The following is a 68,361-nucleotide window of genomic DNA, read 5'->3' as shown; positions in this document are numbered from 1 at the left end:
TCTTTGACCAGGATTTTTGATGAAATTCTAACATATTATCACAATGCACTTTTCATGGTTAATATCTTGATATGTTCGATCTTTGGAGTATTAAATTTTTGGTTTCGATATATGCATATTTCTTCATTAGCTATGCTTTCTAGTTTGATAATTCATGTTCAGAATACCATCTTTAATGAGTCATGCTCACAAGTTGGTAGTTAATAGTTGCGACTTTGATATTTCGAAACTTTGACTTTAGACTTTAGTGATATGCGGCTTTAACTCGACTATTTTTCGAGATTTGCTATGATAGGTTACCAAAACTTGAGTGATAAGAAAATATATGCATGCTTAGGTCGTCATGAATACGTGTTAAGATGGATTATAAAATCCCAGGTTTCTCCCCATTGATTTCTTCTATCATTAATATTTGTGTTTTTTAAGTGTTTCACTATTTTATCAGTTCCTCACCAATCATTTCGAAGAATCGTACTAATTCTAGGTTAAAAATAAGTTTGATTAGTCTCTTTGTGGATTGACCCTGGACTTCTGGATTTTATTACTTGGCACCCGTACACTTACGGGTGGAGACCTTTTAGGGACACCTTTTAGGCCCATCACCCGCAAAGCAGCGAAGCTTCTTAAAACGCGTTATTCAGTAGGACGCGAAGCAACATTCTTTCGTAGTCCCGCGTACGAATAACCGTCCAGATCCACGCAACGCCAAATTGAACAGTGTGCGTTCTCTTTAAGCAAAGATGGCGGGCCAAAGTTGGTATTCCAGCATCCACGCATTCCACAACAACCAGAAGCATGAAACTTTGGCGATCCTCAAAATCTAGCCATTCGTCCGCGTTTGCTTGATCCAACCGTCATAAAAGTTTCGCAACTTAATACCATGACCCGAGTTGCATATTAGCGCGCGAATTTCCTCGCCAGAAACCCTAACCGCCTGAAAACCCTTTTTATGTGCTTTTAATGCCTCAATTTCTCTTAGACATAATCCCGCTCATCTCTTCTAATCCTAAATTTCTAACCCAATTAGTTCGCAATCATAGTAAAAACAGTTCGAAAACATTTCTCGTATCGAAGTAAAACCATTCAAGCAACCTCACTTCTCACCCATCTTCTTTTACATATCTCCGTTGACTTTTTTCCTAATTTTTTTCTCTATTAACTTTTTTCTTTCTCTCTTATGTTTTTCTCATCTAAAAGTTATTCTTCTCTCATTCCTTCCTTCCTTCTCTCCCATTTCTTCTCTTATACTTCTAATCTCTCTAATTTCTCACCCATTTCTTCTCATTAATTCATTTCTCTCATCTTTTCTCAATCATATAAAGAGCTATTACTTAGGATTCTTTGGAGTATTCTTGGAGCAATCTTGGACATAAACATGGAGGCACATGGAGTTATGGATTTGGATCTCTTTTGGTGATTTTTGTTTCTTCTTTTGGATTTTAAATTTATTTGTAATTCTAATGGATATTTCTCTAGATTCCATGTATAGTTAATCTAGTCATCTATGGTTGTTGATGGAACCCATTTCAGTTTCTTTTCATTATTTATACTGCATGGTTTGATATTTCATTCTTATGTCAAATTGTTTGATGGAGTATACTTATTAGTTGATGAATAATAGTTTAGAGATCATCTATATAACAAAACAGAAAGGTTGTGACTAGGACAAAATAAATGCTCCAAGAGGTTGAGTTGGATGCTGAGTTGGACAGCCACATAGATAAATAACAATCATTCCTCTTTTAATCTGGGTTGTACAAACAAACTTCACATATGATCGGAACCCTCAACACAACGGGTGAATCTAATCAAGGGTTGATTCAAGGTCGCCTGTTATCCCTCATTCAAGCTCGATTCCTCTCCCATCATTCAAGCTAGATTCCTCCCCCACTCTCATCTTCGTCTTCATCGCCCTCATTCACTGTTTGTCGTTTATTGTCATTATTACAAGGACTATCCCAAATTCAATATGGAGTAATTGATTTCATTTGTTATTTCCTTGCCATTTCATCTTCGTATTACAATGGTGATTCATTGTCGTCTCCTTCACCGTTTGGGTTTTCCTCAATTTCGTTCTGATTTTCAATCCCCTAATCTGAAAATCAGATCTATCTCTTTCAGAAATTAAAGGTTTGATTTAAACGAAATATTTTTTTTATTCTCACTACGATCAGGTCTGGTATGTACAATTGCTGCTTCTGAACACTTTTTTCTGGTATTATAATACCCTAATTTGTTAAATTCATTATGAATTAGACATACTGGTGATTAGGAATATATTGGTTTTCCTATAGTTTGATTTCAGCGAAAGATGTCACTGAAAGAACCGATGGAACTGGTTTCGTTGCTACTACTGTCAGTAAAAACTGAAACATTCAGTGCACACCAAGTGTTCGATAAAATGCCTCACTGAAGTCATCACATTATCATTTTTTTTAGTTGAGAGATTTTTCCATTGAGATCACTATCCAACTCTCATCTTCCCAATTCTTTTCATCTTCTTTCATAAAGCTCATCTTCAATGTGTAGTGGAATTCATTGTCATCCTCAGTATATGAAATTAGTGATGGTTTTCTATTTGACCGTTTGACTTGCTAAGGAAGTTTACTTACAATTCCAATCACGGAGATTTGCTGGATGTTTCAAGTCCATTTTAGAGAAAGTAGGATGATCCGAATCAGGTGAGAATCCAATTCTATGAAAGTCAAATTTGCTTAGTAAAGTTCAATTTTTTTTGTTCTTATTTTTTGGTCTGCTGTGAATAAATTAGTTCTTTCGTGAGAATGGGAATCTTCGATTTGTGGACTAAATCCCTGCAGGTAAAAATTTCTTCAAACGTCTCTATTGTTTCGAGACGATCTTTTAGATGAAAATTCGAAATTGGGCGACTTCCAGTAAATCAACTCGTTAGTATCGATTGAAGTTGCAAATTTCTAGGTTAATGTTTTGAGTTTACACATTTAAAGTACTTTCAACTATGATTCATAATAAGTTTATGTTTATTTGCTTCATCGATTACTGTATCTGTTTCTCTTTTGGTTCTGAGTTTGATTGGTCGATTGTGTATAATTCATAAACAGATCGTTTTATTTGTTTTAGTATTGGATGTTTCGATGACGATGATGATGCCATTAACTTTTAACGAAGATATATATATATATATATATTGAGGAAATTGATGTTAGGCCACGAAAGTGCACATTTTCATCGATGACGACTTTGGTATCAAAGTCCCCGTACTTATTGCAGTATTGGTTCAACATTTATAGGGTTCCCCGTCTACTTTAAACAACAATTTTGAATGAAACGGAAAATCCGTCCGGTCTTGCAAATTTCTGAACGTTATACTGAGCAAGTTAGTCTTTATTCATTGTTATTATAGTTTGTCTGATTTTTATTCCGTTCGAGAATTTTTATTCCATTTAATATTATGGTTTAGTTGTTTTGATAAAAACAACTAAACCATAAGTCCAACTCTTAATTGTTGATTTTCAGTCGCGAATGTGGTAGTTTATTATCACGAAGGTTCTTCCCGAGCTCAGGTGGAACGCCATTTTGGGTAAATCCAGTTCTTAGTGCAGGCTTCTTACGGATAACTAATAGGTAATTTGATTTTTTTTTCTTTCTTTTATTGATCTGTGACAGATATCAATATATTTACCTATTCGTATACGACTACTGGTCATATATTAATTTTAATCTTATTTGTTTATCTCCAATTTCAGTTTAATCGCTTGAGTCCATGCCTATTTTTTTCATTTCTCTATTACGATTATATCTCTGTTCTACAATTTGTGGTTTTAGATGAGTTATGAAGCAAAGAAAAGAAGGATCTTCTTCTATTCCTAATAATCGGAAATACTTGCTGAAGCGTTCATCATCTTTGTGTTCATCATCTTTGTGACATTAGACAATTTGTGGTTTTAGATGGAAATACTTTAGTAAGATCTTGAAATCTGACTCCAGTTATTCATCTCTTTATGCATCTGCAATGAAAAGTCTTACACCGGTATGTTCCTAATTTCCTATATCATATATTTTACCTTCATTTCTTGTCCGGCATAACTATTTTGAGTGCTAGCTTGTGCTTTTGTCTAATGTCACTCTCTGGTTTGGTTTATAGGGATGTTGTCAACTGCAATGCTAGCTTGTGCTTTTCATTGTTCCAGTTCATGATGTGTAGTACTTAACAAAATTGTTGCTTCTCACTCTTAATCATGTCTTGTTTCCGAATTCTAATGCAGCTAGAAGTTGTGAGAAACTTTAGTTGAAAGTCTCGAAAATAGGGATCAGTTGATAGGGGCTTCTTGTATACTTTTTTGTATATCTTATGGTTCCAATGTTATACACTTTTTTCCTTATCAAAATTCTCTTAAAATTGATTCTTTAAGACCCTAAAAGTTTATCAAATTGTATTTTTGGTGCAGCTGATAAATTTCAGTGCCAAAATTTCGAAGCTCGTGTTTGTTAAGCATGAAAGAATTTCCTATAGGAAATATACATCACCTCCAGTTGTTGATTTTTCGTTTGTACATATTTTTAGATTACATCTTACTGCTTATACGCTGCTTTTGAATTTTATAAGCGTATTTCTTCTTCTTTAGTTGTATCTTTGTTTCTTTTATCAATTTATTCTTTTGAAAGCTTGAAGTTATTTTTCAATGAAGCTACATTATACATGAAAATAGTTGAAGCTATATTCTCATGGATTCTTGATTTTTCGTCATTTAACTTAGAGAGGCTCAAACTATCCTTTTTATGACCGTCAAGTTTTCACGATCGTCTATTTTTTTTTCCAGTTTCAGCCCTTTATTGCCTTAATTGAACCTTTCCCCGGTGCTAAGTATGTATACTAAATGTCTCTCTGAAGTACTTGGGGTTTGAAATATGCAAACACAGTGAATTTTAGTATTTGTATATGTTGTTTAATTTCTACAAGTTATGAGACATTTATTTGATGGGTATAATCTTGAATTAAACAAATAACTGAGATGACTTCTATGTGTTTGTGAAAATGTCTCAATGGAAATAACACTAATATGTTTTTCGGTATTATGAACGCAGTGTTGTCTTGACCCATATAACTACTTATTCACAGATTCAAGGATCTTAGTGAAGTAAAAGTTCAATTTCTGCTTAAATTTCTACTCAAATTCTCCCAGTAGAAGAGAGGTATTAAGTGCTTCAAACTTTTGTGTATTTCACTTCATTTTGATAATAAGTTCTTATATCTCATATCATAACTTCAATTGAACTTTATGTTTTTGTTCTTACATTTATAGATTAGTTTATCTTACTCGATCAATTTTGACTATCATCGACATTTTCTCTTCATTTTGATAATTAATCTTCACTAATGTACCTACAACCTCTAAACCATCCTTCATTAATTGTAACGAGAGAATGTACCCGTAAATTAAGTTGATAGATCTATTGCATTTATAGATTAACGTACATAACTTGATTAGTTTTCATTATCTTTGACATTGTTGATATGAATTATGTTAACAAGTATAGTTGGTTGTGGTGTTATTTGGTCAAGCGTATTATCTTAATATAACTTCTTGCCTATGTGCATATACAGTCTAAGATCTTGGGTAGAAGATGTATTTAATAGTTCCTAGATTTGTTGCCTTCCTTGCCTATGAGACGCCTCACCTAGACTCCAAATATCCAAATTATACAAGTTGGAGTAACTAATATTCAAATATTAATGCATTTAAACATGGCTTGAAAGTATTCGCAGAAACTTTACCAAACTAATATAAATTGATTTACTAATTAGAGGTCCAACTTATAGCTTAACCCAAGATTTTTAGTTAGACCAATTCTTAGTTGATGTTTAACATGATCATGTGTAATATTGGTACATCTTTTCGGTCAATATTTGCAGAAATCCTTCTTGCCTTTTACTATTCAAGTATTTTACCACATTTGGAAACCATTCCGGAGCAACATATGAAATTCGAATCAACTCAATTATGTAATTTCGTACTGAAATATGTTTGGACTTGAATTGATAATTTCACGAAATTCATTCGATCCAGATCATATAGTATATGCAATTTGTTGCTGTATAGGGTTCAAGTTTGTAATCTTATGAGAAACTATTTTATTGTTCTTGGTGACCTGTTATTGATTTTCATACTACTCTATGTTACCTAGGTTTCGAGTCAAATAATTACTTGTCATGATCAAGTTTGTGATATTAGGCTTCGTAATAAGCAATAAACATCTCATCTGACTTCGCTACTAATTATCCGAAATTAGATTATCGATGATTTGATGTCTTAGTTTACGTATGCCAATCATATTTGACCAAATTATTTGATTTGATGTATTTTGCAGTGAGTACTCTATGTAGCAGCATAATGATGCAGCTGCAACGGAGTTCCTACGTGTGAGCAGTGAACACCACAATTACAAGAATCTCTTGAAAAATCTAATTATTCAGGTCATTGAAGTTGTATTACTCTAAATAAATAGTCGTTTTATGTTCTTTGGAGTTTCCCACTTCAAAATTAAAGAAGTTATAAAAAGAGCAGAGAATGTATGAAAAATAAGATACAGATTCATGAAATTAAAGATCCGCATGAAACGAAAATAAAAAGAAAAAAATTAAAATGTCATTTTAAGGCATGGAATAGTAAATTTGAATTGTTCTAGAGAAATGTTTGTATTCTGGTTACTGTGGCTTTTGAAGTTCTCCAATTTCAAGTTTTCATTCCTGAGAACAAGGATTTTTGTTGATTAGGTTGAAATGGTATTCGATTAATATCATTTGTTGAAAGAGCAATGTAGTCCATTTCTTTATCAGACAAATGAAACTAATATTGGTTGGTTCTGTTCAGAGCTTATTTTGACTTTAAGAGCATGAAGTCAATCAGAGATTTGTGAAATCTATTCCGCATTTAGCTAAACATGAATATGCAGAGATATTAACGTTGTAACAAATTATACAATTGAATGGAACCAGTGGTCTTCGTAGACTTTTAAATCTCTATAATTATCCTTTGTTAACCTTTTTATTTCATAGTTGTTAATCTACTATATAAGTTTTGTCTACTCTTTCCAACCAATCCAAATTTATATCTGTACGAAATTCTTTATATTTATATCTGATTTCCAGTGCCGGAGGCACGGGTTATGCCTAGTAATTTTTACAAATAAAGTGATTAGAGTTTCATGATGATGAATTGGTTTTATTGAAAGTATCTTCCGAAAATTAAATGGGTCATTATATTAAATTCCGAGTTACAAGAAAAGAAATTAGGTTGATTAATTACTCGTTTCCAAAAGTGAATTTATGTGGTGAATTCTAAATCCTAGACTTTTCTCCTCTTGATTTCTTCTGATCTAGTTTATCATTTATTTTCTTATAATCAAAATAAATTTCCACAAACTGTGCTAATTTGTAGATTTAAAATTGATTGAACTTGTCTTCTTAGATCGACCGCGGTCTTCCCGAGTATTATTACTTGACCATGTATACTTGTGGGTGTAATCCTTTTAGGTCTAGCAGTTTGGACGTAGGAATCTTGACAAAATCTCCCATCATTAATTGAATAATGTACAAATAAAATTAAGTTCTACCAAACATATTTCTACCTAACCAAATGACATAGTTAGGTATTGCGATTACTTAAAATCACATTGTGAGATTTCTATTCCCTGAAATCTCATTCTTTTTCAGCATGCCAAACATTGCCTCAAATGTACACAAGCTTGTTGAACCTTAAACTTCTTTTAGTTTAGGGTGGATTAAACACCCACTACGTAACTCAAATAGATTTATGACACCATAATTCCAAAAAGGCAACATATTCAACAAAATGTTGGAAAGATACTAGATTAGAAAATTTATAGTAAAAAAAAGAAAGCAAAGGAAAATCATAACCAACAACAGACAAAAATCAGCTTCATATTATAGAATGTTAGAGCATCTCAAAGGCAATTCTAGATCTTAGAAACTCAGAGTGCCACATAAAATATTTAGAGTTTTTTCTTTGAAAAGTATATTCAATATAAAACTCAGTTCAGATTTCCAAGATGGCGATAGTTAAATAGAATATCTAGACTGTCTTCTTGAGATATCTCTAGTTGTCTAACTAATATATATTTGAATTTAAACAAATAGAAATTACAAAAACTCTAAATGAACCGCCCAAAGAAACCGTCACCCAAACCGCCTGAGAGAGAATCTCTTGTTTCTCTCTCCTCACGTGTGAAGTCACGTGAGGAGAGAGAAATAAGGGTTTCTCTCTTAAGCGATTTGGGTGACAGTTTTTTGGGCGGTTCATTTAGCCTTACTGTAGAAATTATGTTTCATATATCTTTAAAATAATTACGCACGAAAATAATTGTATCGCATAAGAAAACAAAGCAACTTTAGTATTTTGAATTGGAGACACACACAAGAATAGAAGATCTCTCTTTACACCACTAAGGACTCAAAATCTCAATTGAGACTTGACACGTAAGTCAAATAATGATTATTTCAAGTTTGCACTGGTGATGTTCTTAGTCATCTAAATTGTCAGAAGTTAAGCGATTTAAGTAATGTTTGAAGCTTCCTTTCTAAAGATTCTAGTGTTTCTCTCCATCTAAATTATCTGCCAGAAAGCTGAAATAAATGTTTGACTTACTAAACGTTATGCATAATTCAGTGGCTTGCCTGAGAAAAAAAGGGCTCGATGCGAATTCTGTTTAGGGTCTTCCGGTAATATAAAATATAAATTTTTTTTAAGTAACGTAATAATTAAACTAAAATTTTCGCTTTGGATTACATAAGACTTTTTTATATTTGGATAAATATAAATAAGGTGGAGACCCAAAAAGTCACGGGTTAATAAGATCCCCCCTACTGTATTGGAAATGAGATGTGTGTCCAAAACGTCAGTCTGTATACTGTTTTCTGACTTTTTTTTCTTTCTAGTTGTACATTTCTTTTTTTTCCTCATTTACCCTGCATCGTACATTGACAGAGAAACCTTTATTTTTTTTAATTTATCTCTCTATATTTTCTTTACCATCTCTCTTTCTCTAAAATTTGCAAAACTTTTATTTCATCTCTCTCTAAATTTTTATCTACAAATCGATGAAGCAAAAATTAATGGGATTTGAAGTACGAATCTGAAGGATTCAACATCAAAATCACATGAAGCATTTTATGATCAAATCTGGATTTTTTTCTTGAAGAAATCTGAAGGTTTTGTAACGGGTGTTTACCATAAATTTCGGTTATAGGAGATAGTGTTAGTATATTTCGATACGTAGAGTACATAAATTTTAGTGTATGAAGATGATGATCAGGGGCGGAACTAGGGGGTGGCCGGGGAGGGTAATGGCCCTCCCTGGAATTTGACTTCTAATAGTAATTTTGACTTCCACAAATTTTTTATGTATGATCTCTTCTATTAGATATCATCTTTGCCCTCCCTCACACTATTTTCTGGTTCCGCCCCTGATGATGATGATGATATTGGGACGGATCGTGTATTTTTTTTTTTGTACAATGTTGATGATGATGATTAATAAAGGGGAATTGCTTTGTATTCATTAGTTGATGTTAACAAATTTGTTATTAATCTTGTTAAGTCTGTGAGAAATTAGAGAAGAGTGTAGGACATAATTATATGTATAGTATAGGACATGAGATTATTTACTGTACACAACAAATTCTCCTATACTTTATCCCTAGAAAGTGTATGAAATCTGAAAAGTGTATAGGACATAATCATATGTACAGTACATGACATTTGATTACTATGTATTGTACACAACAAAATGTCTTGTACTTTCTCCTCAGAAAGTGTAATAAAATCGAAAAGTGAATAGGACACAAACATATGTACAATTATGTATTGTACATAACAAAATGTCCTATACTTTCTTCCTATAAAGTGTAAGAAATTTGAAAAGTATATATGACATAATCATATGTACAGTATAGTGCATTTGGTTATATACCGTACATAAAAATAATATCTTCTAAATTTTTGTTAAAATAAATTACATTTTGAAAAGAATGTAGAAGACATTTGATTACGTATTGTACATAACAAAATGTCCAATACTTTGTCTCTGAGAACTTATGTTTTGAAAGAAATGTATTGGACATTTGATTATGTGCTATACATAACAAAATGTCCAATACTTTGTCCCCATATAACTTAGTTTTGAAGGAATGCATAGGACATTTTATTATGTCACGTATATTTTTAAATGTAAAACGATTTTTGAGGTGTTATTTTATGCGCAATACACTTGTAGTCCTCTTTAACGTATAAGAAAACTTAGAAATTTTTTATAACAAATCTAAGTTTCAAAGAAAGAAATAGTTAAAAAGAGAAAAACTGAAAATTGAAAGAAAGAATATAACACAGGGAATTTTATCGAGATTGGAGAGAGAAAACATGTGTGAAAGGAAATAAAGAGAGTAAAAAAAGTTGGGAGAGAATAAAATTTAGAGAAAAAAAATCAAAAAAAATATTTTTAGAGAAAGAAAGAAAAAATTCATGTCATTTTCTAGTAGATGGTAAATTAGTAATTTTACCAGAAACACAACATAAACCCGAATTCTTTTTTTTTTTTTTTGTTGAACAAACCCGAATTTTTCTTCAATGGAAAATATGTAATATATCGTGTAAAGTATACATAGTTTTATAATTTCCATTTGTTTACTGAAAGTACACTAGCTTGTGGAACTACAACTTATTTGGTTTCTACTGTGGATCTGAGCCTTATTTCTCAAAAACTTTTGAGGCTTTCGCTCAATTTCCGATATAAATATTTGATGCTTGAAAATAGTTATGACAAAAAAGTGAATTACGTTCATTCACAAAACAAGAAGTTCAACTTTAGTTTTGTATAAACACATTTAGAAGTTACTATCTAAAAGGAGAAAGGAAACACGTTTGGATTTCCAACTCCATAATCAATAGCCTTTATAGCCTAAAGGCATAGCAATTAACACTTGACTATTTGGAAAAGAAAAGAAAATGAAATAAAAGAGAATTGAACTCATGACCTCAAGCTACAACTAAATTTAGATTTTCAAACATTTATACCGAAGGTAGTTAAAGGGCCCACGATTCTTCAATTATCCCTTGTTGTTTGACCAAGGGTATGGTGCCGTCGCACCCATGTCCCACGCCCCCCGACGCATATAATGCGAAAGTTATTCAAAATCCCTTTCTTGAAGCTGCAGTTCAATACACATGATCGGCTAATTCTAGTTGGTGGCAGAGAAGGCATGTGCTGCGAAAGTTAATCCGATCTCCCTCCACCTTCACTGGATTCAGAGTCCATAAAACGTTGCACATTGACACCTTAAACCATGAATAGAATCCTTTGAGGGTATAATGCAAAATTTAACCTTGGAAATGCAGTAGAGCTACCAAGCTGGAATATAGTGAAGGAGGTGCATAAAATCACATTTGTTACATACTAAAACCTTGAAAGAAATTCAAAACTGGACGACTTATTTCTGCCATTGAAGTTCCAATTCGATAAATCAAGATATCATCATTATCATGTCAAAGATCACATACACTCGCCTAAAACTTGAATATAAATTATCACAATCCCATACACAAAGAGGAAGGAAATGTTCACCAGATTTCTAGGTAAATGGTATTACCATTCACAGCAAAACGATTAGAATCATCGAGGAGTCACAAACCAGAGACATCTATATTGTAGTACTTGCAGCTCCGGAGACTGAAAGAGCCACTGGTTTCTGATTGGTTGTCGACAAATCAGTTTTGGTTTTCCAGAACTTCAGTCCAAAAATATGGTTTCCATAACTCGGTTCAGCGAAAAAAGAAAATCCTAACAGATTGTTGTGAAGTAGTTTAAGTTTCTTGGGTGTTTTTTTGGCTTTCGATTCTTGCAAGTTGAGAGACTAGTAGGTCGTGTACTCTAGTCTTTAGCTGCAAAATGCAAAAGAAAAGACATTATTTCTAACTCCATTAAATCATGCATCATATAAGATATCAAGAAATCCAATGCATTTACATATTAATCTGAGTGTACATATAGTGGATGAGTTATGATGTGAGCAAGAAAGCCCGTGTCACTGAACAGTCTGAACGTAGTCCAGCATTGCTCACGAAAACCTTCCAAACCTCGGCTTTAAAGTAGCACATTGTCTTATACATTAGGCTAGCCTATTCGGTGGGCCTGGGACCAACTTTAGATGGAGACGCCTAAGGTAGCCTATGGCAGGTCCATTCTAAGAAAAAAAAAACCTTGTTCTGATATAGAACTGGGCCGAGTGGACCTAGCTGGCCCGAAGTGAAAGAGAATGTGGCAAGTATTGAGATGTGTGCTACATAAGGAATAGAAAAAGTTCCACCTACGACTATAGAACCCAGCCGAAGTTTAGCGGGAAAACTACATGTATCTCGTGATGCCAGTCACCGTTGGAAAAACTCACGTTTCAATAGCTTTCGCTTTCTAGTAGGACTGAGAAAACTGGTTAGTTCTAGCTTCTGGTTATCTTGTGTTTGCTACCTAAAGTTGATAATCTTTATACAATTATAACTTTGTTCATCTGTCTTATCTTATGTGCTAGAAAAAAATCAACTAGATTGACTGGGTAGTCTGAATATTGATTTCGAGAAAAAGTAAACAATGAAACAAGGCGTTATGCTCATGTGGAAAACAGTAGAACCATTTAAAGTAAGTTATTATAGGAGAGCTTTTATGCCAAAAATCTCAACGCTGAGTAGGTGGCTACAACTTACCTACAGTTTAAAATCCGATAACGAGTTATCCTCCTTAGGTCATAAACAATGAGACTCCTATATCCATACTTTTATCTTGGCAGAGAATGGTTATTTAGGGAATGTTTACCAACAAGTAAAATAATGTTTGGATGATTTATTACCTCACGAAGTCCGGCTTCGGTCTTAACTGAAACATGGATAGCTCCAGGAGGGCCGCTTTTTCGGTACTGAACCAACTCTAGATTTTCAACATCAACTTCTTCTGTGATGAAGAAGACAGGTGATCCTTGCAACAGATCACATTTGGAGACAACATCGACCCAAAGATGATCACTAAACTTTTCTCGTACTTCTTTGTATATAAAGAACTGGACAAGAATTGGAATCTTTAACTAATTAGAGAGTTGGCATACAGCGTGAAAAACGGTAAGATAAGGAGGCATAGTTAGTTGATGGTTCTTTCAGATTTGCCAGGTTAGAATTTGAAGCTGAGCACTTATAGCTGTTTGGTAGTGTTTCTTTAGCATCCCAAATATTTTAAAACTATGCGAAATGGATATCTATATAAGAGTATTATTTTTCCTAGTCGAATACTCTAATACTCGTGGTAGATAGTGGATACTCAAACTCTAGTCATATACTCGCACACTGCGATTTTGGACGTAAATCTCGCTTTTACTCAAAATTGAGTCAGGCCCATAAAATACCACTCTAGGGCTGCAGCTACATAATGTAACCATTTTTAGTCCAAAACAGATATGATTGTTCACTAGTAAGACATAGACGACCCAATAACTAAGATAATTAATTACATGTGTTAGGTGACTTTGGTCGTACCCGCAATTCGACATTCCCCCACCCACAGTCACTTAACTGGTACCTCGTTCAGTGTTGGATAAACATACCTATGGCTTCGCCCATGTTACATAGGGTTAAAATAATATTTGCATCCAAAATCCTCCTCAAGCTACAATTCTACAAAATTACATATAAATAACAATGCAAAAGGATCGAAATATTGTACCTGGTCAGAAGGTGATGTACCACATTCTCCTGATAAGTCATGGACATATAGAACTGCAGTAGGAAGATGTGCGAGGACTGCTAGGGTTAACTTCTCCAAATTATTCCTGTCCTCTTTATGTTAAAGAGAGATAAGAGAACCTTCATCATTTACGGAATAGGCAACTTTCAAGTTTCAAAAACTAAATTAAGTAAATTTTTAAATCAAAATGTAACAGGAGAATACCAGAGTTCATCAATGCAATCTCACTATCCGCAATGGTTCAAAACCAAATTATTAATTTACTTTGATTTCAAGTAATTTTAGGTGAGTGTGTGACTACAGCATGCCATTGATGGCTTGCAACTGGTAAGAACGAGATCAGTAATATATAAGTAGGACTTGCACTTGTTTTTTTACAGTTTGAACAGGAATCTGAGGAAATAGAGTAAGTAGACTGGGAAAATTTTAAGATATATCAGATAGAGGCAATTTGTGACCAATCAAAGTTTCTAGTGAAACATAATCCATGTTGCAAAACCCCAACGATTAAAAAACAAGTGTGGGTTACGGACCTACGTTATTATTAAAACATAAGATTTTGGTCAATGGATATGTTGACAGAAGATCGACTTGGAATCATCTGCATGGGAACCACATCAACTGGTCTAAACGAGACGAAAAATTAGAGTGTCGATAGCACAAAGTTTCAGCAAGAATGAGTCATTTGTCTTGAATCTTGTGAAACAAAAGTCAAATATACAATAACAGACTTAGATGTTTAACTTGGATGGCGCACTAGGTTGATAATGCCATAGAGATGGATCAAGACTTGTTTTCAGCTCGGATGATCTATTAACAGCGTAGAGCGTTGGGGTGTTTTAATGATATATAAGGGTGCAACAAGGCACTTTACTTAGATAACTTATGTTAGTGAACACACTCCAACAGAGACACACAGAGTTGACAATTGATACAGTATTAATCATTTCAGAAGAAAAATGAAAAGAAAAAAAATATATAGGAGGGTACATGAAGGCCTACAATTAACCATGGACGATAAAGTCTCAAAGAAAAAAAACATATGAAGCAAGAGTCTTGAAGAATGGACTTAATTGTGAGGGTTCATATTTATCGTTAACATGTCATTATTGTATTGATCTCCCATTAAGCCTTAGATAAAGAAGAAGAATCGTGGATGTAATAACAATTGTACATTGAGCTTGGATTGGGTGTCGCACTCGCACCAATATAATACCAAGGTTATATAGCCTAATTTGAACATTTTTTTGGTGGGGCATGTTCCAATGCAAAGCGAAAATGGCTAAGTTGTAGTTAAAGGGTGCTCCAACGAAAACCATTTATTGGACATAGGCAAGTAAAAATGCATGTGGAGAGATCTATTTTGAAAATGCACCTAATATCTTACACCATCTCCCTATTTGAATATCAAGGTCAGTACTGAGAAGGCAATATCCTATCTAAAAGAAGAGAACCATGAAGTCCAATCAATCTTTATATTTCTAACTTAATTACTTCTGTCTCTTGTAATTTTTCCTTCCTTCTTGTATTGTTATGTCCTATCAGAAAAGTTCAAACTTTATGATAAAAAATTTAAAAAGACCACCAATTGATTACTTCTTACCATCAGGTCTTTTTAGGATGCCAGGTGTGTCTGTTACCTGCAGTCATTTCAGTTCATCACTTTCTGATGTAATTCATATAAGAACTTTTTCTTGAAAAAAAAATAAGTAACACCTGAATACATTTTTACAAATTTTCGGGCTTTAGGCTTAGAAAGATGGGGGTTCAACTGAACTCAAGCTTATACAGAGGTTTGTCACTCTTAAACGTATTGCATAGTTCATCAGACAAAAAAAAGTATTGCATGTAATCATTTACACGACTGACGTGGACATGGAGACCAGAGACTACTTTGAGCCTAGCAAGATTTGACTTAGTTTACGTTTAATGGAGGTTCAAATTTATCTTAAATGTAGTCAATTATTAGAATTTAGAAGTTGCACAGCTGCAACAATCACCATAATATTCCCACATCTATCCCTTGTTAGACTCTGAGAATAGTGAATGTAATTGTGTGCAACCAAATTTGCCAGAGGCCAGGGCCATAAAAGAATTTAAGGATGTATCGTACTTAGAAATGGTAGTCAATTGGGGCACTGGGATGATGTAACAAGCCCCGTTGATATCTCTAAGTTTTCTTTTTACTTGTTCTTGCTGTACGGTTTCTTTTTTCTCAATATATTCATCCTAACTTTCAAAAAAAAAATTTGCCGGAGTCCTGACTCCTAGCTGAACTCATCACTAGTGCTGAAATATCATCCTATAAACAACCTTAAGTAGGAACATACCAACTAGGTATACTCAAGATGGGATGAGGCCTGAGTCCATCACAGTCCAAAATTCCCTATGTTGTGCACTGACATTTGAAATTACAAAATCTTTACTGACCTGGAAATGTTGATAGTTTAAATTAATGTGACCCATCAGGATTCCTCTGGTTGTAAAAGGGTAGTTGCATATCTGTGTAAGAGAAGTTTATGTTAATGAAGATGCAACTGAAGGGTAAGGACAAAGTATCTAACGTTCTCATGCCCATGAAAATTCATTCTGCTTATGAATTAAACAAATAAAATGGAGTACCAAAACTCAAAAAAGATGTTTTAAATTGTTTTGTAGTGATACCCACAATATTTTTGTGGCATAGTGATAGGTTTGACATCTCCTTTTACCCAAGGCTCAAACTTCAAGTTCCAAGTATATGGGAGGAGATATATATATACATCGAAATACACAATTCAACTTAAGTGTTTGGAGATAAATCAGTTAGAACCATTTTATTGCCCTCCACGAACTGGTCCACCCCATTAATGAACAGTTATTTTGAGGGATTGGTTCTCGTTTAAATAGATGTAGCACGTTGAAGGCTAAAAAAGTGCAGCAAATTTTGTTTGTTGCCAAATTGTTCATACATTTTGCGTGATCACCCGTTCCAACAAGTATTATACATGATCATATTTTTATGGGTGTGTGTGGTTTGTAGGTTGTACATACCTCAGGCTTCCCTGTTGAAAGAATACGAACTAGAGATGATTTCCCCACATTAGGGGCTCCAACAAGACAAAGAGTCGGGGTTTCCAGATCAACTACGGGCATTGCACGTAAAGTCTGCAACCATTATATATCAACGATAATTGTTATGAAAAATCCAAATAGAAATATGAGTTGATGGCATTAGATTGTACACTTATTGCACTTTGTGTTATACGTATATCAAACATACAAACATGATACACATCCAAACTTATAAGCATATAAATCTAGCTTTCTAGGACTTGTTACTGACTTTACTTGAGAGAATTTCTCGACTACCTTTGCAATGTTTAACAGATCATCTACAGCTTTTCCCTCCATTTTAAAGATCTCTTCCATCTTCTTCATACCCTACAGATAAAACCATACATGTCGCTATGTTTGTTAGACAAACAAGTACAAAAGTAGAGGCATAGAAAATGTACTTTCCACGCAAAGAGAAAGAAAAAGCAATAAAACTGTATACCTCACTCAGTCGTTCCTCTGCCTCACGCTTTGACACTGACTGCAAAAAAGTTAAGAAAGTAGTCTTTAGAAAAATCATTACCTACTTTCCTTCCTATTGGAAGAAAGATAAACATGGTTTACCAAAGAAAACCCATTGACATCGTATGTCCCTTCAATGTTATATAATAAAAAGAGGACAAATAAGCATGGAAAGTCCGCAACCAATCGAGGTTAAGAGCAGTAAGTTATTGGCATATTTGTGCAGCCTTTGCCTTTTGAAATTATGAAAGAAATGTGATATTGGCTACATTCAGTGCATTGAGCATGTTTCTGGTGGCTAATGCTACACTTAATCACCAAAAAAGCTAGAAATTTGGGGAACAAATACAATTTGTCTAACTTTTGGTGGACAAGACAAAAGCATCACCAGTGCTCAAGCTAATGGATATGAGGTTATAGTTTTTTGAGTTGGTATAATCTGAACCTTGGCACAGAGAGAAGCGTTCTCCTTTCCAACGGATACCACCTTCTTCTTTAAAGTCTTCAACCTTCCCAATACCTGTCATAACCACCCGCAGATGGAATTATAGCTACAGCTCTTTAGCACAAATAGCATTCTAAGTAAGCCAAGAAAACAATTAAACAAATTTACTCTCCAGTAAAATTAATTTCAAGTATGATGTGCATCAGATAATATGGCAAACCCAACTACACCATATTGTTAGTATGGAGTAGGATTGGTAGTTCTTTGATTACTAGGGTTTTATAATGCTTGTTTTCTAACAACTACTCTATTTGAGTTGCCATTTGTAGAAAGTAGAAACTAACATTCAGTCCGTGTAATTCACTATTAGTTATTAACAATTATTACTTAGTTAAGATATTTTACGGAGTTTTATTAAAGAACAATTCACGAAGCTTTTGACATAAAACAACAAAATTACCTCTTCATAGTTCCCATCTCCTAGAGTTAATTCAATAAGAGATCGTTCATAAGGATGCAAATATTTTTTGTTTGGAAAGTTGTCTAGGTACTCTCTCAATGGAACACCCAATTCCTGAAATACACACACGGAGACATAAGGTTCAAATATAGATTCAGTTTGTCTTTCAATTCTAGTATAACACGAGCAGATATATATCAAACCAACAGGATGGATTTAAAAAGACGGACTCACTTTCATTAGTGCATCGAGTTGCTGCGCACCTTTATTTCTCTCTCGCTTTGCAGCATTTGCAATACCTACAAAAAGAAATATTACACTCAGACCACATTTTATACATCAAATTTCTAGCTAAACATGGTCCGCACATAACTAGTTGTATTAGGATCACAAAGAAACAGTCGTTCAATTATCACCCTTTGTTGCAGAGATCCTCTTAGCCTTCCTTAGAGCCGAATAAAGAATATCAACGGAAGGCATGACCATGGGTAGCTTCTGAAACGCACCTACTGTCTCAAGTGTTATCTGATCCTTGTCCTAAAAATCAAAATTCATAAGAAACCAAATTAGTCCTCTTATTTTAATTCTAGTCTAGTTATAGCCTAAAGTCTGGGCTAGAGACTGAAATTAGAGTGATAAGAAATGATCGGCAAGTTTAGCTCAAATAAGTGAAGGAACAAGAATTAAGATGAAGCATTTTCAACAGGTTACTTGGTTCGGAACTTACTAGAAACTATTAATATTTCTACAATTTTATACCAATAGTACTCTCTCTTCTAATATTTCTACGATTTCGACAATCTTAGGAATCGACTTTATGTTCTTTAGGAAGCATACTTGATTGAAAGGGGTGACTAATAAAATTGGATGCTGTCAGGGTTTCCTTTTTATCACTCAGAGACTTTGTTAGCTAAAAAAGATGAAAATTATGGTGTTGCAGTACCTCCTTAGGACGTTCTTGTTTATTTCCGGTCACCGGAACATAGCTACCATTAACAACCTCATATGTGGCTGTCTGTAGTTTCTTGCAAAAGCACAAAGTTGAACGAATCTCTGTCGATGATACCAAGAACGAACCTGCATTTTCCCATGAAGATTACCCCCACAAATTAAACATTTTGTCCGGAGTACTATGAAAACAATAATGAAATAACAGGTTCTTCCGGGGTTATACACCAAACTGGCGGTCCAAACAGATTAGGTCAAGTCTCAATAAGGCATTCACTGCCTTAGAGTTTCCAAATGTTACAACTGAATAACAATCAAAGGTCAGGCTTAAAACTGATAATTAGGTTTTCTATTAAATGAAATTGTAAACATCTAAATCTATTTTCTATTAAGCAGGAAGTAGGCATCTTTTGATTGTTGGTGTATCAGAAAAATGAAAAAGAAGGAACTTGTTAAGGATGAAATACCTTTTTGGTGGTTTAAGGAGGTCCTTTGGAGTAGCTTGGTAGAAGGTATTCTCCATAGTTGCAAGAGATTGGAGGTCACTCCGTTCATTCTCTCTCTCTCTCTATATATATATATATATATATAGTTCGATGGCTTGGTCTAGTCGTCTTCTTCACTAAACCTTTTCAGTTGTTGTTCCTCTTTCCTTCACCTGTCGATTCTCACCGTGAGTGTGTTAGGCATTGGGCTTGTGGGACATGGGGATTGGGGAGTGGGGACAGAAGGAGTACTTTTTTGAGTAAAACTACATGATATTATTGGGAGATGCTAGAGAGCCCAAATTTTTTGGGCATTTTAATGCCCAGCTGATGTGGAATCACTAAAAGACAAGGTTTTTTCAAAGTTTGACTACGGTGGGGACCGCTTTTATTTCTAAATGAGGAAATATGTCACCCTCTAAGTACCAATTTCTAAGTCACTCTATCATTTCCCATATTTTTATTCTTCTGAGAACTACATGAGAATAAACACGTAAAGTTCTACACAGATTTCGAATGTAAAGTGTCTCATGAAGAAAAAATAATTTTTTTTTCTGAAACCAAGCGAACCATAATTATTCATACGTGATTGAATCACAATTGTTACATGGATGACCATAATTATTTCTCTCTTCAAACATCATGAGAGTTGGTACCTTTAAATGCAAAGTGCCTCATAATGAGAAAGAAATTGGACTAGACACGACTCAAGAAAATGACCCTAAAGGTCGAAAATGGAAGGATCCTATAGATCACGGATGAAAAGACCCTAAAGGTCACCAAAATAACTGAAAATACAAATTAAGAATATACTAATTTATAGCCCCGTCACATTCGCCGGGAAATCGCTTTTGTCGCCGGAAAACCGCCTTCATCATCGGAAAACCGCCATCACCATAGAAAAAACCCGCCATCACTGAACCCAGAACCCACCGTCACCACATCACCACCACCATCATCAGAGTACAGCCATACACAGTATCATCGTACCACCCTGAATCCCAGAGACCCCCGTCACCACCACCACCAACAGCAAACATCACCACGGAACCCTCCACCAGACCACCAGATCTATACACAGCATTCAATCGCACCCCAATCACCACCAAATTCGAGTTCGATGCCACCATTACCACACCACCACATCCAGATCTTTCCTAGGGCAAAAACCACCATTACGAACGGACAGAAAACCGTAAAAGAGAGAGAGGGAAAGAGAAATGTAACCCTCACCAGATCTGGCGAGGATTACACTACACTGCGACGAAAACGAAGAAGAAGGAAGTTGAAGAGAGAGAGACTAGAGAGAGGAGCGGTTATCTTGTATATCTTGTCGAAAGGAAAGGAATTAAACAAGACACAGACTCAAAGAAAATACCCTAAAGGTCGACAAAAGAAAAGATCCTCAAGATCGAGAATGAAAAGACCCTAAAGGTCGACAAAATTAATGAACTAAGACTAAAAGTGCCCCCAGCCGAGAGAACTACCGCCGCTATTACCGGGAAGTCGCCGCCACCACTAAAGAGCCGCCAAAATCAGTATACTAATTATATTGAAATACTAAATCATCGGCGCTTTCTTCTGCGAAACAACTACTTTGACATATCTCAGCTTATCTCGCATGACTGAACTCCTTGTCGAAAATTGAAATTGATGGAAATTGTAATCATCCCTTCACCATCTTACAAATCAATTAAAGAGAAAAGATCAAAATCAAAGAAGATGCCCAGACCCTGATGGTTAAATTGATGACATACCATAAAAGAGAATTTTAATTAATCAACTCCAATCACATGAATCTTAGAGAAACAATGAATTCATTTTTTTTCTTCCTTTCCTCTCTGATATACTTCAAATACCTTAAATAGATGGATGAACGAATGGAAACACTAAAACGGGTAACATCCCCTTCCAAAAGAAAGAGGATCAAGCGGAGGAACCCCTCCCTCCGCCGAAGAAAACTTGGAGTTTTTCCTGTAGAAACGATTTCTATAGAGAGAGAGAGAGATTTTGGGGGGGGGGGGGGGGAGGGGGGGTTGGGACGGTTTCTTAATTTTTAAAATGAAGTAGAGTTAGAGATTGGGTTTTCCTAATTTATGATTGGAGGAGTACAATTTTGAGAAAGACTCAACATAAACAATTTGATAACATTTCTTTCTTTCTTTTTTAAGAGAAATCGACTACTATCTAGGTTAGTCGTTACAAGGCATTGATAGATCATGAAGATGTAATAAGCACGATAACTGTCTAAGTTAAACTAATAATGAAAGAGGCCCAAACCCAATAACATAAAAGGGGCCTAAAACCTGACAAATTTATTATATTATTTATACCTTTAATAACCTAAATTCAATAGCCCAACCACTTGAGAAGCCCAACTTAGATTATAGATTGTGATGAATTCATCCTTATATTATAAGTATTGGGATGAGCCGTCCAACAAGCACCAAGGATTTGCAAACTGCAAACTCGACCTGCAAATATCAAACAAAACTCAATTTGCGAAAATTCTTCAAAACTTCTTATTCTCTTTATTTGATTTCTTTGTCGATCTGTCATTTGAACTGAAAAAAAGATCTAAACCAAAATAAATTTGAAATTTGACATACGATAAATAAAAATCAAATCCTTAACTTCATCTTCCATAACATTAGGGTTCCATAAGTTTAGATCTGGTTTTAGGGTTTCCTTGGAGAAGAAGAAGAAGAAGAAGAAGAAGAAGAAGAAGAAGAAGAAGAAGAAGAAGAACCCCTAATAATATATGTATTTCTTGAAAGAGAAATTGAGTTTTGATGTGAAAGCATATTCTGGGGATGAAAAAGTTGAAAGTGTCCCGATTTCTAGTTATCCATATTATTTTAAACTTTATGTATCACACTACCCATGATATTTTGGCAACTTTTAGTTAATAGAAAAAAGTACTTATTTTTTTGTTATTATGAATAATTTGGTGCGTGGGAAAATACTTGGATGGGAAAATCATATGGCCTCACATAGGTTTTTACCAAGCCCAAACTCTTAACTCTATGTCCACGTTAACATTAATTGTCCATTTGGTGCGTGGGAAAATACTTGGATGTGAAAATCATATTTTCTGAAGGAAAAGAAAACATTTTTTCACAAGTGAATTCATGTTAAAGGTGTTTGGTAGGAATGTAGAAAACTTAGAAGTGCCTATAGAAAATGATGTACTAATTGGATTTTATATGTGCCTTTCAGAATTTCCATCTTGCTCTTTTCATCTCTTCTCTTCCCAACTCAAAATTAGGATTTTGGAGTTCGATGTTGTCTTCCAAATTAGAAATTAGTAGCGTTTACAAAATTAAAGTTTATTCTTCAAATGTTGGATAATTGAATTGGATTTTAGGATTAGCTATATTATGGAAATGAGCTAGCGATGAGGAAAAAGAGAGAGAGAGAGAGTCCGAGTCTGAAACTTCAACCCAGTGGACGACAACTCTCTATCGTTGACTGGGATGAAGTTTTAGAATGAGAGAGAGAGGGCGGAGACGGAGAGAGAGAGAGAGAGAGAGAGAGAGAGAGAGAGAGAGAGAGAGAGAGAAAAGAAAGAAAGGATAAAATGGTGGTTATGGTTGGAGGTCAGGCCTGTGTGGTAGGCGTGCAGGTTGTGCGCAATTTTGGAGGCCTTAATGTAATGTCTACTATGCAAATACTACATTTAATTTTTTAACTATCAAAATTATACCTAATAAAAAAAATAAATGAAGGATAAATTGACCTAACATGTATAAATATTCAACAAACAAAAAAACACAGTATGCATAGAGAGTTGGCCTCTTATAAAAAGAATAGGCAAAACACAACCACCGGGATTCAAACCCACGACCATCTAAGTTAATTTGATACAACTACCAATAAGATATTGCACCTTCAGTGTTTTACTTACACGCATTTATTATTAGTATCGTTCTTACACGCATTTATAATTAGTATCGGTCTTACACGCATTTATAATTAGTATCGTTCTTAGAACAATAACTGCTTAACCCTTGCAACTCACCGCATCCCTCAAAATCCTTCTAGAAATTGCACTAAGGAAGACGAAAATCCATAATTTTGTACGAAAGAGCCATAATGGCTAGCATTAAAATATCTGCAGAATTCGTGATATAACGATTTTGTTGAATGTGTATTCTTTCTTCATAGATCATTTTAGGAGACTTCACTAAAGCCGTGTCTTTATTTTTATTTATCTTATGTTTTTGTTTTCTTTTAAATAAACATGAAAGTATTTTTTAGGGATTTGAGTTTGGTTATTTCAAAATAACATTTTCAATATAATTTGGTAGGTTCATAAAAATGGTTGAGAGAATCTTGAATATGGGTTGATATTTAACCCAGTTTGCGACCCCTGAACCTGCTTACAACGCCTCACCGCGAAATTTTGGACCCGTTAACAGGGTTGATCTTCAAAACAGGGTTGGTATGCGAAGCAGGGCTCATGTTATTTTGGTTATTAGTGTTTGTAGTATTCATGTGTATTTCGGATTTAAAGACAGTTTCTGAGTCGGTGGGCTGGTAGTATTAGGGTTTCAGTGCCTAAGACATATCTTACAGTCAGTATTCTTACGAATCCTTTATGTAACTTGTTTTCTTATTAGTCAATAGTCAGTATGGTTTGAAAGTTGTGTGATATTTTTCCCCCTTCTTTCACCTAAAGATCTTCAGTTACTTCATGTGAATTATAAGAGTTGGAGCTGGAGTTGGGGTTTTATAATGGAGTCATCTTTTCTTTGTAAGGTGAAGTCTTTGTTTTGCTTGTTTTATGACACATCTTCCAATAGTCTAATTGAATATTCGAATGTCTTGGCCACATGTTCAATACATGGTTGTCTCCTTGGGTTGTTTTTCTTGATATGAGTTACGGGATATGTGTTCGAGGTTTTTATTGTTGGCTGTTTGGCTCTTCTAGGGTTATATAATGTCGTCGTTGTCTGCCTTTATGCTTCTCTGATTTTAATATGTCGTTGTCTGCATTGGTATTTCTAGGACTTAATATGCAGTGATAATGGGTAAAAAGTCGTCCATATTTGGTGAGGGAGAAGAGGTAAGGAATGATGATGTTGCTAATTAAGGTTTAGTGGATTATACTTTCTAGAGTACACAGAGAGGTCAGTGGTTGTCGACTGAAATTCGAGGAATTCATGTATGATCTAGAATGTCAGCTCAAGTTGGGCACTCTATTGAACCTCATTTACCGAGTCTTAGCTCTTCGACTTTCATGCTCAAACAACCTAAGTTCAGAGTGATGGGTAATGAAGAGATTCCTCAACAAAGATAGAGATCTAGATATAGAGATATTGACAAAAAGATTAAACACTTTTTATAAATGAAAATGGATAAAAGATATAAACACTTCTTGTCAATGAAAAATAAAAACATATTTGGATTGAAAACAAATAGTCTGCAAAACTACAAAAGAATTTCCTTCTCTCTTTACAAAATTGGAGCCATGCTCCCAGGTCCTAACCAAATGAAAACAAAAAACCGAAACCCGCTCCTAAGAATCAAGTTAGTAACAATCAATACAATTCAACAAAAAAATTGCACTTCATCCATTCCCCACAGTGATATTCTAAACTTGAAATCAAACCAGAGTAAGAGTTTAGGAACTCATCTTCTAATTCGGTTACAATCTCATCACCATTATAAACTTCTTCAAACAAGAATCCGACGGCATCAAGAAATGACAGATGCCCACTATCCAAATCACCCCCATTTCGTGATGAAAATGAATGTTGATCATTAGTAAGAGTCATAACAAAGCCCCACACCTCATTAAGATCATATTGGCATACCTCCCAAAAAAGAAAGAGTAGACCCCATTGAAGACGGGAGTGAGGTACAACAAGGCCAATTCTGTCCACCACCCTTCTCACGGAGCCGTACGTGGACGTTACCGCTCATACAGCTCCTAGCCAGGAAGTAGTTAGCCTTCCTCTACAAGGAATGGAAGTGTGGCTGAATTTACATCAAATAGAGGAATTTAATTTTTCTTTTCGGCAATAACATGATAAGAGCACCCCTTTCACAAAAACCTACGGATTCCCTCTCCCCCTTTAATAGTAGTTGTTGTAAGAGGGTTTAAGAAATCAGTACCCATTTGATTAGTATTCAGAATCATTTGTTCAAACATGAACCCTTCAAGATTAAATAGTAATAGTATTAGATTTAAGAAATATCACAACCCATCTGATCAGTGCTCTTAATCACTTGTTCAAACATGAGCTCATCGGAATCACCATCATCTTCAGTATTAGGGTTTAAGAAATCACAACCCATCTGATCAGTACCCTTAATCAGTTGTTCAAACATGAACCCATCGGAATTTGGAAACATTATTGTTTAGTTTTAATAAGTCTATAACTTGTTTGTTGATGTTGGCGTCGTTGTTAGTCTTTAACTTGTTATCTTAATAAATCCTAGTCTTGAGGAAGTAGTTAGTGGATCAATTACATTATTAAGAGATTGTTGGAATACGACTTAAATGTGTGTTATTTTTATGCTTTCAATTAGAGTTGCAAATGTCTATAAAAAGGTCAAGTGAAGTCTCAATAAGACAAGTTATTCAATCATAATTTTGTTGAGTTCATATTTGTGAATTACTATGCAATGATTTAATTCTAACTAAATTGGTATCAGAGCAAAAGAAAGCTGAAGTCTTTCGAGTAACTTGTAAATAAGAAATGCTGAGATACGTGTGTAACACGTGACAATCGAAATGACGAGATCCGACGATCAAAAAGAGTGCAAGATACTTAAAGATATTCAAAGATATATGAAGATCTAGATAAGTTAGTTTCACATATTCAGAATATCTCTTGTAAGTATCTTTATATAAATGAGTTAGGTCATAGAGTTTTATCTAGTCAGTTATGGCTGACTAGTGTAATGAATCAAACCTTCAGCTATGGTGATTATTAAGAAATCCATCATTGGTTTCTCCATGAAGATAGAACGAGATTATGAGGGAAAATCTTCGATTGAACCACGTTAAATTACAGTGTCGACTATTTTAATTTGTCTGCCTAATTATCACATAATCGTGAATTTAACAAGAATTTGAGAGATGTCGAACACAAACGATGGTCTTTTCGTTCAACCATCCATTCCACGTTTTGATGGTCTTTATGCCCATTGGATTTTACTTACAGAGAATATCTTAAGGTCAAAAGAATATTGGGATTTGGTCGAGAAAGGATATGAAGAATTGAAAGCAGCGCAAACTATGACATCAACACATAAAAAAAAATTGAGGATGTGAAGCCGAAGGACATGAAAGTCAAGAATTACTTGTTTCAAGCTATAGACATGACGATATTTTAGACTATCCTATATAAGGATACATCGAAGCAAGTATGGATTTTGATGAAGAAGAAGTATGAAGAGAATTCCGACGTAAAGAGATCAGTCCTTTCAAGCCTTGAGGTGAGAGTTTGAGACTCTTGAAACGAAGTCAGGTGAATCTATTACGAAAGTTTCAGCATAATTATGTCACTCAGTAACAAAATGAGATTTACTTTGGGAACAAATGGAAAATGACACCATTATTCAGAAAATTCTTAGATATTTGACAGAAAATTTTAATTATATGGTTTGTTCAATCAAGAAATCTAAAGACACTGCCACACTCACTATTGATAAATTACAAAATTCATTGATCGTACATGAGCAAAAGTTTTACAAGAAAAACAACAAGGAACAAGCCTGAAAGGTAACTACAGAAGAAAAAAGGCGGAACAAAAAGACGCGGCAGAAGCACTTATTGAGGAAGGAGAAGAGGTAGAGGGCGGGAACCTAGAATGAAGCTATAGTTGAATGTTATCATTTTCATCAACTTGGCCATTTTCTATATGAATGTCCAAAGTGGGAGAAAGATGTGAATTATGCTGAAGAGGAGGAACACGAGGAACTATTTTCGATGGCTTATGTAAAAGAGGATGGAGCAAAAGGCGATGATGCGTGGTTCTTGGATTCAGGTTGCTCAAATCATATGTGTGGAGATGCCATGAAATTCTTGCAAACAAAAGATATGGTAAAATGACTACCACATTTTTCTACTCCTATTGTAGTGTGTTTTGATTGTTTGAAGGGAAAAGAACATCGAGATCATATTCCAAAGAAAAGTAAATGGAGGGCGACAAAAACATTATAACTCATGCATGTAGACATTTGTGGTCCAGTGACCTACATCGAACAACAAAAAGAGGTATCTTTTGTGTTTTATTGATGTTTTTATTAGTAAATCATGGATTTACTTTTTTAGTTGAAAAATCATTAGTTTTTAGTTCATTTAAAATCTGTAAGAAACTTGTAGAAAACAAGTAGGGCGTGTATATCAAATGCCTACGAACTGATAGAGGGAGGATTTCAAATTAGAGGAGTTTGACGAGTTCTGTAGACAATATATTATCAAAAGGCAGCTTCCCAATGCATATACTCCACAATAGAATGGAGTAGCCAAAAGAAAGAACCGAACAATGATGAATATGGTTTGTCCAATGCCATTACAAAAGAAAATTCGTAAAACCTTCTTGTCTGAGGCAATGAATTGGCCACGTACGCGTCGGATCGAAGTAGCACAGTGGCTATAAAAGAGGTCACCCTTTCATCTTCTTGGTTCCCTTATAAACCGATTGAGGCCCAATAAGCCTGGATCTCCTTGGTAATTAGACCCTACTCGTGGACTCGCTAGTCAACCCGACACCCCTTCTTCTTCTGGAGAACTTCTTCTCTCTCGCGCAAAACCCTCAGAGCTTCCTGCTATCAACAACCACCACCAACCCTCACCGTCGCTCACCTTGTGGTACTGGCCCTAGAACTCACCCTTCTCTCTCTAACTCATTCACGGTTGTGGCTACAAATCGACCAAATCTTGTCTAGTTTTTAACTTTCCTAACCCTTCTAAACCACCATTACGTTTTTTAGGTCGCATCTGAACCCTTTCGCGTCCATAACACTATTTTTTCTGACCACTTTCTTGGTTGTTTTCACACTATCCGTGACAATTCTTACTTTGACACTGTTTTCTGCAACAGTAAGCATACTGTACTGAATACCTCTTACACCATTTATTGGTCACAATTTCTGACTATTACAAATAGTCGTCTATCTTGGTATTATTTTCTCCAAATAGTTCCTCTATTTGGCATGTTTCTGGACAAGTCACTCCGGATCATGTTTTATTTTCAAATAACTTTCGTCATGTCTGTTGAATCAACTCCAGTTAACGTCGTTGTGGGTTTTGACAATTCCTCCCCAATGACTGAGAATTCTCATTTAATTGATGATGCTTGCTATGTTCCTTCATCTGACAATCCGACATTGGTTTTTCATTCTTCGCCTTTTTGCGGCGATGATTATACCGGATGGCCTCGTGGCATAAAGATTACCCTCATTGCCCAAAACAGACAAGGATTCAGTGATGGTTCTCTCCGCCGCCAACTGACCTAGTCACACTTCATTGCTTGGACCCTTTGTGACACAAGGGAATCTAGTAGGATTCTTCATTCCATTTGTCTCAAATGTGTACTAGTCTACGACATTTTCCTTTGGCCCCATTGATCTTGCAGAAACTGAAATAACGACATGACCAATCTAATTCCTCTCACACATGTTTAAATTGCGTAAATCAATCTCCGAACTACGTTAAACAAGTTCGGTTGTTGTTACTTATTTTTTGCAATTCAAATTCTTTCGGGATGAATCGCGCACCATTAGGACCCCCTCCCTGCTATTATGTTGCAAGTAAGGACACACTTGGCTATAACCATTATATTCGTGCAATGAAGTCTTCATGATCGATTTTTGACCAGATGGAGCGACATTTTTCTCATGACACCCCTCATTTCTCTTGTCAAAATTTATAATTTAGTCAAACAAGTGGAAAAGAAGCAACACATTTCTGTTGGGTCTTCATTTAACTATTCTACCTTTTTTTTCCATAGTTATGTCCTCTACTACCCAGGATTCCTTGTGTGGTCAATAGAGAAAGCAACCTCGTCCATATTATGAAATTTGTAATATACATGGTTATTTAACTGAGAAATGCAATAAGAATACTGTTTGGCCCACTGAGAGAAATCTGGACACCTCATTGAATGTTGCTTTTAGTTATACGATTTATCTCGACCGCCAACTAGGTGGACGTAAGACTTTGACAGTTTCTGGTCCCTCCGAGTCGAGCAACTCTACTACTTCTGTTCTTTCTCGGCCAGACTATGACAAAATTATGGCTCTTATCTGAGTGCCTTTTTGCCAACATTACACGACTACAACTTTATCGACAGGTAAAAGTCCTCTAACTCATTCTCATTCATGGGTTGTCGATAGTGGTGTTTCTAACTACATTTGATTTTTTGAAGTGTGTTTAGCTCTTATAACACTGTTGCTCTATCCTGATAAGTCTGAATTTCTGAAGGGGGCAGTTACTTCGTTAAACACATTGGACGAGTTGCATAATCTAACATTAATATTTTATATTGACAATGTTTATCATAATCCAGGTTTCCAATTTAACTTGCTTTATGTCAGTCAATCAAGTAAAGCATTGAATTGCACTATTAATTTTTCTCATAATCGTTGTCATTCAGGCTCTTTCGACGAACTGGCTGATTGGTCAGGCTGATGAAATCAGTGAGCTTTACATTTTAAGTAGGACTTTGTCAGAAAAATTCGCACGACGTTTAACACCGACGTCTTGGACATCCTAGTTTTGGTCGTTTAAGTTTTTTGAATAAACGTTTTGACTTTATTTCTTATGATTATGTCAATGACTATTTTGTTTTTTCCCAAGGCTAAACAACCTAAATTATCAGATAAAAATAGTATTTCTAGTAGTACTTTTGTTTTTTAAGTAATTCATGCTGACATATGGGTCATTTTGCGGTCTCGTTCCTCACACACAAAAGATATTCCCTCACCCATGTCAATGACCACTCTTGATTCACATGGACTTTCTAATGACTTCAAAATCTGAGACTAAGAAATATCTTGATTTTTTCTTTAATTTTACAATTAAACAAGGCCAACGCTTTGGGGGAAAGCAAAATAGTTTCCGGAGTGTGAAGACTTGGTCAAAAATTGGTCAATTTGGTTTGACAAATTTCTTTTGTAAGTTGTTATAGGGAAATAAATTTGGGAACTTAAAAAACAATTTTAAATTTTGGATGGTTTACTAATTAATTACTCCAATAAACAAACAAAACCTAAAAATCTTTCTAGGGATCAAACAAAAAGGCAAGTTGTGTTTTAAAACTTCTAGCCAACTCCATTAAATTCCATTATTATTCTTCAAGTTCTTCATATCCATGATTTTTCTTTCAAAACTTTTTTTATTCATAACTACTCTTCATCTTCATCTTTGAACCTTAAACAACTTTGTTTTTCTTCAAAAATTTCAGATTAGTTAGACTCTCTTAAACCTTAAAATATCGAGAAAGAACCCAAAAAAATTGATAATGTTGATGGAAGTATAGCTCAAGATAGCATCACTCAAGATAGCATCACTCAAGAAGACCAAGAGTCAGGGTTGGGTTTAGATGACATTGAAGAGGTAATGACTTTTTTACTTTATTTATTTCGCATTTTTTTAACCCTTAAACCCCAGCTGGTTCAAAACTTCGAAGGAAGTTCGTGAGGCAGAAAATTCCTTTCCAGGTTTTGTGGGTGTACGGACGAAGAAATGGTTCGTGGACACGAAACATTTCGTGGGTTGTGTGATGTGACATGAAAATGTCACATTTGGAGAGCCTAACTTAGACTAATTATTCCTTTTCGAGTGTTATCAATAACATTTTATGTGTTTTTCTTGTTTAGGTACCATATTTGGAATAAAGAACTTAATTCGGAATAAAGGGAGCGAATTATCACTATCATTTCATGTACCCAAAACGAGAGAAAAAGACTTCAAACAAATCAAATGAGAAGAAGAGTCAAAGACGAGTCCAACGGTGAAAACGGAAGTCCATTCCGAGTTCGGACGGGGAAGTTGTGAAAGAAAGAAGTCGAGGTTCGGTCTTAAAACAAAGATTCTATGAAGGCACCCCCCTTGATTTCCAAGTGTAGATTAAAGCCTAAGTCTAAAACCCAAGAGCCTAGATATGAAGGAATAAAACCCAAGCCCAAAGAAGATGAAAGAAGGAAGAGATTTTGGAGGTACCCAATGGACTCAAGTTTGAGTCAAAGTCAAGGTTGACTAAGTCTAGGGTTTGAGTCAAATACACTATTCATCTTCTTCCTCATTCATCATCTTCTAGCTTGGACAACAAAGAGGCAAGAGAGAAAAGGAGGCTAGGGTTTTGTTCTTCATCACTAAGGTTTGATAGGAGGATCCGGCCAAAGCATAGGCCGGCCAGCACACTAGGCCGGCCTAGCTTTGGCCGGCCGAGCAGTAGCTCGGGCTGCACACGAGCTGCTGCTCGGGAGAGCTGCACGGGAGCACGGGAGAGCACGAGACAGTACCCTTCCCAGGACGCGCACAAAAGCTCCGACCGGAACACGGGATGCTCCAGCAGCAACAGCACGCACAGCAGCTCGGGTCTTCAACAGGCAGGCACGGGATGCACGGCTGCAGCTCGGGACGGCACTCGGGTAGCTGCTCACGGCTCGAACGTGCAAGGACAAGCAGCTCACGGCTCGGGACAGTGGTCTTTTGGCCGGGACAACACCTTATGGCCGGATTCCATGGATTTTGACCGGATTTCTTCATATTTTAGCCGGACTTATATGTGTTTTCCGGCAACCTTCTTGGTTCGAAACCTTAGGGCTTTTGCTCCCCATCATCTTGGCTAGCTTCCCATGTAGTTTGATTTGATTTTGGGCAAGAAATTTCTAGAGAGAGAAAGCTAGGGTTAGCTTTAATGGAGGTTGTGTTCTAAATGGAGAAGATGATGGTGGTCGCTATGGGGAACCCGGAAATTGCTAAGGGGAGATCGGATGCAACTAAAAACTCATATTTTCCGACGATCTTAGCCTCGAACCACATCGAAAAAGGGGGATTCTTTCACCATTTCCTTTCTATTTCTTATTCAATCACCATGTTTAGCTAACTTTAGTTTGTCGATTATATGAGATGAAATGTGATGAATTCGTGACTATGTCTAATATGATTTGATGTTTTGTTTATAAATTGATGTTCATTTATTTCGATTATCGTTTTGATCGTATTTTCATGTGTCTTGTCAAGCACTTCGCATAGTTAATAGACGAAACGAAGTATTCGATATCGATCGTAGTCTAAGTCATAATTTCATGTGTCTTGTCATGCACTTCACATAGTCAGGCGACTAGACGACACTTTCGATGACTCGGGATTAACCGATTTAGACGTTTGTTTGACTAAGTATGATCTCCGGATATACGTAGTACTTAGAGACATCTACTTTAGGAGTCGAATATTGATTGTACCTCGACACATTAAATCGGACTACACATAGTCGTAGGTTTATCATTATGGATTCCCGGACTTCGACACCCCTCTCACTTATTTGTTGCCCGAATCGAGTCTTACCGCCTCCCGACTCTTGTTCCTCCGACACTTCTCTCGAATCTCTCTCGTCCGTTTACTTTTATTGTTTAGTCTAGTTTCATTTGTTATCTTCTTTTTGTTACTCTTACAATCAAAACCCCCCATTTATCTTTGTTTCCCTTCCTTTTTAGTCCAAGTTAGCTAGTGATACCTAGGCCGGCGAACGAGACTCCTTCGTTATCCAAATCACCTTCCTATCCTTGGATCGACTCCGGTTTTACCGATTACTACTTGATACCTCCGCTTGGGCGTGCAACCTTTTCGGGTGCATCATTGTGGATCCACGAAATGGGTCAGTGTTTTTCTTCAAATTTTTTACAATGTGGCTTTCTGTTTCATTCTTTTTTCAGTCTTTTAAACTTGATTATGCTTCTTCAATGTCCGGAGATGAAGCACCTCCTCCGGTATTTTTTGATGTGTCACATTTATTTCCAAAAGGCATGGTATGTAATTTGTGGTACACTTTGTTATCGTTATTACCGATGTTATAAATTCATTCTTATAAAACACATAATGTGTTTTTTAATATGTCGCAGTTGTTTGATTCGAGGAATGATGCAATAGTTTGGTGCACTGAAACTACTGTAGAAGCCGATTTGTTATTGTGAAAAAAGGAGGGAGGTTAGTAAACAATGAAGGAAAGGGGGTCGTATACCTTGTTTCGGTGTAGTCGAAGTGGTGTTTTTGGTAGCCACAAAGGGAAAAATTGGGTTTCCAATACAGACCCAAGTATAAAGAGACGTACGGGTTCTTCTAAATGTGATTGCCCATTTGGTATAAAGGTAAAATATAACATACCTCACGACAAGTGGATTGTTGAATTACTCGATGGACACCAGAACCACCTGTTGGAGAAAAGCCTCACGGGTCATGCATATGCAGCTGGGTTTAAAGAAGATGAGCTGGAATTAGTTACTGCATTAACTAAAAGTGGATCACGCCCCAAAGATATATTGTTGCATATAAAACAAACGAAGAAAGATAGGCCTAACTTTTTTACAATGAGGACTGTGTACAATGCACAACGAAAGGTCAAGTGTGAGGAAAGTGAAGGTAGGCCAGTAATGCAACAGTTTATGAAGTTGTGCATGGATTACCACTTTGTAGTCAAGTATAGATACTATGAAAATTCCGAAGAGGTAAAGGACTTGTTTTTTGCACACCCTAGGAGTGTTCAGCTTGCATTGTGTTTCCCTCAGTTTGTTGTCATTGATTGCACTTATAAAACCAACAAGTTCAAACACCCTTTGCTCCAGGTAGTCTCAGCCACTTCGACTAGGAAGACCTTCAACAGTGGCAAATGCATTTATAAGCAACGAAAAGATAGAACATTATACTTGGGTTATGGAATGTTTGCGACAGTTATATAGTGTTGGTGACTCTCCTAATGTATTCATTACTGACAGAGAAGTCGCGTTGATGAATGCAATTGAGATCATATTTTCATATGCAAAAAATATACTTTGTATATGACATATAAACAAGAATGTTCGAGCCAAGGCTGAAAAAGTACTTAGAGATTGTAGATAAGGATAAGAAGATGGATGCAAGTGAGAAGAAACTTGAGAAAGATAAAATAGTTGATGAGTTTTTCAATGAATGGCAGTTTGTCACATGGGCAGATACCGATGAACTATACAAGACCTGGGTCAATAAGCTCGTAGAGAATTGGAGAAAAAAATCCCTATAGTTAGTAAGTTATTGTCAAGATACATGGTTGTCACTCTACAAAGAGAGATTTGTTAATTTTTGGAGAAACTAGATACGACATTACGACAGCACATCAATAAGTAGAGCTGAGGGAAAACACGGGAGGCTCAAGTGTTTCTTGAATAATTTGTTAGAAAATTTTGTTTCATGTTGGGAAGCTGCTCATAAGTGCTTAGATGTTCAGTTTATTGGCCTCATAGACTCATTTGAGAATAATTTGAGAAATGTGTTGCATGCCCATCAAATTAAGCTTTTCGATAAATTAAGGAACGTGGTTGCACACCGCGCTATGGATATGATGTTGAAAGAGATGATTCGGGTTGATTATGGGAGTGAGAATGTTTGCCTTTGTATACTTAGGCGTACGCATGGTTTACTATGTAAGCATGAGTTGATGGAGCAACTTGCCAGTAATGTTCCTATACCACTGGATGCGATCGATAGACATTGGAGACAATTGTCATATGACGTCGTGATTGAGGTCGAGCAAGCGAACTATGATGACCTACCTGAACATATGATCGTCAAAGAAAGATGGTTAAAAGCCTCATAACCAGAGAGGGAGCAAATGCGAGTTGAACTAAGGTTAATCGTTGCTCCTAAAACAACAAAAATGAGAAAACCTCAAGAACCGATTGTTGGAAAAGGTCGGCCTTCAAAAGAGCAAAGTCAGAATGATAGGTCGACTAAAAGGAATCCGTCTAGCTTTGAGATTTTACAAAAATAGAAATCGTCAACAGAGAAATTAGAGAATAAGTTAGAAAAAGAAAAAGCATTAAAGGAGAGATTGGATAAAAAGACAGTAAAAGATAAAGTCAAAAAAGAAATGGCGGATATGCAAAAGGGAGAAGAAGTAAAGATAAAAATAGAAAAAAGATGATGATGATGTGCAAAGAAAAAGGTATGCTGAGATTATGTCTGATATAAAAAGATCAAATAGGATTAGCCACTTTAGCCAAATGAATGGATCTGAAGATCAAAAACAAGAGAGAGGTATTTGAAAGACATAAACTCATTTGATAGAGATGCCAGTCGAGAATGATATATCCTCCAATGATAGATTTAATACTTTTGAAATCAATCTCTAATCACATGGAACCATTCATCCACAAGATAGTAAATGTCCCGGGCGACGGACATTGTGGCTTTCATGTTGTAGGTAAAACATTTACTGAAGGACGTGAAACATTGGGTAAAGAAATTCGATTTAAGATGTATGATCACATCGTAGCGAATGAAGCTTTTTACAAGTTAATGTGGCATGATGATATGATTCTCAAACTAAAAGACGTTATAATGTGCACGGATGATATGGCATGATGATATGATTCTCCAACTAAAAGACGTTATAATGTGCACAGATGATATCGCTCCCCAAAAAATTAGTTTTGTATGCCATTGTGTGGATTTGTTGTAGCAGAGACTTTTGCCCGTCCGGTGGTGATATTATCAATCAACATGAATTTGACCTTTTTGCCGACTTTGACTGGGCCATCGAATTACAACAAATGCCAAATGATCGTTCTTGTTCATCATAAAAATGATCATTATGTTTGGGTCACTTTGAAGGATTTTTTACCTCTGCCTTTTGTCCCACCATTTACTTTCTACGAAAAAGTTAAAAACGAAAATTATTGCGCTTGGCACAAGTTATTTGAAGCAGAATTTGGCGGTTATAAGGATTTGGTTGGTACGGGTCCGATAGAAAATTTTTGATGATCCTTTGATTATTATTTAGTTTTATTTTGTTGAGTTTCGTAAGATTTCCGATTCACACGTGTTTAATATTTTTTTGGGGAAATGTAATCGAGAACTATCAGTATATATTATTAACTAATACAAAATTGAATGTTATAAATTTTTTGTGTATTTATTACTTGGCGGCCTTATTACTTCTGTTTAATGTTAATTTATACGATAGAAAACGATGTGGGAAACAAAAAATAACAGTTCCATTTCGTGCCTCCTCAAGCCACGGAAACTGGTGCACGAACTATGGTGGAAACCGGAAGTGATTCCTTGCCACGAAATGGGACTTGGCATATTTCTATGCTAAGTCCCATTTCGTGGGATGAAAACCGTTACTGTTTCCACCTTATTTTGTTGCCACGAAATAACGTGGGAATCGGAAGTAATTCCGTGCCATGAAGCGAGATTTAGCATAGAAATATGCTAAGTCCCATTTCGTGGCACGGAATCACTTCCGGTTTCCACCATATTTCGTGTTCATGAAATGGGACTTAGCATATTTTTAGCTAAGTCTCATTTCGTGGGTTGGAACCAGTTCCGGTTTCCACATTATTTCATAGCACTGTCCCATTTCGATTAAAATAAAAGTCGATTTATAATACCCAGATGGGAAAAACGGGGAATAAATGTTTTGATTATAATAAAAGTCGTCTTACATCAAAAACCCCTTTCAAAGTCGTCTTACATCAAAAACCACTTTCAAAATATGACATGTATTCAAAACAATACAAAGTTTCCTAAACAATAGCGTTTTCAACTTTCTTAATCTAACGACACATCTTCCGCTTCTTTGGCTATCAACTCCGTGATGTGCGTCATACTCTCCCTCATCTTTGGAGAAATGGGTTCGCTTTGACCACCCCCATGTCCTCAAATTTTTAGCAAATTTTTCTAAACAAGATTTCTGAAAAAAAAAGTTTAATTTAGTACTAAAGTTTGGTGGTTAATAAGAATTTAATTTCGTAAGTTGTATTACTTACCATTTTTTGAACTTGCTTTCATAGTCTTTTGGGGCTGGAGGAGGAGGAGGAACTTCTTCAACTCTTACATTTGGGTTACATACCTTTAGGTGAGAAACCGTTGCATACCATGACATTAACCCGAGGCAGTAGCACCGGGAGTAGACATAGGGCAACGAGATGACATAGATATCGCCCGGTCCTCTTTGTTTCCCATTCCCAAGCAGCTGATGGACCGTAATAAGGCACGTACCTCTTGCTCGTCAATACAGACTTCTGTGGATCATGGTCGCAAAGAGGTTTTGGAATGGACTGAAGATATCCGAGTTGACGAAGGGTTTGTTGAGGGTATAATAAACAAGTGATATCGAAAGAGACAATTATCCCATAGTACGACGACTCGTCAGCCTCATAATGATCTCCATACTTCGCGTAAGGATTCTAATCAACCTGCCCCACACAACTTAAATTATAAATATTCATTTCGAAGTAACTGAAACTATTTTACGCATGAAAATTATATGGAGTATATGACTTACTTCTGTAGCTGACAGGTTGTCTAGTTTATGCCTATAATCTATAAGTGCTTTCTTTCTAGCTTGGACCCTAGCATGCTTAGCAAACCATTTCCCAACCAATGTCAACCCTTATTGAAAATCCAGTTTAACATATCCCATTTATTAAGACTAGGAAACTACTCGTAAATCCAAACCTAAGAAAATGATTCAGGTATTCAGTAAACTAATCATAAAAAAAATTAATAAAATGAGCGAGTACGAAACATGCACGTACAATAAGAAGGGTAAAGCATCCACCCATCTATTTCACTTCAAACCTGGTCGTAGTTGACATTTGTTGCAGCAGGTTAGCGAGGCAGGCGGAGCCCCATGACTATGTATGTACCTTGTCCAACTCTTCAAAACACTGAAGGTATTGAACATTCACCCTATTCCCGCTCTTATCAGCACAAATACAAGATCCGACAACGTAAAGTAAATACACTCTCGCCGCATACTCCTTCTTCTGCCTTGATTGATTATTCTTCGACTTTCCAAATTTTTTCTTAAGAAAATCTAACTTCACTGTTTTTCAAATGCCTGTTCCTTAAAGCTCCTCTTGACTCATTACGGTCCAGTCCCATAGTTCTATTCATCAAATCTAACATTTGTTCCACGTTCGTTGTATTGTATGTTACACCATTTACCGCACTTCCATCAAAAGGGAGACCAACGATGTGTTTCACATCGTTAAGTGTGATCATCATCTCCCCAAACGGTAAATGGAAGGTGTTGGTCTCTGGATAAACCTCTCCAAGAAAGCACTAATAAGTGCCTCTTCTGACCTTCGATACACATGGTCAATGATCGATTGAAATCCTGAATTTTGAACCGTTTCTTTTACAAAAGATATAGTCGTTGTCGAGCTCCCATTTATCAATCCACCCAGTCGTGGACCTCACAGTCAAAACTCTTTCCAGAAACTAGAAACAAATGTGTAATTAAGGGAAAAAAACAAAATACATAAGAGAAAAGATTATAATAGTTGACCATTCAAATATAAAAACATATCTTGCCATGCCATATATGGTTGGCAATGTGCCACCTATAGAACTTAAGTAATGATTGGTCCACAGGGAATCCAACCTCGTCAGTCAAATAGGCTTCTTCAACTTCTTGTGCGTCTTCTTCCGATTGTTCGCCGGACTCCTCGCCCGACTCCTCACCCGACTCCTCGCCCGAGACGTCCCGTGATTCTTAGGCCTGCTCTACGTTCAGGATTTCATCACGAGACTCGCCCTCCGACAAGTTAGGTTGCAGCGTCCTACTACTTCTCCCAGCCAATTGTTTCATGCGTACCCCAACGTCTCTCACGTGCAGACACGATAGGCCTACCGCGAGCAACCACTTCACGTGGAGGGAACACTTGAGCAGATTGACCTGCTCCCTGTTTTTTACTCCTACATATCAAAATATTTCAAGTAAACAATCAATGCGAAATAGACATTTTTTTGTTGCAATAAGAAGATTAGACATGAAACATGAACTATTTCTCCAAGTCTAACGCATATATACTAATAAATTTTGAATGATGTTGCATCTCAACTAACTGAATAAGAACCCGAATTTTTGGATTTCCAGACGAACAACTTCCTAAAGGAATAGCTAAAAATAAAGCAATATGAGAGAAAATTTTATCATCTACCAAAACCATCTGAATCAGAATTAACTAATACATCCACAACTAGGGGTGGGAATCGGGCCGGGCTCGGGCACCCGTGGGTACTTCTAGTCCGAGCTCGGGCGTTTCGGGTACTGTATATCAATACCGAAATGACTTATCGGGCGGGCTCGGGCCAGGCAAAACCAAAACTTTGTTGCACAAAGCCCGCCATGGGTACTAGCCCATGACGGGCATAACTGGCTTCGGGCGGACCGGGTATCGGGTAAATCATCTTCAAATACTGTAAAAAATAGAAATCACCAACCCTACCCCTGAAAAAATTGATAACTTCATCTCATGAATGACATGGAAGATCAAGCTTTACATACATTAACATCAAAATAAAAAGAGAAAGATATAGATCTACACAAATTAAAAAATAGAAATCACTCCCTAACCCTAAAAAGATTTTAACTTCATCTCATGGAAGATCTCAAGCTTTACATACATTAACACCAACATAAAAAGAAAAAGATACAGATCTACAAAAATAAAAAAAACAGAAATCACTAACCATAACACTAAAATTGTTAACTTCATCTCAAGGAAGATTTCAAGCTTTACATACATTAACATCAAAATAAAAAGAAAAAGATACAGATAAACACAAATAAAAAAAACATAACTACTTAACCCTAATAAGATTGTTAACTTCATCTCAAGGAAGATTTCAAGCTTTACATTCATTAACATCAACACAAAAAGAAAAGAATATACATGAAAAGAAAATTATAGATTTGGATTCTTCTTGAGTTGTCTTCTACACTCTTTTATTACTATTTCTTGTAGATCTTCAATGATGCTAATCTTCATGAGATCTCTATTTTGGTCTCTCTCTCTCTCTCACGTCTTCATCTCTAACCTCTTGGACGGCTGTAGTAAAGATTAGGCTAAAATAGTTGTGACCATTATATAGGGAACCCTAAAACTAACCCCTCAGATCTAACGGCTGGTCCCTCATATTATGATCTAACGTTCCAAATTAACCGGGTTATATGAGCGGGCTTTATGCTCGGGTAGAGCTTTGGGAGCCCAAACCCGCCCACCAAAATCAAACGGGCTGGGCGGGTACTGCCCGTCTCGGGCTTCGGGTTGTTCTTTTCTTTTTCGGACTCGGGCGTTCCAGATCGGGTTTCGAGCTCTCGGGTTAAATTCCCACCCTTATCCACAACATTAAAACACAAGAATCAATTGAGAAATAAATTACTCCATATTATTAGAAATTTATTTTGGGTACCCATTCGTGGGTTCTGAGGTCCACGAAATGGGAACCCACGAACTGTTCGTGGTTCAGAAACTTCGAATGGGTACCTTCTTAATCAAGATCTAAACACCCAAACAAAACCCTAGTTATCTACTTACTCGTTTTTAAACTTACCTAAAGAAAACCCTAAACACAAAAGAATCATCCAATAAATCCTAAATAACTAGTAGATCTAAACACCCAATGTTACAAAAATCAAAACCCTAGGTTTGATGGGAAGAATTATTACCTCTCTTGAAGACTAATGTTAAATGAAGAAGCCTTTGAACGACCTATACTTTAACATTGATGAAGAAATTTCTTGAAAAAAATTGTTTGATGAAGAACCATAGGTTTTTTTCTCTCTAAAACTTTTTACTGTTAGAAGAATAAGGGAATGGTTGGAATTTTTTTGGACTTAGTAAAAAATATGAGAAAAAGACCTATCTCAAAAAAGTAAATCGTATTTGGACTTTTTAAAATATTCCCCATAAAATATGTTTCCCCGGAATTTTTTCAAAATTTTGCATATTCCCTTTAAAATTTCACACCCGGAAACTATTTTGCTTTCCCCAAAGAGCTGGCCTTAAATAATATCAACAATCTATCAAATGTATCTCTTCCATGTTCAGACTTTGACACCGACAATGGAGCTGAGTTTCTCACCAAGGACTTATAATATTGATTCCACTCTAATGGAATTCTTCATGAACGTAGTTACATATACACCCCAGAAGAAATGGGTTATTTGAACGAAAACTTTGAAACTTGCTTGTCGTCGCTCATGCCTTACGTTTTCAAACTGATCTTCCCTCAGTTTTTGCAGTGAATATTTAAAGGCAGAAACTTACCTTATTAATAAGATATAAACCTCTATTTTAACCCATAAGTCTCCTCATGAGATTTTATACGCGACTCCTCCAGACTACTTACACCTTTGTGTTTTTGGATGCCTCTGTTTTTCTCACAATGCCAACATGACAAATAAGTTTGGCATGCACTCCAAGCCTGACATCTTTGTCGCATACCCCTACAGAAAGAAGGTATGTACCATCTACTATTTAGAGACCAAATCTCTCTATGGCTCACGGAATGTTAATTTTTTTTTTAAAATACCTTCCCTTTTAAGTAAGTCACTCTCTGTGATTCCCTCGCCTACGTACGCACCTCTCAATCTTGTAATGACCCTCTAGAATATTCCCCTCTGATCAAACCATCAGTCCGGTTTCAGATGCGTCTCTAGAACCCCATGTGACAGTATCTCTCTCCCATCTAGATCGGGTGATACCACTTTCGACGAAGATTTTCCATCTTCCTCCCCTACAGAGGTACTTATAGTTTCGTGCGATGGTGCACAATCGCTAGACCTTCCCGCTTCCGCCTCCTATGTCTCATCTGACATCTGTAATTCATCACCTCTTGACTCATCCATTGAGGACCTTATTCATTCTTCGCGCCCTGCTCATACTCGAAATCCGCCTTTTAATCTGCTCGAATATATATATATTCTTTCCAGTTCAACCCCACCTTCTTCGTGCACTCCTTATCCAGTTGTCAGTTATATTAACTTCAAACCCTTCATTTTTTCTAGTAAGGTTTTCTCACTTCTGTTATCACCACAGAAGAACCAAAATTAATCTTACAGAGTTGCCTTTGCTTCTTCGGAATAGAGAGAAAGCGATAAAGAGTTTGAGTCTAAAACTTCACCCTAGTGGATGGAAACTCTCTATAATTAAGTAGGATGAAGTTTTGGAGAGGGAGAGAGAAAGATGGAGATAAAGATAGAGAGAGGATAAAAATGGAGGTTATGATTAGAGGTGGTGGTCGGAGATGTGACAAAGCAGAAGAATGACATGAGAAAAAATGACATGAGAGAGAATGACAAAAGTGAGAGAATGGCAGGAGAGGGGTTGACAGAAAGAAAAAAGTAAACAAGCGAAAGAGATATAGAAAGAGAGAAAAGATATGAAGATTAGGGGGCAAGAAATCAATTCTTCGACTCAAAATGAAGTTGCCTCTAAGTCATATATTTTGACCAAAGTCTTTATTTCCGAGATACTTTTCTGGATGCTCAAAGTCGCGGCTAACCAATAACTTTATTTTCCTTTCAAGAAAAAAAAACCAATAACTTTATTTTGAGTGCACAATTTGACTTTTGAATAGGTGGATCTATCAAGACCAAAGTAACCACCACTAATACCAACTTCTTTCCCCCTTTTCTCTTCCTCTGTTTGATACTCCAAATGACTCAAATAGATGTAAAACTAAAACAAGTGTCTACCCATTCAAAAATGAAGGGGATTCTGGCGAAGGCACCCTTCCTTCATTTAAAAAAAATTAAGATATACTTAGGTTATCACTATAGAAAATGGTTGTGAAAGTTCTTTGGTTCTCTCGCTTTACAAATGTGGTTCTCTTTATTATTATTTTTTCTGTAAGTCAAGTTCACGAGAATTAAAACTACCTAAAAGTAAAAAAAAATTGAAGTATTTGAGTTTTCCGGTTTTCTTATGTTTAACATAGTCGATTGAGTTCAGTCGGACCTCAACCAAACTCAAAATGGTCAGCAACCATCCGTTGCTTAGAGCAAGTCCAAGGGGAGGGGGGTTGAGGCCCTTAATTTGAATTAAGGGCCCCTCCCCCCGGGCTGGACAACTCCAACCACAGCCGACCCTTATTAAGGGCCGGCTAAACATCCCCAACAGACCGTTGGGGAGCTCCCAACGGTCATGTTGGGGGCCAAATCTGGTCGTTGGAGCAAATCCGACGGCCAGATATTGGGTTCAACCCCTATTTATAGGGGTTGAACTCAAATCATCCTCCATCTCTCTCTCATTTCAACTCATTCTCTTTCAATTTTTGCTCTCCAATTTTTTTTCCAATTTTTTCAATCTTCTTCAATGGATCCCTTGAATGTTAATGATTTGTTTATGGATCTCATTCAAACTCCTGGTTATCACTCTAGTCAATTTGAAAATGATGAAACTTTTAATGATTCTTCACGCGTTCCCTCGGCGGCAGTTGAAACTTTAGATGATTCTTGCAAGCAAGAAAACACGACTTCAACCAAGAAAGCTAAACGGGTTGCGTATACAAACAAACAAAGGACTGACAATATGGGATAGACTTATTGAGGATTGATTCTAGGTCTCTCGACGAATATGGTGCACGGATGCTTATAGCGGTGCGAGAAGCTTGGTTCGGCAGTCAACCACAACAACCAAGAAACCCTTCTAGCTATTTTTAACTTTTATATTGTTGTTTAGTCGTATTTACGTAGATTTAAATTTCTAATCAAATGCTAAGTTTGTAATCGATATTGTTTAATCGAATTATTTAAGTAAATTGAGAAATTAAAAATTCAAATTTAAGGACCCCAAGAGAGTCTGTGGTTGGAGTTGAATTTCAAAGCCCTTAAATTTGAATGAAAAAGTGATTTTAAGGGTCCGGGACCGACTGAGGTTGGACTTGCTCTTTGGGGGAAATGAAAAAAATGGAAGTTCCAAATAGTAGGATACCCTTTAGCTTTTTTTTTCCCTTATTTAATAATACGACAAGAACAAACCACTAACGGTTGCCACCTCTGATTTCATTCTCTCCTGGAACTTTTTCTCTCTAAAAAGCACAGAAACCCATTTTAGAGAGAGAAAATAGAGATATGAACGCCACTGTTCAATAAATTCAGGACCAAAAGCCAACCAGAGAGCAGCTGCATGCACAGAAATTCCAAAATACTTGAAGCTCAAGTAACTCAAATATTTGCGCCTAAAGATTTATTAACTTCATTCACCATTAATTAATTTACTCCCGTTGTTGTTTCCCTGAACTAATTCTTCCATTTCTTTCAGGGTTTCATCAGCTCCAGATTTCTAAACTAGTAGTAAGTTCTTTTATAAAATTTGATGAAAATGGAGTACTAGTATTTTTCTTGGTAAAGAAAACCGAAGATTCACAAACAAATTACTAGTTTCTTCTTACATTTTTAAGTATTTTTTCTTATTAATCAGTTCAAACTGTTTTTCATTATTGCCATTAGGGTTTTGCTCGGTATGTTGGTTTGAAGAAAATTAGGGGTTTTTTCTAGTAGATTGAAGTATTTGTTTGTAGCATGAAGTGATGAAGTGAGATTTTTCTCTTTTCCTTTTTGAAGAGGTGCATGGGGGAAGAAAACGAATAAACCCTTAACAAGTTGGGCTTTGACTAACTCATCCCACTCTCTGTTTTGAAACTAGTCATCTTCTTCCTCCATCTCTATCTCTCTCTCTCAATGGAGTTTTTTTTATTGATTAAGCCTGAAATTGTTGGATGGTAAAAGTATCGAATAAATGGTTATGTACAGAGTCCCATTACTCTGAAAAGGGAAATAGAATCAGAACATCAAATCTGAATATATATAGCAATTTTTGCAAGAACTTGTGGTAGTTAAAAGGGTAATTATGTTGGTTTAAACTTCACACTAACTTGACCTTGTATTTCTTCAACAGTTTGTGAATATTGTGGAGAAATTTGAGTTTTGGGAAATGGTGAGTTCTTTTGGGTGTTTCCACATTTAATCAGTCAAAAGTTGAATAAAAGTAATCTAGAGAGGGTAATGTGTTTCTATTTATTTGATTCTGTTCTTCAATATTCATGATGTTTCAATTTTATGTAGGATAAGGATAACGATACCATATCAAGTGACAGCTGGAACTTTGAAGACGAACTTGAACCTTCGAATCTGTCCAATAACTATTGTTCGGATTCTAGAATTTATGGTCAAGGAACTTCCACAGGGGATGCTGAGGTGAACAATATTTTCAAGTTCGAATAGGATCACCTTATTTTTAACATTGGAACCACTATTCTAAAGAGTTTGTCTAATAAAAACACTTTACGGACTTATCCAAAATTAGAGACTGAACAATTAATTTAAAGTGGTTTTATGTGGATCTTGTTGAAAAGTGATGTTCCTTCACTTGCTAGAATCATTTAGAGAAGCAAAATAGGAGGCTTTTAATGCTATACATGGAAAGGGGATATTAACGCTATCGTCACACCATCCTTTGAGGCCCAGAGATTGTTCAAGAGAAACTCGTAACGACCAGATAATATTCTAAGATTTTGACCCCTAAAAAGAGTTGGTTGAAATTTTAGCAGCAATAAATAATCTATTTCCTCAATTTGGTAATAGCATTCAATATTTCAGGTCTTCTTTATTGATTGTTATTTTGATCTTCCATATCACCGTGTATGTGGTACCAATAGCCATATTCTTGTTTCAGGGCAGTACATCAAATCCCGTGAGAACCAGATTGATTAATCATTTCATGGGAATGGGCTTTTCCGAAAACCTAGTTGTTAAAGCAGTTGAGGAATATGGTTGGTGGTATCGTCAATAAGTTTACTGTCATTACTGATACCTTATGAAGTTGATCTATGAGCTCCAATTTTTGGTACATGCAGGAGAAGAAAACACGGAAATAATACTAGAAAATCTCCTCACGCATTCAGTGAGTTAATATATCCTCATTTTCTATGTTTTGGAAATATGTTTTGATTACTTGTTTGAAGTATATTATACAATTGAATGAGCGATGAAGATTCATGTAGTAAGCTTTCTTTCACCATGGTTAAGGACTTCGATAATTTTTAGTGGTAATTTTTTGATAGTTTTTTTTTAGTATTGCCACATGCTGCCGATTTCTATGCAGCAGTTGTCCAGTTCCTTGGTAGTTGTTGTTCTGTGCTTATTTTCCTTTAGGCTTATATCCTATTAGTTCTGACATATTTTTCTCGAATCGAGCTTCAGTTCTGCACACGTACTGATTTTGCCATCAATTATGGTGCCCATGTTTAAACATGAGAATATTGAATTTCAAATGGATTTGGGTGGCAATGTTACTAGGAACTTTTGTAGCTGATTTTGGGTCATCAGAATTACATTTCTCCTATCAGCTCCAACTAAAGAAAGTTCCATAATTTTACCATGTTCACTCTTGCAGGCTCTCGAGGAATCTCCTCCACGAAGTGAATTTGTTCCTCCTGATCTCAATTCTTCAGAAATTGAATGGGATAGTCTTGACGATCTCTCTGATGCAGATAGTTCCTTTCGGATTGAGGTCTGCTATTAGTTTCACCATGTTTATTGCTGGGGAAATTGTTGTTTGGAAATTTGAATGGTTTATTTCTCGATTTCACATATCCCACTTCAAACATTTAATTTTTCAGAAACATTTTTTTGCAGAAAGATTTAGAACATGAAAAATATATGTAATGTATGTGGACTAGTATTGAGGACCTTGCTCTAGCTTGGTAACCTTGCTTTATAATGGAAATAGAAGTGCATGTGCATATTATGCTGGTATAAGTTATCCGGTTCTCTCTTCCAGGAGGATTACGGCAACGAGAATAAATTGCTGCACTTAGTCGATATGGGGTTCTCGATAGAGGAAGCTTCATCAGCAATTGATGCATGTGGTGCGTATATAAAGCTCTAAAATTGTGAATTAAATTGATTGTTTGTGTACTATTGTTCAATGTCAGGAACATGAGTTCAATTCTCGTAATTTGCAATTTGTCGTCAGTTATTTCAACAAAAATCAACCCAACTTGCTATGAGGTTCAAACTCTGAATTATTTCAGTTCGTTTGGTCGTGGGTATCGAAGATCAATAGTTTAGCTTTTGTGTGAAGTATATCTATGGATAGTATCATAGTAAAACCATGTGATGAAGCTGATTGCTAATAATGAATCTAGTGAGCTGATACTTTGGAACTTAACACGTACATTGGCTTTGCAGATCCAGACACCTCAATCACGGATCTGATGGATTATATATGTGCTGCAGGAATGGCAGAGGTAAGTTATACCCGTCGATGCGAACCCCCTCATATGGTTTTCTATGATAAGGTTTATTTGTTGCTGTAAAAGCTTATGTTCAGTTTGACCAAATCCTAGTCACATTTTTTTCCTTTTTCGCTGTTCCAGTCAGAGTGTATTGAGTATCATGCTGATCAGTCCAATGGCAAGAAAAGGAAGCTCTTTGAAGAAGAGGAGACATGGGAAAGAAAAAAAGATACTTGGAGAAGGAATCAGAAGTCATCTAGAGATAATCAGAAGAAACTTTTAGTTGATGAAGGCGACGAGGCAGTTCATCTTCCGAAGGTCATGATAGGATTTGGAGTCCCCAACGGGCCAAGGGCCATGTGGAAGAGGAATTTACCGGAGGCAGCTGTTGGTCCTCCATTCTTCTATTATGAGAATGTGGCTTGTACTCCAAAAGGTGTCTGGAGTACCATTTCTCGCTTCTTATATGATATCGAGCCTGAATTCGTGGACTCCATGTACTTTTGTGCAACTGTAAGGAAACGAGGATACATTCACAACCTTCCTATCGCTAATAGATTTCCTCTATTGCCACTTCCTCCGAGAACTATTCAAGAAGCTCTGCCTATGGTAAAAAAATGGTGGCCTTCGTGGGATGTAAGGACTAGATTGAACTGTTTAAATACTTGTACTGCAAGTGCTAAACTGACAGAAAGGATCAGAAAAGCCCTTGAACGATGTGAAGGCACTCCACCTCTAATTACTCAAAAATTTGTTCTTTATCAATGTCGAAAATGGAATCTTGTTTGGACTGGAAAAAATAAAGTTGCAGCACTTGAGCCTGAGGAGATTGAAATGCTAATGGGATATCCAAGATGTCATACTAGAGGCGGCGGAACTAGTCGAACCGAGAGATTTAAGGCCCTCGGTAATTCATTTCAGGTTGGTCAATTTCTACCCTTATGTTTTCCGGAATCAAATCTCTTGTTTATTTCTTAATCCAAATTCTCAATTTGCAATGCAATATTTACAAACTTTTTAGATATCCAACTCAAAACCGATAGGCCATAAGTGCAGAGATCCTAGATATTATACTTCTGGCCATGGGATTTCACTTTGTCCGCGGGAGGGGCTTCTTACATGGGCCCTCACGTCTGACATTGTTTTAGCCTAAACATGTATTTATGTTGGATAACATGGAGCACCTGTGACGGTTGGGCCTAGCCCTGATGCCATATTAAGTTGTTGAACGTCAAACTCACTATCAACAGGCCATGACTAGAGATATAGTATTGTTCATGAGACTTTGCTTTGTTTGTGTGTGAGTGTGACTAATTTAACTAGATATATAACTAAATTCAGGTTGATACTGTGGCTTACCATCTCTCAGTCTTGAAAGATTTATTTCCAAGTGGAATCTCAGTACTCTCGCTTTTTTCTGGTATCGGTGGAGCTGAAGTTGCGCTTCACAGGCTTGGTATTCGATTGAAGAATGTAGTTTCCGTGGAGTTATCTGAAGTATCAAGAAATATTTTTCGAAGCTGGTGGGAGGAAACTGAACAAAAAGGGAATCTTATTGAGTTTAAAGACATACAAGATCTAACTGCCGATAAACTTGAAAAACTTGTTAACTCATTTGGTGGATTCGACTTAATCATCGGAGGAAGCCCTTGCAATAATCTTACAGGAAACAATCGGATAAGCCGTAGTGGTCTAAACGGGGAACACTCTATCCTTTTCTATGAATACTTTCGTATCTTGGATGCTGTCAAGTGTTTTATGGCGGCTTAAGTCATGATTTGGATGACTAAAACCTTGTTTTACTGGATTAAGCTCCTCTTTCCGCTCTTACAAGTAAATTTTGTTCATACAAATCGATCGGACGCTTCCTGATGCTTGTGTTTTGTGCTTCAGAGTAGTTTTTGCTTATCAAAGAACCTCTCTGGGGATCTCTTTTAGTTTTATTCTCAATTTTGAAATGTAAGAAATGGTAAATATATGCATTAGATACTGCAAGATTTTGAGTTGCTGAAGCTCTTTTTGTGTTTGTTGTTGGCTTGTTGCTGATGTTTCTTTCTTTCCTTCCTGCTTATGATTCAAGAAGTCTTCGGCTGTTCATTTTCTTCTCTTTATCTTCGTCTCCACCGCCATCTCTTCATCTCTCTATTATTTTTTTTCTTTTTCCAAGAGGTGGAATTTGGAATCTGGTTTGGGTAGAAAATTCGAAACCGTATTCTTCCATTTGAGGAAGAAAACCCAAAACTAGATTAGTCTGGTTGGGAGAAGCAAATCCAAGACTAGAAATTGTGATTTTGTAAATAATTAAACTATGTGAGCCACAACATGGCTTTCGGACTGAGCCAGTCTGAAGCTATGCTTTCCTACAGTTGCTGGGGTTTGACTACATTCTACTCTCGGGAGGCGCGTATAGTAATTTTTGGAGGGGCGTATAGTAATTCTTGGAGGCGCCTACGGCCTACCGTTGCCTTGTCTGTGTGGATTGACCTTACTCTCTGCCATTGCCAGTAAACCTAACACAATTATACAAAGGTCGGAAATGCCAAGTCCGACCTTGATATACTTCAGAAGAGTAATGGCTTCTTCGACTCCGAAGAAGCGATCAAAATCAAAGCAAATAAACTCAAACCCTAACCCTAATTCTTCTCGTCCATTTGGATTACTCAAGGAGCCATCACCTGGTTTGTTTCCTTCCAAAGAAGATTTCATTAGATTACTTGGAGTTATAACTATAGCAATTTCCGTCGCCATTACCTGCAATTACATGATCACTGTTATCAATCGCCAACCAAAACCCTTCTGTGATACTGACGGATCATCTCATGACTACTCTGTATCAGGTTTGATGAATTCCCTCTTTATTTGCCTTGGTTATTTGATTCGTTTTGACCGTTCCCGTTCGAGAATAGCGAAATGTTGATTAATGCTAAGAAAAAAAGATGATAGGATTATATGAACAGTTCTATATTTCTATATGATAGGGAATCTAGTGAGCTCTATTTTAACCAGCTTCACTTAGGTAAGCTGAAGTACTTCCTTAGGTTTAGGCAGCTTAGTATTGGAACTATACTCTTACATTTTGTTGTGTAGGTTCTATTTAGGTCTATGTAGTCTTGGTCTCGGTCTCGGTCCGGCCGAAGGCCGAGACTGATCGGAGTCCGAGCCAGGCCGACAGCAGGTACAGTGTTTTTCTGCACCAGTCTCTTGTTATTAGTTACCTGCGCCAACTTTCTCTAGTGGAATCACCTTCTTCTTCTACTTCAAACTTTAAATCTAGGTTGTGTTCGATGTTTGATAGCCTTAGATTTATGTAGAAATAGGGCGGGTCTTGAGGGAATAGGCTAGTTTCCATTTTATGATTGCATTTTATTTCCATGGGAATGTGGCTCAGCTCATTAAGTCAAAACCATAGCAAGGTTTTATATTCTGTGGAACACACTTTTTTGCCTCCCCATTGAATAATTTGTGGAAGTCGTGGATATAAATACACTTTAAGTTCACCAGATTAACATGAAAACTCAGCATTTTCAAAGCGAATTGTGTGGGGATAACACATGTAGCTTTTCCCATTAGATTTGGATGATTATAAAATTTATGCATTTTCCTCGCTTACACGCTAGCTCATACAATGAATCTTATAGTTTGTGTACTTTTTGAATGTAGTATATGAGTTTTAACAAAAATGTATATAGTTGCAGATTTTTGTGATCCGTGTCCAAAAAATGGGGAATGTGTTAACGGCAACTTGGAATGTCGTCGTGGTTACAGAAAGCATGGAAGATCATGTGTTGAAGATGGAGAAATTAATCAGACAACTAAAGAACTTGTGTGTCCTTTAAGAATCTAAATTCTGAACGTATTTATTTGTAAGTTTAGATTATGGACATGTTTTCATGTATCCTAATTGGTATCTATTTTGATTATGACAATGCAGTCAAAATGGATAGAGCTTCAAGTCTGTGAAGCATATGTAGGGTTTTTGTGTGACGGGATTGGAACCGTTTGGGTATGTTAACATTTCTATGCTTCAATTTCAGACAAAACAAATGGGGCCTGTTACAGGCACTAATTAGTAGCTTAGTTACAAGAAAATATCTTTGGTTCATATTATATTCTTGGAATAAGTTTTTGGCTTTCAGGTTCCGGAGGCAAAAATGTTGGAGGAACTCGAAAAACAAGAGTTGAAAGAAAAGTTTGGCATGAAAAATGACTCATATGCATATACAAAACAAAAGGCAATCGAAACAGTTCAAAGTTCATTGGAGACACGAAAAGGTTTACTTGGGTAGACTACTTTTCTTAATGTTCACTTCAACAGAGTATTGAAACTGATGGCTGGATGACTGCATTGGGGGTTATAATCAAATTAATGATCCATTTATATTTTTTTGTAGATTTAAAGAATTAAAGTGTCCGGATCAGTTGGTTGAACAATACAAGCCATTATCTTGCTGCGCACGAGAATGGGTTTTAAAGAATGCGTTCTTTATTGTTCCAATCTCTGCTTTGGTATTCCTCTTCAACCTGTTGAAAATTGCATTCATCCTCTATTATATTAATTATTCGACTGATATGAGATTTACAGCTTGTAGGACTTGTAATGTTTGTCAGTATGTTACTTCGAAGAATTCATCGGAGTCGACTTTTGTCAGATAGAGCAGAACATCTCTACCAGCAGGTAAGCATGAACTTTGGCCATTCTTGCTGTTTAATAGATCTGGGATATGGACCTTGTTTAAGTGAAAATGTGAAATATTATTAAAAGTAAGTGAAAGGTTATGTGTTTTATCCTTTTAGACGAATTGATTTGAACACTTTTTTTTTCATAAAACAAGTTGCTTAAGCAGACTGTTACTTTCCAATCTCACCTTCTTTTGATCTGATCGTCATTTGACCCATTGAGTTTAAATTCTGTTGCTGATATATAGATTATACGCTTAGTTGAAGACTTGAAGTATGAGTACTTTAATAGGTACCCTTTAGTTGAAGCTTTTTTGAGCTCCTTTTGGTTGTGAGTTATTCAGTGTCATAGCACCTGGTACTTAAAAAATGACTGGAGGCATTTTCTCTACCCCTTCTTTTAGTTCTTACCTTCACAAGGCTAGGATTGCGTCCTTGAATCGATAACCATCTGTCTGTCTCCGCTAACCTTTAGGATCGATGATAAATATTGCATGAATAGTCCTGTTGTCTATCGCCTTTTGGCCTAATCTTAGGACCTGACTACGATCTTTATCAATTAGAACAAGAATTTTTTAATCTTAATTCTTATGTTTTCGTCTATGGTTATTTAAATCTAAAGAATTGGTGCCAACTGCCAACTCGAATAGATATGTGACATACTTGAAGAGAAAGCCATGACGGCGAAGACTTTTACCAGTGAAGGTGAACCTTGGGTGGTCGCTTCTTGGTTACGAGACGATCTACTCTCGCCAAAGGAAAGAAAGGATCCATATTTGTGGAAAAAGGTATTCATTTTGTACAAGGATGCAACTATTTTCATTAATTGTTTTAATAATTATCTTCTTTCTGGAAATCATTTATCCCTTTTGGGTTGTTTTCGACCTTCGTGCTTTAGTTAATTGAGTATAGCTCTTCGAAGTGTTCCTAAACGACATGTGATGATTCAGCTCATGTGCTACATATTTCCATGATTTCTTATCAAAAGTACGATATTAAGAACCAAAAGCGGGTTGCTATGACCATATATCTTCACAAGTTTTCATCTTGCAGTTCAGAAAACGAAACGAAAGCAATAAACTACTATTACTCTTTACTCATTTAAACATAAGGGGTTTTGATATTTGCATCATCTTCTTTAAGGTTGAGGAAATGGTCCTAGAAGATTCTCGTCTGGATCAGTACCCGAAGCTGGTAAGGGGTGAGTCAAAAGTGGTTTGGGAATGGCAAGGTATGTACTATGTGTTATGTTACTGTTATTTCTCTGTACTTTGTTTTCTTTAAAGCCACCTGAAAATATTGATTTTCTTATGATTCTTGTCGTATTCATGTCCAATTGATGCGACGCCCCTCTCAATTCCAGCTCAATCTTCTGCTTCATTTAGGCACCATCTAGGCCCAGTCGACTTAGTTCGACATGATACAAGATTATTTCTTTGACATGAATGGGCTTGTCGTAGAGCACCACAACCTTCTCCGTTCTGACAGGCTCTGAGTCCACCCAATATGCCCTAGTATATTATTGGAAATGGTCTTACCTCTTACCTAATCAATAAAATTTGCTCTGAGGATCTCTTCTCTCTTCTCCACGAGACCATCCTTGGAATCTACTCATACCAATATGAGGCATAAGGGAAGAATCACTATACTAGGGGCTAGTAATCAACAACTCGGAAACTTTGTTATAACTCGATTTCCTAATCAAAATTAAGAAGAATGTTTTGGACAACAAAGTCCATCTATTTCATCATTCGGTAGTTCAGTCTAATACTTTCACCAGCGTCCCGATTCTTTCTTCTTCATTCTTGTAGTTGAAGGTTCGTTAAGTTCTTCGAGGAAAAGAAAGAAGGAGCAGATAGCAAGCAAAACGATATTCAGTGAAGGAGGACACGGGTCGTCGCCTGCTCAACAACGACAGGCACCGAAACCTGGTATTCTTTTTACCTAATAGTTTTTGTTTTTTTGCATGCACATATATATTTCTACATTCTATGTTGTAAATCAATAGCCCAAGATTTTCATGTAAGCTCTGATTCTTAAATTTTAGAATTGCTTCCTCTATTCATACTTTTTTTTGGCCCGGACTAGGAATTACTACTAGAAATCTAATAGCTCCGTTTAAATGTCGAAAGGAATTGAATTTTCTCCAGTTTTGCTTCCACATCTCAGTGCTGGGAAAGCTTGGTGAAGGAGAATTGTCACATCCTAATTGGTTTCAATTTCAACCCTCATTGAACAGAAACTGAATGTCTATCAACTTTATATTGAGTCAATCAGAACCTTCTCGACATCGAATAGCCTGGTCAGGCTCTTTGGACAAAGCAATAAACCTTATTTGGCCCCTAGTTTATGACCAGCTTTTCGTGTGGCTCTAGCTTTCATGAAGTGTGAGTTTGGACCATAAGTTTTAGGTTTCTTCTGTTCTGTGAGAGGCAGTCACTTGGCTGACAATTTGGAGGCCCCTGTACAATAATATAATTTGTAATCCTTTCATACCTGATGAAGTAAAGCAAGGTCATGGATGGTTTCAATTAGGTAAAAAAGAAAAGTATCATGACAGCATCTAGTGAAATATGTATTTGTTGCTCCAAAGTACTTAGAAGCATTGAACTACATTCCATTCATGAGAATGATTAAAATCTATTCGGTTCACAATATACGAAGTGCTGAACTTTGAGTTTCAAATCAAGGGAGGAGCTAGGATCCAAACCTAGGGTCGGTTAGCCTATAAAAGGATAAACTAGAGAGTAAAAGAAGATTGGATGTTGACAAATTTTATGTCACTCTTCTCTCTTGTGGAGATTTCCCATCTTGGGTTTTTCTTTCTTCTCTCCCATTTGCCCAACAAATCGAATTTTTCATCTTTTCTTCTGCATGAGATTAAGATTAAGCACTCAAAATGACGTAATTAGGGAATAATCACTTCTTTAGTTTCACTCGTTATCATTTGGATTCGATTGGATTGGTGGAATTTCAGTTTTTTTTAATGATTTTAGTGTGGGTTGAGTCTAACTTTCCATGGAGAGTTGGATTATATCTATCCATGATTTTGTTGAATCCATGACAGATTTTGAAGATGGGGTGAAAGAGAAGATTAAGTTTGAAGTAAAATTGGCATTCTTACTTTATGAAGTTATCTTCATTTTTTTATTGTTCAGCCGGCCGGCTTTGAAACTTCCTGTCCATTCGGCTCTCAGACTTAATCGGGCATATTATTTCAGAAAATCCTAGTGTCCAAAACCCGTCTCGGTTTCTTGAGTATAGGGTTTTCAGTCCCAAAGAATAAAATCACAAAAATATTCCAGTCGAAATGACCGAAGATTTTTCCATTTCAGTGCCTTCTGAAATTTCCATCGACATCGGAATTTAACTAAGTTTCAATTAACAATGTCTTGTCAAGGAAACCCATTTCGAAACTTTTCGCTCGTACTGACTGAAATATCTTCATTTCCATTTCAATATCTACCGAAATTTCCAATGAAACTGAAATTTCATTCATTGGTTTTCACTATTCAAGAAAGTGACACCTCGAACACCAATATATATCTATATAACAAATTTGATAGGTTTTTGCCATGTCATAACTTAGATTCTATAAATCTCAGACGGTCAATTCTTATTTGTAAATCACGACCGTTCTTTCTTAAAGAGTCTTTAGAAGATAACGGTGTAAAAGTCAAATTAACTACCCACTCCCTATAAAATTTCACAATATTTCTCTCTTAAGAAAACGATGTTATTCTCTCTTTCCTCTTTTCTCTCTCTAAACAACTCAATATAATCTCCGTTATTAATCTTCTAGAAATTATAGTTTATTATTTTTAATATATTTTTATTACTTGAATATCTGTAAATGACCATTATTCTGTGTAACATGCATATAGAAATTTCCTTGCCCTACGAGCACAGGCTACACCCAAGTATATAACAAAATAACTTGGTTGTGACTAGGACAAGGGACTAAAAAAGAGAAAAAATGCCAACTAGATTGGAATATAGACACCTTGTAATTAACCCTCCATAAATGGTTAGATGGAAATGCATTCCATAGCCCTCGCAACTAATGACATTCCATAATCGATCCCATATAATGGAATTCCAACCACTTCTCCTCCATAGACCCCCCACAAGTGCTCTCACAGAATTCTAATGGTTTCTTAAACACCCTCTACTCCAATAGTTAATTCATCTAATCCGTCAAAAAATTCATTCATCACCAGGACGCAATTAATATGAATGGCTGAACTTCTTAAAGGGTTGGAGCAAAACACAACTAATATGGATATGTTGGTGTAAACCCCCTCTACTCCAATAGCTAATATATCTCATTTTTCTATTTAGGTTTAGCATTTTATGAACAAAGTATTTTGCAGATTGATGATGAACTAAAGAAAAATGTTGATCTTCTTAAAGAGTTTGAGCAAAACACAACTTATATGACTGTAGTTGTATCGAGGAGGCGTAAGTACTTCGATAGAGAATTTTTCTTTCATGCCTTATGATGCTTGCATGATCGTGATGGTAAGTGAAAATCAGTAATGGTGTGTTTGGATGAAGGAATCATGAATTCGTGGATTCATGAGTCCTTCAGGTTTATGAGTCCTTTGGATTCACGAGTCCAAGTAATTTTTTTTGTTTGTTTGCCATCTAATAAGAAATCTAGGATTTATTATTATTTAAGTATTTTTAAACGCTTCTTTAAATTTTTTTTTTCTAAGGAACCTTTTTCGAAAAACCTGTTTTCTCATAATTGTTTTTTTTACAAATATCATTTTCTTCGACTTTTTTTTTCAAAAACTGTTTTTTCCAAATTTATTCGTAAACAAAAGTTTTTTCAAGGAAATTGTTCTTTCCCGAAAACCATTTTTTTCCTGGAACACCCTTTTTCCCCGATTACTGAGAAACGAAAATCATTTTTTTTTTTCCCGAAATCATTTTTTCCTTAGAAAACAGTTTTCGGGGAAAAAAGATTTGCGAGAAAACACACTTTTGGGGTAAAATCAACTTTCAGTAAAAAAATGATTTTAGGGGACAAAACGGTTTTCGAGAAATAAAGAGGTTTCGAGAAAAAAACAACTTTCAGGAAAAACGGTTTTGGAGGAAAAATCGATTTTCGGAGGAAAAGCGATTTTCAGAAAAAATGGGTTTCGGGGAAAAAGACGGTTGTCGTAAAAATCGATTGTTGAGAAAAAACGATTTTCGAGAAATAAGAGTTTTCGAAAAAAAAAACGATTTTTCCAAAAATTAGTTCTCCTGGAAAAAAGATTTTTTCTGAAAATCAGTTTATAAGGAAATACTTATTTTTTGTTTATTTTAAGTCTGCAATTTGGGTTTATTAACCAAAATCCTAGCAGATTTTAGGCGGTAAGGTCAAAGGTGTGATTTGTTCCAATACAAATTTTGGATTTAGGAATTCTTAGGATTCAAGAGTCCTAAGATTTTTGGTAGCCAAAATACTAAGGAATCTTGATTCCTACCAAATCCCATTTTTGGTAGGAAGCTTACTTAAGGGCCTGTTATTCGTTAAGGTCTTTTTAATAGATCTTCAAAGTCCGGATCTTCAAAGATCCAAAAGTTTTTTTTGTGTTCCGAGACATTTTTTATTAAAATTTTGAAGGTCCAGAATCTTTTAGGTGTTAAAACTTTTTATGTTTCGAGACATTAAAAATCCCAGATCTTTAAGTTCTGGACCATTCTTATTAAAAATTTGAAGTTCTAGATCTTTTTTTGTTAGAAATGTATAAATCTAAGTCGTTCAAACAAATGGTTAAGATCAAAACAAAAGTTATATAAATATTTGTTGTTTCTTTCATTCTCTGTTCCTCTCTCTCTATCTCACACTTATGTAAATACAAGACAACATAATTTTTTTTATTCTCTCTCTCACTCTTATGTAAAAAACTAGACGGCATAGAAAAAATATCAAATCTCATTTATCTCTCTCATTATTCTTGCGCAAACGCGAGATGCCATAGAAAAAAGTGAAATATTCTATTGTTTTATTATCGTTACATTTTTCATTTAGAGCCGGAATAATAACTTGGTCATGGTACGTTTTTGAAAGTGGCACGGTCTTTGCCGTATTTACCGTTATTCATGGCTTCAACAATAAGTTGAAGCAACACTTTATTTTCAATTTGAGACTATTTCATGTATTTTTTTTTGTCGTCTGTGAATTCAATTAATACAACAAATTGAATACAAAAAAGTTTATCTCCGAATTTATCATAAAATTACACAAACTTACAAATTTCGGCTTTATCTTCCTAAAATTACAATTGGAAGACTATGATAGTAAGAACTTATGTTAATGATATGTTATGCAATCGTTGCCTAGTGTACTAATAAAATAAATAGACTATCCATCTCTGTGTAACCAAAGAATTCTCAAAATAAATAACAACAACCAACTTTTAAGAATAAAGAATTCCCAATTACATAACGAAGAATTTATTATTCTCAACTACAAGGATTATGCATGGATTGAAAGAAGTGGCTACTACTGAATTCTACCTGTTTTTGGGTTACTACCGAGTTTCACACTTGTTTCTTGACATTATTGTTTGGGAAATCAAAACTGGGTTTAGCATACAAACACATGTTTTAGGGTCACTACCGAGTTTCACAAACAATGGTTACTTATTATGAGTTTGTAGAATAATGAGTAATAGAGATGGCTACTACTGAATTCTACCTAGTCATCTGGGTAATGTTCTTCGACTACACAAACATCATGATGAAACATGGTATCATAGAATAGTCGGTAACCTTATTTGCTACAAAAATAAAAATTACTTACAGAAGCTCAAAACCGAGAAGGTGAGGAAAGCAGTTACCAACCGAGAAGAAGAAGAAAACGGCTACCAACCGAGAAAGAGAAGATTACCTGTTTCAGGGTTTTTTTGAGACTTGGTAGGAGTTTTTATTTATTTATAATAGAGAAAAGAGTTTTTTTTTAGTTATTTAACCCATTATTTTTAATATCCACCCATGGCAGTAAGAACTCCAAAGATCCACCTATATAGGTGAAACTTTGAGTTTGACAAATTGTGAGTAAATTTGTCTCCAAAAGATCTTGGGTCGGACATTAGATTAAAAGTTCTTGATTTTTCTAAAAAAATGAATAACGCGTTCTTTTAAAGTTCTTAAATAAAGGTCTGAACCAATAACACTAAACTTTGAAATTCTTAAAAAAAGATATGAACCAATAACGCCAAACTTTAAATTTCTTAAATAAAGATCTGAACTAATAACACGAAACTTCAAAGTCCTTAAAAAGAGGCCCAAACCAATAACGCCAAACTTTTAAGATCTTAAAAACATTGAAGATCTCACAAAAATTCGGAACGAATAACCCCCACTAAAAATCCTGTAACGGAACACACCATAACATTATCTTAATGGTTTTTTTTGTTGAACAAATATGTAAATTTAGAAACTTCTACTTGAATACTTTGTTGTTCGTTGCTTTGAAATGCCACAATTACGATATGTTTCTTTTAGAACATTCTTTCAACAATTGAGTGGCATTCCCGTATGTTTCTTGTAAAATATTTTTTTTAAAGTTGTCTAGTACAAGAATTAACAATCTCATCAACCACCGGGAGAAAATAAAATTAGTTATTTGAGGGGTCATGAATCCTTCGATTCTTGTTGCCATTTGAGGGGGGTCTGGTGCCGTCGCACCTATGGCACCTCCTCCCCCACGCCCGTGAACATACCGTAGAAGACTGAGATGATAGTTTGCAGTTGGTGGAGCATATTCAAGCAAACTTGTCGAAGAACACTAGTTTGTGCTTTATCTCGCAACGTAGCTCCCATTTTTATCTCAATGGTTATCTTCATATGTCTATCATACATGTGATTCTTGAAAGGCCGCTGATTTGGGGCAATAAGAATATTATCTGAAGTGAAATTTTTAAAGGGAAAATGTGAAATTAAGATTTTCTAAGGACATAAATTTTCTGGTTTTGGACGGACCATTACGGAACAACAATAGCTCTTTGAAAGCTGGTTTTAAGAACCTTGGCAGAATGACTACCCACGCGGCCACGCCTACTTACTTGTAAGAGAAGAGAAACTCTTTTAAGCTTAAATGATACCAGACTGAAGACAACTAACAATATGAACAAACAAATCTAGGGTTTTTTTTCACCACCAATCCAAAAAACTAGAAGTCTCAATCTTTATTACAAATTAATAAAGGGGTATTAGGTTTAACCTTGTTTTGGTATTCGTTTTTTAGCCATACAAGTGGACTTTTCGAGGAGAGGTCTTTTTTTGGAGAGAGAAAATCTCGCGATTTCCCCTCATTCCTTTCTACCGCTTGCCCTAATTTTAACCTAAATCACTCCCAAATCTAAATCTAGCAACTGAATCAAGTAGATAAAACTCCAAATTACCAGATCGACTGAACCTACTCGTTTCAATCCAACAAAACCAACCCCAATCTACTCAACTCTTTGGATTCAATCTTTATAGCACAAAGTCATTTGAATTCCCAAATTTTTATTCGCAAGAACAGATCATCTAGACTGCTAGGAGTGGAGCAGACAGAAAAATCTCTAAGCACAACAATTTTAACTCTCCCTCTAGCAAGACTGCATAGTTTTAGAACCTATCGTGGAACTAGCAGCAGCAAGAAGAAAACCCTAACATCAACCAACGATAAGCTAAATCAGGGAAGTAATACTCCTCTAATTTCTCTTTAACCATTAATATTTCTATTATTATCTTCAGCCTATCACTAGTTTGATTTTTGTCCTAGTTACTGTTTGTCTGTTGTGTAGTTCTAAATGCTAGTCTCATAGTGTTTAGCCTGATTCATCAGATAGAAAATTATATATTTTCAAGTTGGTGATGTACATATCTATGCATAGTAGTGTTGTTAGTCTTTGTCATATTTTGTGAAATTGTCTGATGTTTAGTTTGTTTCTTTAGTGTTTGTGTGTTTCTGATGCACAGTCCTGCTTATAGTCATACTCTGTAGTTTGTAGAGTATTTATGCATAGTAGTGTTGTTTCTGATGTACATATCTATGCATAGTAATGCTGTTAGTCTATCTCTGATTAGTATAAGATAGTTGGAGATAGTGGTTATTCAGAGTTAGGCCTGTTCTTGAACAGTCTTCTCTGCATTTTGTTAGCTGTTAACTAGTAAGGTAGAAGGTATCTTATAATCAATATTAGTTGCTGGTTTTGTGTTGTTCATGTTGAGTGTTGTTTAATTTCCAGTCTATGTTCTTCTCTATGGTTAAGATTTTGAGCTCTTGCTATCTGTCTTTTTTTTTTTAGCCTTTGTTATTTCTTCTGTTAGTGTTTTTTAGGTGTGCCTTTATAGTTTGGGCCTATTGACCTTAGGCCCGCTTTTTTTAGACCCGCCTCCCTCCTCTGGATGAATAACAACACCCCCACTATGGATACCCATCGATTTTAAGCTGAAATGTGAGGGGAGCCTCCTCTTTCCTAAAAAAAAAACACATCCTTAATCTCATCATGAAAAATCAACCGGACATCATATTCCTGTCGGAAACAAAAAATCGATCCCATAATATGAACAAGAATATTCCCATTAACAAAAACTATGCTAGTCACTATGTGGAGCCTATCAACAGAGCAGGTGGTCTGGCCTTTTACGCATCATTTAGACATCAAGATTAAGTACTCTGACAACAACATTATTCATGCGAAGCTGAAAAATGACAAGTATCCTAATCCCATTATGATCATTGGCTTCTACGGGTTCCCATACAACAAAAACAAACTCAAACCTTGGAGAACTCTGAGTGGGCTCAATTTTGATAAAGACAACCCTTGGATAGTGATAGGGGATCTAAATTGCATTCTTGACCCCATGGAGAAAAGTGGTGGATCTAATGGGTCCAATTCCCACATTCCTAGGATTACGGAGATTATTAACGACCTAGGACTTTTGGATATGGGATACCAAGGCAACCCTTACACCTGGGGTAACAAACAATTCGGAGAAAACCTGATCCCAGAAAGACTAGACCGAGCAATGGCTAACCTTCCTTGGCTTCAGCAATTTCAATCATCCGGAGTCACTCACCTAGAAGTAGTTGGGTCGGATCATCTGCCTATCATACTGGATAACCAAGATCCTAGTCAACTGAGTCCTAAACCTTTCAAGTTCATCAGAACATGGATGAGTCACCCATAATGCTTCAACTATATTGCAGACTCGTGGAATCACATAAAAAACAATCAAGACCCGAACAATATCCAGCAGGATCTAAAGAAGCTCACCAAAAGGTCACTTATTAGAACAAAAAGGTCTTTGGTAACATTGAGAATAACATTAAGCGGATCGCAAAGAACCTTCAATATAGTAACTTCAGAGAGGAGTACAATCGCCTAATTCTGAAGTTGGAAGAGCTCTACAACCAGCAAAAAAGATTATGGAAGGAAAAATCGAGAAACAACTTTATTACTCTGGGGGATAAAAATACTAAGTACTTTCACTCTCAAGCAATTCAACGTAATAGAACGAACAAGATCAGCGCTATCAAGGATCATAATGGTGATTGGAAGGAAGATATTAAAGACATACAGGATACTTTCACTGCCCATCTTCTCAACATCAGCACCACGATCAACCCTAGAGAAGATCCCAACACCCCTAACTTTTTTAGCCCTACCATCACCCATAACCAGAATCTAGACCTTCTGGCTATCCCAAGCAAAGATGAAATAGACTGGGCTATTAAGAGTCCAAAAAAGGAGGCAGCCCTGGGCCCAGATGGTTACCGCCTTTCTTTTTTCAGTCGAACTGGGAAACGATCAACTCATATATCTATGACCTGGTTCAGAATTTCTTTAAAACTGCCTACCTCCCTCCTGATATAAACCACACCCACATATGCCTTATTCCCAAAACTCCAACACCCCAAACCCCCGCAGACTACCGTCCAATTAGCCTTTTAAACACCACCTATAAGATCATCACCAAGTTGTTGGCAGATAAATTCAAAAATACTTTAATCCCTATTATATCCCCTTTCCAAGCAGCCTATGTCCCAAGAAGACAGATAACTCACAACATTATCATGGGACAGGATATCATCCACTCATTCAAAAAGATGAAAGGTGCTAGTGGATATTTTGGTCTCAAATTAGACACGTCCAAAGCTTTCGACAGAATTGAATGAAAGTTTCTGATGGACATCATGAACAGTTTAGGCTATGCCGACCATTGGATTAAAATGATCCATGCTTGTATCTCTACGTCCTCAATGTCTATGCTCATTAATGGTCGACCGGGAAATGCTTTCTACCCAACCAGAGGTATTAGACAAGGAGACCCACTTTCGCCATTCCTCTTCACTCTTGCTATGGAAGGACTTAGTCAGAAGCTAATCTCTAATAATAGGCAAGACATATTTCTGGGTTTTCCGACTACTCACTTGGGTCTTGAGATTTCCCACCTCCTTTTTGCTGACGACTGCATCATCTTTGGCAAGAATACTATTGACAACATCCACAACCTCAAAAAGATTCTCCAGGACTTCTGTGAGACCTCGGGACAGATGATAAACTATACTAAGTCCAATATTTTCTACTCCAAGAATTCGCACCCCAAATTCAAACGCCTCATTATGCGCGCGCTTAAAGTCAAATACGTCTCCACGTCGGAAAAATATCTTGGAGCACAACTCTTCATCGGAGCTCAAAAAACAAAGATTTTCAAGGACATTCTCGATCAAATCACGAATAAGCTGAATAAATGGAATCACTCGTTTTTATCCCAAGCTGGTCGCACTGTGGTCATCTCGGTCATAGCTGCAGCCGTACCTCGATACCAGATGCAATGTTTTGCGATTCCTAAAGGAATCAGTAAACGCATCAAGTCCGTCCAACGAAATTTCTGGTGGGGTAAGTCGAAAGGTATATGCACCAAAGTTTGGTCATATATTTGTTTGCCGAAGAACCGTGGTGGACTAGGGATCCATTTGTCGGAGCTCGACAACGCCGCTTACTTTCTACAATGGCCTGGAGACTCAAAACTAATCCAGAAGCTCTGTGGGCTAAACTTCTCAAAGCTAAATACTTCCCGCATACCGATATCCCAGGCCCAGCTAAGTAGCATCACTCTTGGACCTGGAAAACGATCAGAAAACATTACAACTTCATTGAAGACCTATCCACTTGGGAAGTACACTCCGGAAATGATATTAACATCTGGTCAGATAACTGGATACCTGAGATCAATGGTCTGATACCGAACAACAACAACTCCAATCTAACCAAGGTGGCTCAACTTATCACGAATAATGAGTGGAGCAATGAAGCCATCAACACTAATTTTGATATGAATACACAGAATCTTATCAGAGCCATTTCGGTGAACAGTGAAGGAAAAGATCAGCTCAAATGGAAGTTAACCAAGTCAGGTAAATTCACAGTAGCTTCGATGTAACAACACTTAAGTATTAATATCAACCAGAATCCCAGCAATCAGAACTGGAAGTTCATCTGGTCGCTTCCGACTATTCCGCGCATCAAGATCTTCATCTGGAAAATTTGCACCAAAGCTCTCCCGGTTAGAGAGAGAATTGGAAAATACATTGGCAACACTACTACTTGGCCGAATTGCAGTGTCACTAAATCCGTTGAACATGCGCTGTTACATTGTGCTCTTTCTAAAAATATATGGTTCAACTTCAATATCATATCTGAGAATATTACCTCCATCACAGATTCGATCTTCTCGTGGGAAAATAATGCTGAACTTTTATATACCAAAGTTAATATGCACTTCTCGAGTATTCTATGGATCTTATGGAAAGTACGATGTGACCACTGTTTTCAACACAAAATCAATGAATTTCAAAAGATCATCAAAATGGTAGAAAATTTTCCGAGAACTAACAAAAAACATGAGAAAAACAAACAAAAAACCAATGATAAATGGTAGCCTCCGGCCAATAATTTTATTAAAATTAATGTTGATGCATCATTTATGAATGTAACATCCAATATGGAAATAAGTTTAATTGCTCACAATGCAGAATCAAAATTTATGGAAGCACAGGTGAAATTCGGGCGAGCCAGAAATAGTGAAGAAAGTGAAGCTATGGCAATCTTATTTGGCTTAGAATGGGAGAAAGAAAAGAATCATAAATCTATAATTATTAGCAAGCGACAACATCAGTATCATCAATCACATTCACAACAAGCATCATACAGTACACTGGCAATCTCTAATCCACATCAGGAGAATTCAAGAAATCAGAAAATAATTCGATGCGGTCCAATTCAATCACACAAGGAGAGAACTCAACTCAAACGCAGAAAAATTAGCGAGATGGGCGAGGAAAAGGAATGCGAGTAAAAAGTGGCAGAATGTTCCTTGTATTTTAGTCAATAAATACTGTAATAACGTTTTTCATTAATTAATGCAATGCTAGTTCAACAAAAAAAAATAAAAAAAATAAAGGGGTATTCATTTTTAAACCAGGAACCTCAAATGACTAAATGCAAATTTTTTTTGACCCCAAGAACAACAAGCTAAAAAGCACCAAAAACAACTCTACTCTAATATTTTCTAAGTCTGATTTTCCTATTTTTATCATCCTTTATGATTTGAGCAAGATCATTTGGCAAATCTAAAGGATGCAGCTCCATAACCCCATTAGCCGCATCTTGGCAAAAAAGTCAACTGCTTGATTGAGGTCTCTAACAAGATGATGAACATTAGGGACTTAAAAATAATTAAGTGAATTTTTAGGCTAAAAATAAATATGCCCCTTAAGCCAAATTTAATTGACTAAGGGTCAGTTTGTTACATGAAAAAAATAGGGGTGAGAAAGTCGTTTTCGTAAGAAAGTGAAATTTGCGTTGTTTGATAAGGCTAATAGAGTGAGAAAGTCGATTTCTCGTGGTAAAAAAAAGATAGAAAAGAGGTGATGTAGCACAATGGATTATAAGGAATAATTACGATTAACAACTAAGAAAACTAGAATAACTAACATAAAAGATGCAAACAAGACGATTTTCTTTGATAATAACTGAATGAATATAAACAAACATAATAGACTCCCTTTTATAGGTTTTAGACAAACCTAAAATATACTCGAACTTGGAAAGAAATAAAACCTAAATACTAATGTCTTGTTTGCTAAGATACCTAATCTGATAAACATGGAAATAAAGAGATAACTTCTAAAATATATATATAAAATACCTAATCTAAAGGGCTAATCAAGTGGGCTTCCCTCTCGTGGCCGTTAGGCCCACTTGGTCACTATTCCGGGCTGCATCAAGAGGTACACAAAATTTGCCACTAAAAACATGGGAAAGTGGTTTTCCCACACTCAGAAAACACACTCTTCCTCCTCCCCTGTTTTTCTCTCTCTAACTCAGTTTCTGTCACAATCTCTGATTTCTTCAATCCCTCTTTCAATCTCTGATTGCAGTTGAAGAATCAAGAACTAATTTGTTATTAACCCATCTTCAAGATTGAGAGAGATATATGCCTTTCCGATTTGTTACATGCTATTACTTCTTGATTACTTAGCAGTAATTGAAAATGGGAATGTGTTCTTGTGTGGTTACTTCACATATTTCACGAATCAATAAGTAATCGTTGCTCCATAGGGAATGAGATTTCACAACAACCTGGTGCGAACCATGTCAGATGAATCTCTGGTCTTCCTCTCTCATCCGTCCCATCTTTCAATCTCTCAATCAAGATGCATGCCTTCCTTATTTCAATCCATTTCCATTCAACTCTTTGATTTATCCGGCATGGTCGACACCAGATTGTCGTGATATCAATCACTATCTACATCATAATCACACATAAACATTAACCCCATTACTAATTGATCGATGAAAAATAGAACATGTAGAGAGAGAAATTTCCCTATCTACGTCAAAATCACACATAACAGAATCACCATCTACATCATACGAGTTGATTAAAGTTTTTGAATGATTCCAAGTGATTTCTCCATTCATTAAAATTTTTCCATTCAGTTTAATCAAGGTTGATTTATTCGGCCTCTGGTAATATGTTTTCTCTCAAATGGTGAAGATGAGATTTGGGGAAGAGAATAAATGAGAAGAAACTAGGGGTGGGAATCGGGCGGGTTCGAACGGGCTCGGGCAATATATAACCGGACTCGGGCGGATCGGGCACGAGTATACCTAGCACAAGGCTAGGTGTCGGGCGGATCGGGCCGGACAAAAGTCAACATATCAGAGCCCGTAGCCCGTCCGAGCCCGCCTGTCCGAGCGGGTTCCATCAGACTCGATTCGGACGGGCTCGGGTTATTTTGAGAAAAAATAGAATAATAATTAACTAAAAATTTCATTAATAATTTATTTTAAATCGTTTTTTTAGCCATTCCTTCACTTTCAAACATCGAATAACAACAAGAAAAAGAAAGAACATTTGTCTCTCCAAGAAAATATCATAATAAGACAATTTAATTATCATTTGAGCTTGATTAATAAGGAGAGAGAGAAAGTTTCAACAATGTTTCAAATCCCATTGATTAAAAAAGTACAAAAATCCTAAACAAGCTCTAACCCTCTTCATCTTTTCCTTAAGACTTTCAAATATTAGAAATCAAGCTTCTTACAAAAACAAACATTCATGGCTCTGTTCCAGTAATAACAAAATAATATATAAAGAAAATAACAAAAGTAAAAACCCTAACCATCTCAAATGTTTGGTTTGATCAAACAAGAACACATAAAGAAAATAACAAAATTACAACATTACTGTAAAACCT

At 36.1% G+C, this 68,361-nt stretch overlaps 5 protein-coding genes across 12 annotated transcripts; 4 read left to right on the top strand and 1 right to left on the bottom strand.

Moving 5' to 3' along the window:
• Window positions 1-11,485: 11,485 nt before the first annotated feature.
• Window positions 11,486-20,179, bottom strand: PDE318 (P-loop containing nucleoside triphosphate hydrolases superfamily protein). The gene is made up of 15 exons (XM_086632668.1): window positions 20,114-20,179; window positions 19,655-19,961; window positions 19,183-19,316; window positions 18,656-18,776; window positions 18,474-18,538; window positions 18,240-18,353; window positions 17,780-17,854; window positions 17,315-17,353; window positions 17,128-17,199; window positions 16,810-16,923; window positions 16,207-16,278; window positions 15,380-15,416; window positions 13,756-13,868; window positions 12,893-13,099; window positions 11,486-11,933 (listed from the first exon to the last, which is right to left on the bottom strand). The coding sequence occupies exons 2-15, from the start codon at window positions 19,740-19,742 to the stop codon at window positions 11,856-11,858; spliced, it is 1,329 nt and encodes a 442-aa protein (XP_086488794.1). The 5' UTR covers window positions 19,743-19,961; window positions 20,114-20,179; the 3' UTR covers window positions 11,486-11,855.
• A 13,674-nt stretch (window positions 20,180-33,853) lies between these two features.
• LOC147544490 (uncharacterized) lies at window positions 33,854-34,591 on the top strand. The gene has a single exon (XM_086635719.1). It carries the CDS (start codon window positions 33,854-33,856, stop codon window positions 34,589-34,591), a length of 738 nt encoding a protein of 245 aa, XP_086491845.1.
• A 9,958-nt stretch (window positions 34,592-44,549) lies between these two features.
• On the top strand, window positions 44,550-49,959 carry LOC147544489 (DNA (cytosine-5)-methyltransferase DRM2-like). Of its 3 annotated transcripts, XM_086637872.1 has the most exons (11): window positions 44,550-44,848; window positions 44,951-44,982; window positions 45,587-45,625; window positions 45,754-45,885; window positions 46,364-46,460; window positions 46,545-46,591; window positions 47,084-47,200; window positions 47,471-47,558; window positions 47,881-47,939; window positions 48,069-48,848; window positions 49,269-49,959. In XM_086637872.1, the coding sequence occupies exons 3-11, from the start codon at window positions 45,623-45,625 to the stop codon at window positions 49,695-49,697; spliced, it is 1,752 nt and encodes a 583-aa protein (XP_086493998.1). In that variant the 5' UTR covers window positions 44,550-44,848; window positions 44,951-44,982; window positions 45,587-45,622; the 3' UTR covers window positions 49,698-49,959. The 3 variants fall into 3 exon arrangements, with proteins under 3 accessions (XP_086493998.1, XP_086493997.1, XP_086493999.1); XM_086637871.1 differs by having other exon boundaries at window positions 44,787-44,982; XM_086637873.1 differs by lacking the exons at window positions 44,550-44,848; window positions 44,951-44,982 and having other exon boundaries at window positions 45,004-45,625.
• A 458-nt stretch (window positions 49,960-50,417) lies between these two features.
• Window positions 50,418-55,938, top strand: LOC147544488 (Man1-Src1p-carboxy-terminal domain protein). Of its 6 annotated transcripts, none has more exons than XM_086636015.1 (10): window positions 50,418-50,764; window positions 51,623-51,750; window positions 51,859-51,930; window positions 52,064-52,209; window positions 52,319-52,433; window positions 52,510-52,602; window positions 53,255-53,392; window positions 53,748-53,835; window positions 54,416-54,535; window positions 55,672-55,938. In XM_086636015.1, exons 1-10 carry the CDS (start codon window positions 50,464-50,466, stop codon window positions 55,833-55,835), a joined length of 1,365 nt encoding a protein of 454 aa, XP_086492141.1. In that variant the 5' UTR covers window positions 50,418-50,463; the 3' UTR covers window positions 55,836-55,938. The 6 variants fall into 6 exon arrangements, with proteins under 6 accessions (XP_086492141.1, XP_086492143.1, XP_086492147.1 ...); XM_086636017.1 differs by lacking the exon at window positions 55,672-55,938 and adding an exon at window positions 54,774-55,152; XM_086636021.1 differs by lacking the exon at window positions 55,672-55,938 and adding an exon at window positions 54,755-55,152.
• A 6,260-nt stretch (window positions 55,939-62,198) lies between these two features.
• On the top strand, window positions 62,199-62,783 carry LOC147544487 (uncharacterized). Its single transcript, XM_086635718.1, has one exon. It carries the CDS (start codon window positions 62,199-62,201, stop codon window positions 62,781-62,783), a length of 585 nt encoding a protein of 194 aa, XP_086491844.1.
• Window positions 62,784-68,361: the final 5,578 nt, after the last annotated feature.

This window comes from Eschscholzia californica, unplaced genomic scaffold, assembly GCF_041429995.1.
Source record: "Eschscholzia californica isolate CP2 unplaced genomic scaffold, dmEscCali1.0.p SCAF_4, whole genome shotgun sequence".
NCBI classification, from domain to species: domain Eukaryota; kingdom Viridiplantae; phylum Streptophyta; class Magnoliopsida; order Ranunculales; family Papaveraceae; genus Eschscholzia; species Eschscholzia californica.
This window is presented reverse-complemented; position numbering and strand designations above follow the sequence as displayed.

Coding starts and splice junctions, on each gene's coding strand:
- PDE318 (XM_086632668.1), bottom strand. CDS start 19,742: ATGAACGGAGTGACCTCCAATCTCTTGCAACTATGGAGAATACCTTCT. Junction 18,354..18,473: donor AACTCGATGCACTAATGAAA/GTGAGTCCGTCT, acceptor TGTGTATTTCAG/GAATTGGGTGTTCCATTGAG. Junction 17,354..17,779: donor ACGCTTCTCTCTGTGCCAAG/GTTCAGATTATA, acceptor ACTTTTTTGCAG/TCAGTGTCAAAGCGTGAGGC.
- LOC147544490 (XM_086635719.1), top strand. CDS start 33,854: ATGAAGGAAAGGGGGTCGTATACCTTGTTTCGGTGTAGTCGAAGTGGT.
- LOC147544489 (XM_086637872.1), top strand. Junction 45,886..46,363: donor CTTCCACAGGGGATGCTGAG/GTGAACAATATT, acceptor TTCTTGTTTCAG/GGCAGTACATCAAATCCCGT. Junction 48,849..49,268: donor CCCTCGGTAATTCATTTCAG/GTTGGTCAATTT, acceptor AACTAAATTCAG/GTTGATACTGTGGCTTACCA.
- LOC147544488 (XM_086636015.1), top strand. CDS start 50,464: ATGCCAAGTCCGACCTTGATATACTTCAGAAGAGTAATGGCTTCTTCG. Junction 51,931..52,063: donor ACGGGATTGGAACCGTTTGG/GTATGTTAACAT, acceptor TTTGGCTTTCAG/GTTCCGGAGGCAAAAATGTT. Junction 53,393..53,747: donor ATCCATATTTGTGGAAAAAG/GTATTCATTTTG, acceptor ATCTTCTTTAAG/GTTGAGGAAATGGTCCTAGA.
- LOC147544487 (XM_086635718.1), top strand. CDS start 62,199: ATGTGGAGCCTATCAACAGAGCAGGTGGTCTGGCCTTTTACGCATCAT.